Source organism: Ixodes scapularis, unplaced genomic scaffold, assembly GCF_016920785.2.
Source record: "Ixodes scapularis isolate PalLabHiFi unplaced genomic scaffold, ASM1692078v2 PGA_scaffold3__209_contigs__length_174095766, whole genome shotgun sequence".
NCBI lineage: Eukaryota > Metazoa > Arthropoda > Arachnida > Ixodida > Ixodidae > Ixodes > Ixodes scapularis.
The window spans coordinates 70,954,710-71,015,657 of record NW_024609868.1 but is presented as its reverse complement, the minus strand read 5'-3'; the positions used below and the strand labels follow the sequence as shown (position 1 = coordinate 71,015,657).

Here is a 60,948-nt window from a genome sequence, read left to right as displayed (position 1 = left end):
AGACACATGCTGTCAAAATCCACAACTAAAATAGTTTTCTTTGCTAGGCTTCTAAAGTTCCGTCATTTATGGGATAAGAGTTTAAGCGCTGGCTTCGGAATAGGATAACATTTAATAGATAACCGGTTTACTAAAAGAGCGGCGTAACTTGCATTCACCGTGGAAATAGTTTCTAAAGATCTTCCAAAAGCAACTACATATAAGTGAAAAGGGAATTTCCCGTATTGGTAAAATAGACGTCTTCTTGAGATTGGCTGGATTGTTTCTGTTGCAATAATAATCCAAGCAAGTTAAAATCAAAATACCCATTCAGTAAATGGTGATAAAACGTTTGGGAGCGGATATCGATTTGCAAATAAATGAGGCATTTATGTTTTTATCATCTGTCCTTGTCAATTTGCCAAAAAACGTGCCGATTATCTCATTTTATATTGAAACGCCATGGTAATACTGTGGCCAAGACTGTCGACCATTGGACAATCGTTTACATACTGGTTTAGTTTACGACTTTTATTAAGTGACAATGATTATACATAAGGTTATGAGGACTATAAACCTCGGGGACTGCGACGATAATGATTAGGACCCTGAAAACAGTCGGAATTGACAAAGGGCAAATAAATGTATGTTCCAGACCGCCAGAGGACCAGCTAGGTATGGAAACAAGTATCAAACCGTGTGATTTCCAAAAGGTAATGTGACCAGCACCTTCATTACAATTGGCTTTACTCGACTTAGAGCTCTTTGCGTTTTGTCATGAGTATGTTGAACGCTCGAAGCTTGCGCATGTGGCGATTTGCACATTAGCCGACGTCACACTGAGCTCTACAAATGAAACGTGCTCGAGTGTGCCGATATGGCCGTCATTGTGGTAAGTAATATTAATCCCAATGTCTATTTGTTTGTAAAGTTTGTTAAGTTAAGCTTACCTGTCTTATTTTTTTCATTGCACCAGGGCTGCCATAATACCTCTTCTACCCTGGTGCTAAAGTCGCAGTTTGTTTTTAATACACCTCAATAGGTGATTCACATGTGAAGCTGTATCACGAGGAAATAGTCGAAAATGAAAGAGATGTGAGGGTTTTTTATGTTGACTTAAGAGGTTCAATTAGGGACGCAGCAGCCACTGAGGCGACAGGAAACATAAGACACCTCTTTCGTATGGACGGCCTCCAGTGCGTGCCGGTTAAGTTCGGTCCTGCTTTGGCTGTGCGTGCACTCTGGAGGATCGCAAGACACCAATGTGGTATAGAAGCTAAGAAGCTTGCACCGGAGGCGGCACAACTATTAGCGCCGAGATGTTTCCGCGGCACCCTCTTATAGCTCCCATCTCTAATGTCACACTGCCAGCATCTGCCTCACCGTGACATCACATGGGTTGTAATCCTGAATACTTATTATCCGTGGCGAACGACAAGTTTGACGTTGCGTGTAAAAAGCACTTTGGAAGATTGAAGTAATCGCATTCCTAAACTGACACCGTCAAACATGACCGCCTGAGTCTGGCATTACCCTTATTTCAGTAGACAAAACAGAATTAATTCCACACCAATATATCACTGTGATTGGTTGGCCCCTCGTAGAAAGCCTACCGCGACGCCGCTTTTGGTCGCACACGTCGTCAATAAATCTATTGCTATATTACCAAAGCATCAAGGAGAATGCAGGGATTGGTGTTCCACACGACACACGTGCTGGCCTCGGCAGTAGTAACTTTTCTAAAGCAAATACCTAAAACAAATGGCATCTTGCACACGCGTTCGTCAACGATTTATTTTGGTCATTTACTTCGAATCTTTTATACGGGGAAGGCATGCGCGTGTGGTGCGTGGATCACCAATCCCTGCATATTCCTTGAGGCTCGGGCTATATAGCAGTTGGTCTATAGACGCTTTGCAGCAGCTGTGCATGGGCGCCGCCATAACCGGCCTTCAGTTTTTGTTTCCTCTTATTGCGTTCACTTCACTTCGTCATTAACATAGCAGGCCAGGTCATTGCCATTTTAGATTCTACCGTGTGCTTCCCCCCATCATTGGTCTTTCTGCAGACTCGTCAACCCCTGTCTTTGATGGCTCGGTGTCTCGGTAAAACAAGAGAAGGTCACCAATGGCGGACGTAATTTCGCGCGTGTGTAAAGCGTGTATAGGCCCTGAGCGGATAAAAGCGGCAGGAAGCAGCTTGAGTTGCCCCACCTTCAGCGCTGGCTTCATACCTTCGATAATGTTTCGACGTCTCGTGAGCCTCGAGCCTCTACGCGTCGCCGAAGCACGCCGAAAGGCAACGAGCGAGTGCTTGAAGTCGGGCTTTTGGAAGAGACGCACTGCCGTTCTCACTTTATCAGTGACTGTGGAATACTTCCCTGTCCTTTTTCTTCTTTGGAGATTAGAACAGCTGTTTTGTCTACGAAGGTTTGTACTAATAATTCAGTTTAGTATCTCTGCGCGGCAAAACGATGCGTACGCAAAGAGCTGACTGTATGAATATGACGAGGCTGTCTCCGTGAAAGGTAAATCTTCCACAAAAATAAGCAAAGTTTCCCGGAACCTTCCGTAGCCTGGCTTCTTTATGTCGGAAATAATTATAGGTAGCCACATAAAGAAATGAGTTCACGACCCCACCAAATATCGTCTGTCGTGAACAACCAAATATAGCACCTCCTCCGCAAATATCTCTATCCTATTTACTTAAAGAGCCGTGCCGCTGAAGGAAGTCACAGATAAAGCAGTCTGAGTCTCTCCGCAATCGATTTATTCCACACGATAGAAGTAAGGCCAGGCGCTGCGTCAGGGAAGTCACCAGCTTAAGAGCAGCACCAGATCAGAGGTGAATAAACGACCCACCATCATTCAGCATGCGGCACCATAAAACGCAGGAACACCAAGATGAGGGAGACAAGTGTCCCAGGTTCGCGATCCGTAATCTTTCCATCGCCGAGAGCACTTAGCGTCAATGATGAGGGGGGCCATCTTCCACGCAGCTCGTGTCCACAAAAGAAGACCGAGGGCTTCGTGCACTGCGCCACGTCGTGCAAAGAAACGGAGAGGCAGCTCGCATCTTCCGCTTCACGTAATTGGAAGCGCCGTTGTTCCGGCGGACTTCCTCGTCCGCTGCTGCAGTCCGAGAGGAAACGGAAAGGGAGGAAGAAGGAAGGAAGGAAAGGCCGGACACCACTCTCCATTCAGGAGAAAGAAGCCCGAGACTTTTTCCGCCGTGGCGCTCAGGCAACAACACAAGAGATCGCCGGCAGTTGTAGATTCAGTCTAGCGCTATGAGGTCTTGGACGGTACTGGTGGTTCTGTGGCTGCTGCAACAGTCGGCACGAGTCGGCTCCACGGTTCATTCGAACACTCGTGGTACGTCGGATGAAGTGGACCATGATCTCACAACTACTGTAGATGGCGTCGCGAGAGCGGCTAGCACCGACGCAACGTTGGTGTCTGAAAACGTGCCAGACGTGGAGTCGCATCTCCGTAACCTCATGGACCGACTGATTCAGGAGTCCTTGCCGAGGATGACGGCCCTCGGGTTTGGCGGAAACGTCACCGGGGACTGTTCGGCAGCCCTGTTCAGGCTTCTGCTTGGAGTTCGCAAGTTTGAGCCGTGGGCGCTGAGACGTAAGTCAATTTCTTTCTTTTTCTTTTTTTTTTTATACACAGCGAAATCACTTTAGTAACGCTCTGCATAGGACAGAGATGGAGCATTAGCCGAAAAGAGTGCCGATCGAAGAATGAAGGACGAAGCAAAATTTGGGAAGATGATACGTCGTGCCCTCCCTTTCGTAACTTGTCAGTGAGAATAGTTGCATAAAATGTTAGCTACAACCGCTATTGAAACAAATTTTGCGAAGTCTAGAGCCTGGTCAGCACCTTCGAGACGCAATGTCTGCCTAAAGATTAACCAACTGTGAGATTAAATTTCGGCTCAGGTGCCCATAATCTCATGAGCGCAGTTTATGGAAATACCGGCTTTACATTGGCAAAATCCTTGTTTGATTTCAAACTAGTACATCGAAGATATATCTTCGTTGGTTTGGATATTAAGCCCTAAAATGTAATCTTATTCAAATGACTTTGGAGAAAAGAGGAGGAGCGGAGGCTTCAGAGTAATCGTTGAAGGTCGGTTAAGAGGGACTTTGTGAAGTTGGCGTATCAATTGTGTTTTATTGAGGTATTAAAAAAGTGTAGAAATAAAAAAAAACTATAAACTTAGTTCAACAATAAATAGAGCAGATAACTTAATAATATAAGCTGGAAAAGTTGCAATTGGGTTGAAAAAGACACGCACGAAAGGCTTACGTGTTATTTGGTGTGCCTTGTATAACAACGGCGATTAGTATTTCTTAATAGTAAGCCTTTCTACAGAAAACGCAGGAATGAAATAGGTTTTAAAATGCAAATATAAACAGCATATTTTGAACAGCTCTTGGTCGTGATCAGTGTGGCTTAAACAGAAGAATGAACAACACAAAAAAAGAGAAACAAAGTACTCACATAGGTTAAGACAATATAATCTAGCGAACGTGTTGGTTGATTGGAAAAGCATCGAAAGAATAAGACAAGTTGGACGAGGGACGTTGTACACTCAATTTAATAAAAGAAAGTGTACGACGTCCCACGTCCCACATGTGGCTTATTCTTGCGGTGTTCCACATGGGTCAGTTGCCTCAGGCATTTTAGCACAGAACATATTTTAAGCTTCCCATTTAAACTGATTCAAATCGGCGCATTTTAATTTATTTGTTCACTTGAGACTACTTAAAAAAATATTCAACACCCACAAAAACTGCCTCTTCATTGAAACAAACACCTAAACGTAGATACCAAAACACCACGAACTGTGTAAATTATAGGGGTGCCTAAAGGACAGTAGAATCCCCAGGCCTGTCGCGCTCAAGAAACGTCCGAGAGGAACTCCAAAAATAGCGTCGACGAATTTAAGCGAAAAGGTTTTGCTCTCATCTTTGTCCGACTCGGGGAAGGAATGTGCCGTGCCCTGCGTTTGCGATCCTGGAATCGGTACGGAGCAAACTAACAGCCGAAATCCAGTCATCCCAGTCATGTTCCCATAACTAACAAGTGGACTAAAAAAGCTTCCTCATAAGCCGAATCACTGTAGGACAGGCTTAAGTTAGGCAAGGAAAATGTTTGTACTCATTTTAAAACGGGAATACGTTGCGATAGAGAACAGCTGAGACGTACACACGGTAAAAGATGACAAATACCTCACAATAGTGCTCTCCTAAGAGAGTAAAACATTTAGTTAGTATGGCTTGGCAAATAACAAATTCAAGCTTGCACAACATGGCCTGTAATGTGTTGTTTTCTTCTGCTCTATTTTGCCTTATACTCTTGCGCAATGTATTAGTATATCCGGTATATATTACGAATTCGTTGTTCTCTATTGGAGATGCAACTGATTTTGGAACTATACACTAGCTTTAAAATAGAGCTAGAGAAAAACACGCACCTACATATTCAAGCAAAAACGCCAGCCCCAAGAAAACATTTTTATTGAATTCGATTTAAATTTATACGGACTGATTGCAATAAGTCACCTGCTGTTACAAGGTGTGCATATCATTACCACAATCAACAAAAATGAGGTCGTAGTTATAGATGTCGGTGTCATTTCCGTGAAGATGATGGCGCCTATAAACTTCATTCGAAATGGCACACTCTTTGAAAGAAAGTAACAACCTTAATTCCGAACAGTTATGGAAAATGGGATAATGCTAATTCCGTCTAGGCAAAAAAAAAAAAAAAATCCACTTTTACTTCTTGCAAGTGATCCAACTTCCAAGTAGTGAGGTCTCGATTTTTTTCTTTAATTTTAGCAATTGTGTATTGTGTAGGTAATGCATTTTACGTTCTACTAACATCAAAGCGATAAGTAACCCAACAGATGGAACTGTGTAAGATCTAGGAACCTTGAAATAGTCACTCGCCTCATGCATACTTCAAATGAAAAACAAAACGTTGTCATTCGGCACCATGCGTCGAAATCCTAACATCACATACCCGTATGTCTCTAAACACTAATAGTCAAATAGAAGAAAGAAAAAGAAAAAAACGTAACCAAAGCAGTGACAATAATTGAGTAAGCATAAGCCCAACAAACAAAACATGTAAAAACAACTTTTTGATGTCAGACCTCTCTCGAAAAAAGTGCGCAGATCTTTGACAAACCGGGTTGAGCGCAAGGCACCGCAGGATGTTGCGTAAATGGTTGCGTCGTCGATCGCGGTCAGACGCCCGGACAGGGCCTCACGCAAGCTTACGCAAGAAGCGGGAAACGGAGTGGACGAAAAAATGGCTCACCGTCCCTTCCGTCGCTTCCTGGAAGTGCTGTCCAATGCGAGGGCAAAAACACGCCTTCGTTGGAAAATGCTCTCCCGGCTCAGGTTGATGACACTTCCTCCATAAGGATCTCGGCGGCCCCGACATTAGACGTCCTGCTCGTACGCTTCCTCTCCGCTATATTTAACTCGACGACGCCGAAAACTAAAACGAAGCATGCAAGAAAAAGGAAATATCTAAATAGTAAAATGGTGCTAGTTAATCGCACACACTTACGGACCTTCGTGAGCTAATGTGTCCACATGTGTATCGCAGATCATGAAAAGACAGCAAAGGAGAGCACAAAACGTTTTCGTGATATATCGATGAAAAAGGGGTTGCGTTGACCATGGCGCTTGAGATTCCAAACTATTTAATAAACTTCCTCGGGTTGGCTTGAATTTGATCGCAGTCCAATTTTGGAGTAATCGGACTGAAAGCGGTTAATTAAGTATACATATTTTCAACTGTGATGCACGAATACATGAACATTTCTTAATGATAAGGCGCGCATTTTCTTCAGCTTTCGTTGCTTTCATACAAAGGTTAAGTGAAATTGTAGATAGCCCTAATTGAGAAAATAAAAACCAAATGGTTCAACGCTAAATCTATATTTTTAGTACAACTGCAACGAGGCCTTCGTCCGCTGAGGTTTTGAAGAGGAATTTGTCTGGTGATTGTGGGATATGCAGAGTTAATTCGCAGGTTGAAGATATGTGGGCGGTTTGAGCAGTTGAATTTTCTGTAAGATTTAATGCTTCGAAACTTTCGAGTTTTGCCACTCGACAAATATTGATGGTTTTTGCACCGACAAGAACTCAAATCTTTGGGGATATCAAACACACTCAAGAGCATAGCGTGATCACAAACTTTCTTTTGGCGCTTCTGTAATTGCTTAAGCGAACAACAGGTGAACAAGCTATACCAGCCATGTGTGCTACTAGTATTTGTTTACTGTCCTTGTACAATTGAATAAAATATTACGCCTTAGATAAATTAAATTTATTTTAACATCACCGAAGAAATCATCGAGGCGGGATCAAAAACTGTCAAAAGAATTTCTTATACCCTTTTGGGGTTCACTAAGTAAGCCTAATACGGAGTTTACAATCCATTTCCGAAGTTGGTTCAGTGATAAAAACATAAAACGGTACTTATTACCAAAGCAATTAGTTAACTTTAAAAGGACTAAAAAAACATAGGCAAATTACGAGAAGCGCAGTAATAAAAAGGAACGTTATACCCGTATTCTATACGATGCGATTGGAGTAAGGCACGATTCAGACACTCCGAGAAGTAACGACAGGTCAAAACAAACATTTCTTCCGCATCATGTCTCGCGGCCCGACGTTTCTCTTCATATTGTGCGCGAGCTTGACTGAAGACCGAATAAATATTTAAAGAGAACGGACAAGATGGGCATCTTAAATACACTTCTTCGTGTTTGAGAGGTCCTTGTTTGACTTTTTTATTCAGTTTTTACTCAATTTCAGGCCTATACCGTCTCCACCACAAAGTGATACATGCTCGCCAGCGTCATTATGTGAAGCACGCTGCCTGCTACTGTGCGGAGACATAGGACTCGTTGTGCTGCGTATAGAATAACGGATTGGTTTATTCGGTCCCCGCCATCAAGTAGTAAAGCTACAATAAAAATATTTTTATAAATATTCGTTTTTTTAAACTATCTTGACGTTTGTTCGATAATCGGCTCTATCTTAATTTAATGTATTTAAGGGACTATATTCCACGGTTCATGCGTGTTTAAAAGTTGAAATTTTATCAAGAGTAAACTATCTTCAGGTGCGCGGACTCTGAAACTTCTTGTTTTCTTTTTGTCTACCGATTCTTACGACGAGTCGTGACAACTTTCGTGAAAAACATAGTGCGTTACTATTTATTTATTTACGACACAAGCTTCTTTCTAAGCTAATGGTAGCAAACATTTGTGAAGGTTTGCTGTGTATGATAATCATTTTTTTTTTACGCGCGGAGTAGACATTAGGTACGGGTTCTGCACCGGGTGGAAACCTTCAAAGGATACACTTTTTTCCGTCAGAAATTGGCTGCTGCAGATAATAGTCTGAAGCATCAATTAGGAAAGGTGCTAAGCATTGAACTGAATTTGTACTTTGAGTACAAGAAGCTTAGTATCTCTTTTGTCCAACGAATTTTCGCTTTAGTTGTGGACGCTAATTCGCGGCCTCCTGGAGGACTCATCTCGGGAACCTTCAACGACCTGGGAACCTTTGACCAGTGCGTGTCGACGACCGCCAGGGATGCCGACGGAGAAGTCCACTTCTCGGGACAGTACTGTACCCTCTACCTGCAGCCCCGAAAACTGCCCTTCTTCGAGAAGCTCGTCCGGAAACTGCACGAGGAAGTCTACGATGGGGTACGCAAGCGCCTGTTTCTCAGGACTCTGCATATTGCCAGCCGCTTTTAAGACACGACTCTACTTTATTAAAAAAAATATATACAGAGTTCGAAATGTGCCGTATTGAAAGTGCACAAAAAAAAAAGAAACTACAAATGACAATATTTTTTTTCGCGAAGCAATACGTTGACAGTCATGCATAAATAAAAATATGGCAATATCGTACATATTGACTAGGTTATTTAGGCACTCGCCTCTAATTATGAGGAATAAAGAACGCAAGCTAAGATTGAGGTGATCGAGGTTAATTTTTTCTAGACTAGCGATGGCGTACTTTTGTGAGACATGACAAGTCGAGCAAGAAAATAAAGAACACGGCAAGGGTACTCTACTATAGATGCAATGCAAAGACACTACACGATAAGAAGCATTAAACTTGGCTCAGTAAAACTTGGCTCAGATATATTGGCTCAGTTCTAAGCAGTCGTCCGCTTTCCTTCACTTAACTTGACTGATAGTAATATAATCGGGTAGCAATGAGCTCTTCAGAAAGATCTCAATGAGAAAGTAAAAACGGATGTGTTTAGAAGTTACAACATAAATCCAACATGCTCATCGTGGCTATAATTGAAAATTAAGTGGGCTTTTGTTATTATGAAAATGATTTAAAAGGCATGGTTTCATGTATATATATATATATATGTAAAAGAAACTTACGTATAGAACGAGTTGCAGGACAAATTTTACGAAAAAATAGTAAGAGACAGACAGAAAGTGAAAAAAAATACCGCTACAAATCAGAGTGTACGGAACATACCAACCAACGATAGACTAGAGCCGCGACCTCTGGAAAAATTGAATTCATCGTGCCCCGATGATGCACGTGCTGCATTTCGAAATTCGAAATACGCAGTGTCTGACCCTATTAGGTCTTCCTTTTTGGCCACATCTTTGCACGTGACAATTTCGGAGAAAATACCTAGTCTATTTTTGGTGTTCCTCGTCTTAGGGGTTATGATGCCTAAACAGTCACCAGAATGATTCTTACATTACATTCACTTTAGTAATATAGTAAACGTGAAGCCCTAATTTGTCACCAACAATCTCATAACAATGAACAAATATAGGAAATATAATATATTTTATATATATTTTAAATAGCGTATAATAACAAAGCATTTCCTAATATTACGTACCTTGTGTTCGAGACAGCACAACTACTGGAGTCGAACTGCGTGTAAGATAACACCTGTCGTGAGAGGTGTGGGGATGTAAAATATGCATGGAACTGTAGAAAAAAAAACACAATCAGAAGAATTTAGTTTCTCGTTGGTCTAATACGTGAGAAACATCAGCTCTCCGCCTCTTAAATTGCACGTGTATATCAATAGTTATCATTTCGTGGCTTCTATAGCGGCGATAAAAAATAGTTAGGGATTTAGTTTGGTTTAGCATAAATATTTACGAGAATGATCTGTTTAAGAAGTTTTTTTACTAGTTGCAGAAATGACATAGTACACACTTGGGTTAGTTGGTTCCGCGTTTCGTGCGCCTTGTGCGTTTCATGTTCCACCTGTCTTCCTTACCGTTGATCATTTACAGGGTGTGTGTTTTTTGTCAGGCCAAGATTTCAGAAATGTGGTGTTGGCGTCTCGATCACCGGTGTCCTTTACAATGCAACAATGATGTACCGGGATTAATGCGTTTGACTGGGTTGAGTAGCCTCTCGGAGAGCTATGTGTATACGCTGCGTCTAACTGCGTGAAAGGGGTGACTATGCCAATAACCATTTAGACAAGATAAAAAAAAAGGTTTATCGTAAATCGCGATATGCCGTCCCAGAAAACATAAGCAAAACGCATCAAAAGTGCGCAAAACGCCTGACATTCCTCTCAAGGTTATCCCTCAATCATAATTTTGAAGTCGCTTTCTTTGGGAGGACATTTAGAAAATTTCATAATGCAAATCTACATTAAGTTTATTTTATACGTGACATACAGTGTTCACGTCTTGGCAGGAAATGCAATTACGCCCGTCCATCCCCCAGGGGGGAGAAGTGGGAAGGGGGGGAGGGGGTATGGGGGCTCTAGTTTTTATAAACGAGACTAATAAAAACCGCTGACTCACGAGCCCTGCATAAAGTACGAGTTTTGTACACCTGGGGCGTTTCATCTTCGGCATTACTTTTTTTACCGATAATAATTATAGGATGTATTCCTTTTTTTAAGGCCAAGATCGACTTCTTCAAGTTCATGTACAACGACATGGCCCACGGCCTCCGCCTAGGCGTTTGCTACCCATCGCCGTGCTCTGCTGAAGAATTCGAATTCCTCATAGACTCGAGTAAGTGACCAACCATAGTACCTTGTCATTATCAGCAGGAATGTGTTTTCTCATAATCTACCACGATATTTCATTAACAACTAAAGAGGCATACGGCCGTGGTTCATATTCTTTGGGAAATAACGAAAACATTTTATATTTTTGCTCCTAGAGGCATTGCGTGTCTATATATAGAATATTATGCGACTAGTTTTACTTACACATTTAAGAAAATATAAGAAATACTAAGTGCGTAGTTTACGTAATGTCTTCAAGATGCATCGCCAACTATCCCAAGTGTGTACATAGATAGGTATGCAAGTTCACCCCGCCCTTTATACTTCCTTTTTCAATGTCACTAATGAGTAGGATTTCATGTTTCCTGGGTTTATTTTTAATCGAATTCGGGGCGTGTTATTTCGGGGTTCGTTTGTTCTCAGAGATTTGGTGTTTTTCGGTATCTCTATTTAGTGTCCGACAAATAATCAGCGCTTATTTGGTAAGGTTTAGAAACAAAAGCACGGAATGGGATTTCCTAAGCTACAGGAAACACACGCGTGACCCAAATACTCGTAAAATGAGCTGGTACAAATAAGACAAAAACAACAAATGTTAAAAACAAATATAAAATTCCTTGAGAAAAAAAAAAGAAGTAAAAGAAGATATATATTTTCTGAACGGTTAGTAAAGCTCGGTTTAAGGTTAATAAATAAAAAAAAAACTACATATGAAGATTTTTTTTTGCATGAAGTTTGGATTTTTTTTTGTTCAAGATTAGGCTTCAATTAGACGTCTTTTCTGTTTTTCCCCTCAATTTTAATAAACCGGTATCGGGGATTAATTTCTGAGATTTATCGCCATGAACCGAAAACACGAAACCCTACTTACCAGACAGTAATTTGCAGTTGTGTAGTGACGCAAAATATTTTCACTGGCTAATTTTTTTAAATCTTTTTTTTATGGCGCAAACAGCAGTCGGCATTCAGTGAAAGTCTGAATATTCAAAGTCGCATTTATCGTTGCTGAACCCTCCTATTGATATCTACGAGACATCTGTGCATAGAAAAGTTATTATACTAATGATGTTGTGAGAACTAGCGGGGGTGGTGGGAAATGGAGTTTTGTTGCCCAATAAATTAACCCAACAGAATCACAGGGGGGCTGGCGAGTTGGTTTTAAATGTGTATACGCAACCCACATAAAGTGACTGAAAACTTCAAAGTTGCGCTGTCGTCAGGTATTCAAACGTGATGACGTCTAATGAGTTACTAATTAAAAATTTCGCACAATTGAGGTTAGTTCTCGATGTGACAGTGTAAACACATGCTGCCATTCAAAAACGAGCATTCAAAAATATAACTTAGCCTTTGTTAAGCATAACCCAGCCGAAAAAATTTCCAGATTACGATGTTCCCCGCCTCGTGTATACTATTCCAACCACCAATCAATTCCAGGAATAAAAAAAAAGAAAAAAAGATCAATTAACACAAAAGAACATATGTGGCGTTTTGTTTTTTTATTTTTTTTTCTTCAGACTTTACCATTTTTCGTCTCAGGGCAAACAAACAAAATAAACAAAAAGAGGCTAGGGCAAGTGTGATCGAAAATTGCCTGCAGGGACAAACAAAATATTTTTTTGTATTTATGATAAGTGCTGCGAATCATGCATAGCATGTAAAATGAGTCTAACCAAAGACGAGTTACATTTTTACCTGATTATAATTACTGTAATTGCATGCCCCCCAGTGGTGAACCAACACGGGTTTGATGCAACGGTGAAAGGATGCGTCATAAAGGAGAAAATGCATCTGGGAGCCATGGAGAAGGGACTACTGTGAGTACAGCCAAGCGTCGACGTGCGGGGCATCACTCCAAAACGGGCCTCGGTCGTGCATACTCTCCCTGCCGCAGGTATCTCATGGCATCCTGTGTCTCGTTCCTCGTGGTCGGATCGCTGACTGACATCTACCTTCGGAAATACGGGAAGCAGGCCGGCCACGACCTGAAAAATCTCGGTGAGTGTGCTCAATTTCATCACACCGTAATCGCCAACAGTGAAAACTACAATGCGCGAACGTCGTTGAACCTTCATGAACGTTCGACGAACCTGCCATGAATCAGCAAAACTTGTTTCTAGACCTAAACCAACGTGGTCCTGATATTACTTTTCAGGCTGGCACTTTAATGAATCTGCGATGAATCAGCCATGAAACAGCAAAATTTGGCTCTAGAGCAATGCTCGCGCTTTAAGTCTGGCTCACAAGACTCATTGTGATCGGACACACTCATATTCAACAAACATGTATAGGACATGCAATTTAGGCGCCTCTTTAATTCTTACCTCCCTTTTTTTATTGAAAACCTAAAAAAATATTTCTTTTTTTTTCAAATTTTTGGTCATATGTCGCATTTTTATGTCTCAATTTTTTATTTTGATTCGTTGTGTTTTTTTTTTCCGCCGATACTGTCTTTGTCGTTTTCGCATATGCCAGTCGTGAATTTTAGCTATAATAACAAATTTAAGATATAGGCATAATTTTTTCTTTTTTAAATTTTAATGACCAGATTGTTGAAGATCCCAAGTCGCAAACGAACAAGGATGCAAGATCTCGAGGAAGGGGGCGTCAAAGCCTTCAGAAAGATAAAACAAAACAAAACGAAACAAATGAAAGGGCCGGCAGATTCTGTGGCCATTTAAATAATCTCACTGCAGTAAAACGAATGTATAAAAAAAAAGCTATACAAAACAAAGCATGTCTCGTCTTAAATTTGCACCACTGACATCATGTAACTTCTAAATTATATTGTTTTTACTGGAACAAAAAGCAAAGTGTAGTAAAAACAAAAGTGACTTCTACTCTGAAAGCAAAACGCACAAAATGGCATGTAGTTTGTTGTAGCCTGATTTTGTGAGAAACAGTAGCTCAAAAGTCAGTGGAGATAGAACTAAAGGCAAGAGTTCTTGAAGCCCATTCCCATTTCACTCCATCGCCCTTTGTGCACTTAGAATTTATAAACTACTTGTGCGCATCGCTGCTCTGATTTAAATTCGGAAAAGGAGTACAAACCATTACAAAATAAATAGCTTTAAAACAGTAAATTATAAAATACCTGCAGCTTTTTGTATGTCTTTATTCTCTCTGTAGTGCGTTCATAATCCTAATGACTGAATGTAACCAGGTTTTTAGTGCATAAATATACCTGACCAAGATTTTAAATTCATTTTATTATGTCAAACATACGTGGTGTTCGTTTTAAAGTTACTTTCAAGAAGAAATTAGTGCTCGCATTCGCAGAATTTGCGCTGATGTATAAATTAATATTTAGCAAACTAAATGCTTTCATAGAAAAGGTCAACACCACTGCTATTTTCGCGTTACTACGTGAAGTATGGCAACGACGCATTAAAAAACTTGCCTGCCATACCTCATGCTGTACCACGTTACATCTTTGCAAAATACTTGCAGACATGTATCCAAAAGAAATGCGAAATATTTCGACAAAAATATATTTAACAACAAGTCCACTCTAAAAATGTACAAATACAAAATCAAGTACAACTGGAGTTATCCGATTTTTCTCTTAAGAATAGAGTCTTAAGTGCTACGATAATAAAACGCATAAAATCGAAATAGCATGTAGATCGTGAAATGTATTGTACGAAAACTATAAAGATAAGAACAAATTAATCTCGTCCATGAGTAAGTAGTTCGTGCAGCATGAAATCCTTATTGTATTAAAATCAATAGTAAAACAACAAAATAAAACATTCCCAAGAGGCGAGGACGCCACAAAGCTGTTGACTACTCCTTTGCTTTTGACAGTACAGAACCTACTGGGAAGAGAAGAATAAGTTGGTTAGAGTGTTCGAAGAGTTACGGCCACGGTTACGATCTGCCATTTTTGATCTGGATGACCAATGTAACAGCGAGGTTGTCAAAGAACACCACGGTTTGTGTGCGTTAAAAACCCTAGGTTAGCAGTCGTTTTGAGCTGGCCAATTGTTTACCTCAAAACCGGTGCCGCCATATGTCAAGGGGAGACCGGCATCAGGCCGTATAAACATCCAGAAAGTTTATTTAAAATTCGAGGGCGATGGTCCTTCAAATTGTATTTAATTACTATTTTATTTGAAATGCATATTGATTGTATGTAAATACAATCGACAGATCCATTCTGTAATATGTAGTTAAATACACGACACAAAATACTATATGTATCTTAAATTCATAATTTAAGTACTTGCATTTGAAATACTGCCCATCCCTGCTTACAATATTTTACCGATTAGGCTTCAACCAGTTTTGTTGGCTCGATAGAACAATGTAATGGGAATTTTTGCTATTTTATTGTCTTCATTTTTACAACAAAATTTATCACAGAATTTAAGTACCTTGCTGGAAGAGCAGCCGAAATATCACAACAGTGCATAATGGTTTTTGGAATTTAATTTTTAGAATAACCGTTGTGCTTACCGGGAAGGCGCTCCTGTAAAATGTTGCATATTTTCAATGACATAAAAGGCAGAAGCCACAATTCGCTTTCGCCGAAAACCGGATTTGAAACTGCATTCCACTGAACGATTTCGCCATTGCGCTTTTTACTGTCATTTCAACGGCTGCCTCAAATTACGGGTTATAAAGAGTTCTGCAACAAGTGCTCAAACAAGAAATATTCACTGCTCCTTTCGCATCGTAAACACTTTCTAGTGCCAAGCTCAATCACTCTTTATGAGGAAACGACGCGTGCTCAGTGGCAATTTTTACCTCAAGAAAAAATGATCAGGTTTTCGCAACACAACGCCTTCTAGTCAAGGAAGCGTCTGACAAAAGAAAAGGCTAGAAAGATGATCGATGTAACTCCTTAAATATCGCTGATATACAATACCCCAAAAGAAAAGTTAGTTTGTTAATGGCGAACGCACCTTCGTGCGTGGCCACCAGGGCACCATCTTTATACCAGGCATGTCATGCGGAACGACGCCTGGCCAAGGAGAAACGCCACGCTTATTGCTCTCATTAAAGCAGCGAAGAAACTAACGGTCGGTACGCGCTTTCAGTGCACCTTTTCAGCTGACGCATGCTATTCATGCTGCACGTGAATGCAGTAAATTCTCACCCAAAGAAGATGAAGACCATGGGCGAACTAGAAATCATGCGCTTAGCATCCAAGTGAGGGGTTGTTCTCAAAGTAGGTGGAATGAGGTGTTTGCCATTGAATAAAAAATAATAAGACACGCCTTACAAATGTATTACTATCAGCACGTTAAAAATATTATTTTCTAGCATCATCGGATATCATTTCCTGCCTCCCCCTCCCCGCATGGTTTGTCATTGTCATTGCGGTAAACGTGCAGGATTCTTGCATTAGCATCGTTAAAATATGAACAACATTTAATTTCCGTCCTTGAAACGCCGATAAGTAGCACTTTGCCTACTCCAACTTCTTCTTTGCATTTCTGCGGGAACCAAGGCGACTTGCCACTACCTTCCTCGTAACGCGTTTTCCTGCTCTGTGAGCCGAGCTACACCCTCGAGCACACCATTATCTCAGGTGTTACCTGGTATTATCTCATCAAGAGGCGTGGCGTCACTTTGGAAAAACCACGTCCTACGTAACACATAGAGAGTGATGATCAAGATAGCACGCCGGTAAACATGCGTCATCAAAAAGTTGTTGTGTGAATGTCAATCAAGAATAGTTCAGGCTTTTTCAGTTGATGACTTGTGACAGCTGGAAATAAAATACGGGATATATCAAGACAATGGAGGTCAGAGACTGGAGAAAGAAGAGTGTCAGTTAATGGTTCACTGGAAGTTTCTAGACATTTGTGTTGCCCAATAACGACGGAGTCGTATTCACCTCGCGCAAGAAAGACTTCCTGCAAAGAACTAGATACCAGCTTAGATCCGGTTAGGCAAGTATTCACGGATTACGATGATAACTCAGGGCATTAACCTTTTATTCCGCCTGTAAACTAACATTTTACGAAACACTAGACACGCCTTAAGAATATCGCTTGCTACTTCGCATACCAAGCTGCACTGTACGCCGCGTTGATGATTTGATGGTCTGCAATCATCCCTTACTTGTAATGATTCAAAACTGCTTCCCCAATTTTCAGTTGAAAAAGAGAACGCAAAATAATGGTTCGCACAAAAATAACATATGCCTAGAATTTTTTTCGATATCTCTAATATTATTGGTACTAGCCCAAATTCGAAAGCAGCTGGTGGGTCTAAAGCGATGGTTCTCATACCTGATATCCTGCTGGCGTGGTCACAGCACTTTACCCAAAGGTACAATTTGTGTTCACATATTCCAGGCAGCGCGCCGAATAATCATCTAGCTTGGCTATAAAGTTCAGCAATTTAAGCGGCCTAGCTTGGGCCTAATTTATTTTTCTTTCAAGGAGGTGCTAAATAATGTTCCAGTAGTTTTCTTTCAATTTTCTTTGATTTTGCTCTGATGTGCCACATAATTACCAGATGTGCCAGTCTCGAGCCCTAGATGCCACGTATAAACCGAAGGACCAGCAGTGAAGCCCAAATCTGACAACTGTATAGCAATTTAGGACAAAGGTTGCCACATGAAAACCGAACAACCACAAGTGATGCTAAATTCTGAAATTTATTCGGGAACTGAGGCCCAAAAAAGCCGCGTCGCAATCGAACAGCCAGATAGCGAAGCCTAACTCCGGCACTTCTTGGGCAATTAAGGGGCAAAATTTCCAGACTGTGACTACAAGAGTATCAAGAATACCTCGGCATATTTAGGCCTTTTAGGGTCCTAAATTGCAAGACAAAAACCAAATGCTGACCCCAAGAACTGTGTTACTTCGGATCGCATGCATCCTATAGGAAGTTTCCACTAAAGTTAACCGCTCTTGCCAAAGGTGAAACAGCCAGGGAATGTACATTTTAAGGAATAACAACGACTCGGTATTCTTGTCGCGCTACACGGAAAACTAATCTGTGTACACAATTCAATTAAAAAAAAAGTGAGGAACGAAACGGATGAATAAACATGCAAGTGAAGGGACCACAGAGGCACATCTTTGATAAATTGAAAGACGTGTCTGTACCGTCCCGTGTCTTATGTGTTTATACTTTCGGTTGCTGCATGACAGTCACCAACACCCTTACAGTTTCTTCAAAGAAAGAAAAAAAGAAAAAAAAGTGGTTTGCGTTTAAACATCGAATATAAAAAACGCCCTTTTCACTGTCCCGGTGAAGTCTGTATTGGAGCCTTATAATGATTTTCGCGGTTCGCTCCTTACTGCCGTCACTGCCAGCTGAAGGAGAACTGGGTGTGCAGTATTATTATCATACTTTTTGCTGCGGCGTTCTTTCTTCCGCATGCTTCTCGGCCGATGCCGCTGGCTTATTGAGCGCAGGCGATATTAATTATATGCTTAGAACTCGCCTCGCCCAGCCTTTCTTACGCTATGAGTAAATGCGTTCGATTCTGTGAAGTCGCCAGACGGAATTTACCGTCGACTTACCAAACGGGATTATTGAACATTGTTTTGCGACCAGTTAATCAGCAACACAGAAATGAATCAGTTTTAAAGCCATTATACAAGTTGCGAAATTAAAAGAATGATCGTAGGGAGAAAGGAGCTGACTTAATCTATTGCTTCCCTCAGGCGCTTTCTACAAAATGGTGGTCTCCTTCTCCGCGGTGACCAACACGGAGAAGCTTCTCGCCGTTCGAGCGGAAAAGGACTCTGACGCGAAGCGTCTGCGGTTCCTACATGGCATGCGTTTTCTGAGCGCCGTCTGGGTCATTCTGGGTCACAGCTATCTCACCATCGAGCCAACCGCCGTTGGAGAAATGCTTCGAATTGTCCGCTTCGGCAAGCATCTGCTGTGGTGCCTTGTCGGCAACGCCTATCCATCGGTCCAGACATTCCTGTTCATGAGGTACGACAGGACACGTTTAGTTCTGGAATTTATTACAGTGGCCAGCGTCTGTGCATCCGGAGGGTCTACTTCCCCGCAGAGCACTTGACAAGGCAAATTGCTGTGATTTATAAAGATAGCTCGACAGAGGACGATGTGTACTTCGCCCCCCCCCCCCCCCCCCCCCACGGTCACTCAAAAAAAAAAAACACTTTGCACTATGACAGTGCCTCACTGTCATAGTGCAATTGCGGCAATTGGCTCTCGCAAGTGTGAAAAAAAGAAAAAAGAAAGACGCTTTAGAGTGGGGACATACGGAACTAAAGCCACTGACCGCTAAAGAAACACAGGGCATCGCGTACTATTTTGGGGATCCTTCCTTTGTGATTCGATCTTCGACGTTCTTATTGGTGAACGCCGGAGTCTCCTTAGCTGGGGACACTAGCTAAGGAGACTCCGCTAGCTGGGCTGGGGACATTAGGATACTGAAAAATCCCAGCTCCCTGGGTGTCTTAAGCTGTTAGTGATTATGCATCATACAAGTTCCGGGCATAGGAGCTAAAAAAAAAAAAGAAAAACAAACAAAAAAAAATAAAAGAAAATTGAATTTGTTGTTTAATTAAGTGTGGTGATTTAGAAACACAATTTAACCGTATCTCCTATTTAATTTTAATGCCATAACATTCTTTAGGTATTTCAACCGGTTTTCGCGATACGGGATCTGACCTGAAATGCTCCGCGCATATGCAGGACGTCCGCGCGGGCACGACGTCCACATAAGCAGGCACCGCACGTATGCGGGCGTCGTCATCGATGTCGTCCGAGACGTTTTCCTTGAAGACGTCCAAGAGGTTGTTCTAGACGTCGCCTTTGATCTCGTCCTCTAGGGCGTCGTCCTCGCCGTCGTCCTAGACGTCGTTCTTGAGATTGTGCTAGAGGTCTTCCTTCAAATCGCCCTAGAGCTCGTTCTAGAAGTCGTTCCAGGCTTCTTTTTTGACGTCGTCCTAGACAACGTCCCCGAGGTTGTCCTAGAGGGCGTCCTCAAGTTTGTCCTTGAGATCGCTTTAAAAATCGTTCTAGAGGTCGTCCTAGAGGTGCTCCTAGACGCCGTCTTTGACGTCGTCGCCCTAGCAAGCAGATAAATCCGCGCCGCGCAAACACGGAGTGGCAGTACACACACATTCAGATTTGCGTCAAAGCTATGAAGCAATTATCGCTTTGAGTTCAGCTAGTTGATACATGGCCAGTGAGGATGGTAGTGATTTCCATACACACCGCTAAGGGGGTGTACATCCCCCTTGCTTCTCTGAAGCACCGCCTTAATTCGCAACGACTCCTCTATTTTCAATGCCCCCCCCCCCCTCCCCCGCCTTCCCCCAAAAATTTCAGACCCCCTCCCCCTAATTCCAATTCCTGGGGAAAACCCTGGATGGCGGTGAAACAACTTGATTACGCAGAGGCAGTACAAGACACACACGAAGCTGCAATGAAATGGGGGGGGGGGGGCAGTTTCAACACTAAACGATTACACAGACACAGAAGATTGAACAGTTACACAAAGACGAGGTCATAAATCAATTTCGAAGTGGCGCGCTCCAGTCGTGGTGACGCCAGTGACTACGTCCTAAACCTTTAACAAAATGAACTGTTTACTCAAATTTTGCGTCGTCGTATTCACAGTGAACTGCGTCGTAATTCTCATGACGAAATCTATCGCAATTCACAGAAAATAAACGATGGGGATTTCTGCAGCCAATTTGTTTAGTGACCTTTTTTTTCAGAAGTTGTATTGTCGGGTTGACAGGTATTAGGGATATTCCCAATTGGGAAAAAAAATGCTAAGCCCATTTTCAGCAGGCAGGTATTGCGTGAAATTCATCGTCCGCTGCGATTTTTCTTCTTCTTTTACACACGATATGATAAGGGCATAGGACGGAGCACAGAACACGACATCTTTCAACCAGCAATTAATATGAATGACAACGACACCCCCCCCCCCCCCCCGCAGGGCGACAACAATTTTTGGAAGCAGAGGGGCAAAACTCGTTGAAGGAAAGGCAATGTCAGTTTGTTGAATGATGTCGTGTTTTGTGCTCCATCCAATGTGTTTATTCTTTCGTGTAGAAATTAACCTAACCAGCATGGTCGGTGTTTAATAATACGCTGAATAAAACGAGGCGTTTCAATTGTATGCTCAGTGCTGTCTTCAAGTGAACTACTCATAGCAAAAACAGATGAGTTTAAAGATAAAGCAATCACCTAAATCTGTGCATGTGCGTATATCTTACGATTCTTTGTCACAACGCCAAACATTGAGACACCTTTGATATGCCAAGAGGACGGTCCAGGACTGGCTTAAAAGCACGCAATATTTAAAAACGACGCATTCAGGAACCACACGCAGAGCGATAACACGCTTATCTTAACTTTGTTACCTACTGGCAAAGCGAGGCTGACGCTGGATATGACCACTCAATTTAGCAGGGCATCTGTTGGTAATCGGGTAGAACAGATACACCGCGCGACATTGTTAGCGTGCGGCTTTGGTGGGGTATTTTCAGGAACAAAAGTTTACCATTTACTTTAACGAGCACTTCTCAACTCACAAGTAGTTTCGATGGCCAACGTCAACCGTGTTTCACAAGGTAACAAGCCATCAAAGCCAATTAGAAATCGTAGACACGCGCTGATGTTACTTTGAACTATCAATGCCTTGTCTCTCAATTTTTAACTTTACTTGTCTTTTCAGTGGTTTTCTTTTAAGCTACAACGTAGTAAAGCACCTGAGAGACAGAAAAGGAAGTCTATGGCTGCCGGTATCGTTGCTGCTCTTGAGGAGGTACATAAGGTGAGGTTGCGTGTTCCTCCCGACTTCTGCAGAACACAGTGCCGCGGATCATAACTGGCGGCGAAATCGTCGTTCAGACTTACAGCGCCTCTCATGTTCGTCATCGGCATCTGGCTGCTCGTGCCGCTGGTCATCGACGGTCCTCTCGTTCGAGAACACCACCCGGCTATCTTTGCGACGTGCAGCCGAAACTGGTGGAAGTCTCTCATTCACGTCAACAACTGGAGTCACTTGCTGGACATGGCAAGACTCACATTTCTTCTGTTATTTGACTTAAGAAATATGCGCGCTTGCCGTGACGAGTTTTCTTCCAAAATAATTTAACTGCTCACCGCCAAATAAAACTCGCTGCGCTTGTGTGCACCATATAGTTTTCGAAAAGGGCTAATTGTAGAGCCTGCATCTGAGTTGTTTCTTTAGTATTTTTATATTTCCGTTATAAAGCATTCAATAAGGAAATATCCAACCCTATGTATTTAAACGAGCGTTGTAAGACAGTTTATAAAATTAATTAATAATTTATGTATACATCTATGTCATGAGAGATTAACACGCAAGGTGAAGAAAGAACAAAGGACTTAGAAAGTATTAATAAAGTCATTTATAAAGCACCGAAGTAAATAGGTTCTAATCTTCGTTTTCTTCCATTTTGTAGTGCCTACAGCACACCTGGTACGTGAGTGTTGACTGGCAAATCTACATGTTCATCTGGATTATTCCAGTGGTCATGATCAGGTGAAGCAATTTTCCTGTACCAAATTAAATCGATGCCACCGAAATGCAAAGATTACTACAGATTTCTTTTTTTCTTAATTTTAGAGCGTAGACATTGGTTTAATTGAGGATTTCTCTGCGTATTTTATATTTTATATTAAAATAAAATGGAAACTCAATGATGGTGAGTTAAATCTGTTGTAGTTTACTACACATCTTATTCATATAGGTATCACCGACCCTTCTGACTTCGGAAGCAGTGATCTACATTACGCGAGAAAATGAGAAAATGTAATTTCCTTTATTTTTTTATTTTACTATGATAAAAAATTGTGAGACCAGAAAATTATGCTCCGCGAGTAGTTTTTATCTCAGCTTTTATCTTTTCAACGAGCAATCGCATATATAAGATTTTTTTTTGCTTTTTTTGCTTTTATTTTGTTACTTCAATTATTGAATAAGTATAAAATGAACGTAGAAATTAAGCTTCAGCTGTCTAGGACAGTAAACTGGAAAGATACATAAGAACGAATGCTTTGTTTAAGATTATTTGAGGCGACATTAAGGACCGAGCGGAGGGTGAAGCTTTCACGTTGTTAACATTGCTGCAAGAGCGCTGTTTCCAAAGCCTCTTTGTTCTCATTTTACGTTATTTGTTCCGGATGTCCTGCAATACACGAAAAGAGACGCTAGGTTTAAACTGCGGGTGGGTTTACATTTGTTTATGCCTTTTGCAGGGACTTTCCACACTACTAAAAACACCAGTTGAACTTTTTTTTTTTTCTTTTGGATCTCGCGTATGTTGATAAATGATTGCTATTGCATTCCTTTTCAAAGTACTACAGCATGAAAGCTATCGTTTCTAAGGCTCTTTAGACGGCCTGTAAAGGTTTTGTCGATGTGTCGCGCTGCGACTTACTACAGACTTGGGGCTAGGTGGTGGAGGCATGGGGTAAAAATATCAACAGATGAGCTTACCTTGTTAAAAAAAAAAAAGAAGGAAAAACCTCTTTCGGGCTATCTGCCGTTGCGTCCGCAGACAACGTCATGACCGAGTGCAGCTGTTGTATCTACTACCGACAGATGTCGGAAGCGTCGAGCGCGCCAACGCGCTTCCGGCATCAAGGTTAGCGGCCGATCTTCCGAAAATCTGGGACTGTCATCTCTGTAATGCCAAATTATATTTTGGCGATAATTTATTTATAAAAGAAGTAACTTAAGAAGGAATATAAATTAAATCCCTCATGGCTCTCTATTTTTGGTCCGGAGATGATCGCCCGAGGTTCTGCCTTACCCCATGTCTCACGTTGTGCCACCTTGAGGCAGCATAGACAGCTAAGCGGAAACAGGTTTCCGTTCTTAACAAGGTGAGTTTTTTTTGCCGATATTTTCACTCCGTGCTTCCTCCACCTAACCGCACCTTTGTAGTAAATTGCAGCGCCATACATTGAGAAACCGATTTTTTCGCACCGTTTAAAAGAGAGTTTTAGTAATACGTATAGGGGCAAACGCAAACCTTCTACGTTAGCGTTAACGTTGCGTCGACGGAACGTTACGGAGCGCGTCGAATACGCACTTTTAGTACAGCGGAAGAAGAACGCATACGTAAAGACTTGTAGCGCCATCTAGATGTGCTCCTGTAAACTGCTTCAAACAATCCAAGGCGGGTTTTCGGTCAAGCCAATCCAAAGCCCCGATTCTCCTCGCTTTGTTACGAAAGTTGTGTACGTGTTTTGTCCTTTTATTTTTTTCTTTTTTTTGTACAGACCGCACGGTGACCACCTTTTTGGGTTCGATGGCGTCGGCAACGTTCTTGGCTATCGACACCCATCTTTGTGGGTGTTCGAAAGGGTTCGTCGCGTTGACTTCTTTGAGGAGGTTTATGTCATCTCTAATGGTAATTGAACCCGTACAATGCGCGTAGCACTTCCGCTGGTTTGCGTCACCGCCGCCATTTTTTAAACTGGACTAGTCTCGCGCTCTCCCGTGCGCGACGAGAGCAACGAGATGGCACGCAGGGGACCGATACGTACGTTCGCAAAAATCGATAGCGAGCGTACGTACGCAAGGCTCGCCGCAGTACGTACGTATGGCGCATGCGCATTGTGGAGGACGCAACGTTAACGTTAACGTATGGGGTCTGCGTTTGCTCCTATACGTATTACTAAAACTCTCTAAAGTGCGTTAAGGGCGTTAGTTTATATGCTGTAAGGATGTGAATAATCTGTCACAATGCTTTCATGAAAATGTCATCACGCAGATAGACGGTGTGGCGCGTCGCGTTGTCAGAGTGAAGGACCCACTTTTGTTTTCGGTATTTCCTCAAAAAGTTCCATCCCATAACCTGCTTAAACCCTTGATAATCCATGCGCATCTAAAGCTCGAATTCTTCACCGGTTCCCATTCGTGAGCGATTTCATTTGTTACGGACCAATATTTATTTGGCATTGGATGTCACCCGTATCAATGTTTTTTTGTTGTTGTTGTTGCTTTTTTATTTTTTTATTTATTTTTTTTTTCTTTGTGGTGAAGGCGGAGATATTTACGGTATCGATTGCTGTGTTTCTTTGAAGTTGGTATCGTAAACGCAGTTTCAGGGTCAGTTATAAATGTTTGCAAAAAACTGCAGTTTTGCTAATCAGATAATCTTGTTCTCTTAAAAAAAAAAACGCTTGATGCGCATGCCTTTCAGTCTCCGCCCGACCTAACATTGTTCTTGTTTTAAAAAAATTACAAAATGCCATAATCAGCACTCTGAAAAAAGAATATAAAGCATGGGTTTGAAACAAAAGCGCACGTTCATGTTTTGCAGAATTGACGCACATAAGAGACAGCTATTTAACCGCAGCTAGTCACCCTATTCTATATTATACTTCAAGGAGACCGAACTATAGTGGGAGCTATCCAGCTTGTTATCCCCAGAGTTCTTGAACACGAGCCCAGGCCGTACGGTCAACGTTAGGCTACGTGGGCGAAGCGCTGCGGGAAAACATAAAAGAAATCATCTATGTTGTGGTTGTCGCCCCCCCCCCCCCCCTCTCCTTACCCTACAATTTAAATCGCATTGCTGTAATCTAATTTAGAAAATTATTGCATTATACTTTAAAAAAACATTCTTCCTTCTCTCCCAGTCGACCCAAGTTGGGATTTCTCATGGCAAGCGTGCTGGTCATCGGGACGTCAACAGCCGTCAGCATCCAGGCGTACCTCAACTCCTATCAGCCGATACCTATTTATGGACAACCGGAGCTTGAGTAAGTGCTCGACCGCTTTCGCTGGAAACTGTAAAAAATGTCGCGTCTGATCAATTAACAGAAAGATAACGTAATATTCTTTCAGTCTACCACGAATTATATTGCGTAGTCTGAGTTCTCGCCTCTAGCAACATACATGAGATTGTCAGTTGGCTTCCAACCACCAGAATGACAAACACTGTATTATTTTCGAAAACAAAACAAATTCTGCTTTTGGCGACCCGAGAAATCTTCCGCGACACTTCTTGCTCCTATTTCTTTTCGTGTGAGTTTTAGACGAACCACAGAATAATAGTAAATTATATTATGTCTGCGGTGCAGTGTTTGCTGTTCGCTCACATAGTGGTACGATGACCTAAGAGGAATTTTGCACCACGCCCTCAGATGCCTTAGACGCAGTCCCATACAGTGATAAACTCATAACATCGGAGCTCTACATTGTTCAAATACACCCTTCGTCTACTTTCCGACGAAGAAATGAAACGTATAAAAATAGCCATCTGCGAAGGGAGCCGGGTGAATGAAGACGCGGAACATATCACTAAACCTAAAAATAAATTGTGCAAGTGACACACTGCATGACGTTCCAGGTGTTGAAGTCATAGTCAGTGTCACATTAGAGACTTAATTGTTTTTTGCCTACTCGTAATTATATTTTCTTCATTTGTCGAGCATCTTATGTGCATCGCAACCATTGAGTGTTTGTGGGCTCAGAGGAAGAGTAGACACATTAGTATGCTTAATTATATAACAGCCCCAATCGTCTCACAGTTCATTCTGCATGTCATTTGTGTCATATTTTGCATCACACCAAGTTACTCTATCTACGCTCTACAAAAACTACAATAAAAGATACATTCACTTTTCTACAGAAAACGGGGGTAGACTGCGAACAAAAGAATGATCCTAGAGAATTACGAAGTTTAGAATGCAATTAGAACTGAAAAATGCTACCAGCTCAAGGAAATGTGCAAGTAAAAACGTCACGTTCACTGTCTATGCGCTAATAACCTTTTCAAGTGTAATTGCCTGCTGATCGTCGGCATTTGCGGGGATCTTCTTTTTTTTTTTTTGCTCGCAGTGAATGCATGGCTAGCAATGCATTCTGCGGGAAAGTGAACACGCAAGTTTTTCTAGACTGTATAGACATATCCAAACAAAAGTGACTCTGACATGAGCATAATTGCACAGATATCTGCAACTCCATTGACTCAGATAGCCCAAAAAGCGTTCCGGCGGCGGATTTACCAAAATGCAATGGCATGCTCCTATGGTTTACTTTCAATAACGATATTTGCCTCAGAGGAAATACACGCAAAATCCTCTGTATGTTTACTGATCATTTGTGCCTAGAAACACTCGCTTCAAATGAGTAAACTCTTATAGTTCAGTTTTAATTACTGTCTAGAAGATATTCCGACGTCTGTTAGATCGAGTTTGTTGTGGCAGTGTATACAAAGTTGTTACGAACCAACCTTTTTGCCAACAACAGCAAAACTCTGGAGACGATGGCGTACATCTACTACCGGCCCCACGTGCATGTGGCCTCCTACGCCATCGGGATCATGCTGGGCTACGTCGTCCTCAACCACAGCGCTGAGCAGCTCCACCGTCTGATTCGAATAACGCTCTGGCTGCTCTCCTCCGCGTTGGCGCTTCTCGTGGTGTTCGGACCGTTCAAGTGGCTTCGAGGCGACCCCTGGGTGGGACTCGACGCCGTGCTCTACGCTGGCTTCGGCAAGGCCATCTGGGCCCTGGTGCTGGCGTGGATTACTTTCTCCTGTGCTTGTGGACGAGGAGGTGACGTACCCTAATATTTGAGCTTTCTCCTCCGACGACAAGTGCGCAAACGAACCCTGTGTGCAAGTTCAAACATTCCTGCGATGTATTACGTGCAAAGAGGAAAAATAGCATCAACAGGTTACAGGTCTACGTGCGCTTAACGTGCAATAAAAAATAAAAAAAAAGATCGACCGTTGGAGTGGTGAAACTCCCGCACGTGGCGCCGCGTTGCTGCTAATACACCGAAAGCGAAAGTGGTCGGTCCTTTAGCCGGAGGCGGATAATCGGCGTTTCGAAAGCTCGCTATGGGAAAGGCTGCGGTCTGCCGACCTCGCCCGTTCTACTAATATGGCATAAGCATACGTCAGGCAGTTTGGTCCCCGCTTTGTTTGCGTCCCGGCAGCACCAGCGGCAATCGTTATCCTGTAGTAATAGTTTTAGTGCCAACTCTACAATTCGCAATCTTGATAACGCAAACACGACATCGGTCTTTTTTCGATACTGAACTTCGAAATAGTGTTAGCCGATAGCGAGTTTTATACCGCTGATGTAAGTGCCGAAAATGAGCACTGTCCACCAAAATTCTAAGTTTAATAAAATAACCTTTCGATTTAAAAAGAACGGCGATCGCCTGCTCGCGTTAACAGTGTCAAGGTGTGTATGTACAGGGTGTCATAAAAAAAAGTTACAGAGTTTTTTTTCACCGCAAAAATAAACTAGGCAATGCCGAACACTCATTCTCCGCCCAAAGTTAGCGCTAAATGTCCGAACCAGATGCCAACGTTTGAGCCCGATCCAATACCTTATTCAAAAGTTGTAAACGATTTAATGAAAATTGCAATGGGAAAGTGGCGCCTATTTTTGCCCGTCTTCGGTTTCTGGTGCCCATAGAGCCCCATGTACTCAAAAACTCCGTCGGCCGCCATTTGCACATTGAATTTTTTTTAGAAAAACATATAACTTTTGATTAAGGTATCGGATCGGGCTGAAACTTTGGCATCTGTTTGTGACCTCTAGCGCTACTTTTGGGCGGAGGATGAGCGTTAGGCGATGCCTAGTTTATTTTTGCGGTAAAAAAAAACTGTAATATTTTTTGGGTGCGCTATTTTTGAGCGGATAATGAGCGTTCGGCGATTCCTAGCTTATTTTTGCAGTAAAAAACTCTGTAAATCTTTTTTTTTTGTGACACCCTGTACAATTTATGTTTAGACAATATTGTGGGTAAATAATGCACAGCAAAGTGTAGGAGAAACACGAAGCAAGAAACAAAAATATTACATTTCTAGAAACGGTTTTGCTTAGAACACAGGAAAAGGGGATTTCAATCACCTACAACAATGTTTTTTCGTAACTTGCGGTCGTTGATGCATAGTGGACGTGAAGAACATTTATGACAATTATACGGTAATCGTATGGTTCAATCTGGAGAGCACGACCACTTCGTAGAGATATGGAAACTGGAAAACGATAGTACTGGACACTGCTTGTGTTGTGCTATGTAGTATATGCCGTTGCGGTCAAAATATCCACAAAAAGACGTGTGCAGAAAATTTAGTTGATAAAAACAACAACATACGTTTTAGAAAACAAGCGTAAAGCCTGTTCCAAATGCAGCGTCTGTTGCGAAAGCCGGCGCAGCGAGTGCGATCGCAATGTTTGGTTTCACATGCTCCAACAACTGTGCAATTCTCTTCGGGCGCGGCCGGCTGTTCGGATACGGACGCGACGCGTTTGACTTTGCCTAAAATACAACACAAGCGTCCTAATAAACACAAATATTTTACGAATACAGCATGTAACTAGAAATTTTTAATAGTCAAGCATTAAACCAAAAGTTTTAGGGTGTCTAAATTTATTTTCGAATACGCAACTATCGCGGATGAAAGCTGGCTAATGAACGGCTGGTTGACGATGAAGCGATCGCACCGACTCTGCGACAAAATACCGACTTGGTGGAAACTAGTCGCAGAGCCACTGCGACAGCGCGACTGCGATTTTGATCGTACATTTACTGGAAATCGCACCGATTTCGAACGAGAATCGCAGCATGTGAAACAGCATTAAGACCGAATGACATATTTTAGGCTTCATGATTTCTCCGGTTTCGTTCTTTCGCTGCACTCCATCCATTAATTACCGACACTGGCACTCCACCCCCTCCCCTCCAACCTTCCGTCCTATTAAGGCTCTTGAGTCAACGATACCGCATGTACATGTTCGTGATTGTGACCCGTTGTTGCATGGCGTTTCCAGAAATTGGGGCATAATGTAAGAACAAAAACAATAATATTTATCCTAATGCAAAAAAAAAAGTCACTGAAACTGTTTTTTTTTTTTTTCAGGTTTCGTAACCCGGCTGCTATCGTGGAAAGCTCTTGTCCCACTCAGTCGACTCTCTTACGGGGCTTACCTTGTTCATTCCCCACTCTACCTCATACGCACAGGGATCATGAGGGAACGCATGTCTCTCCAGCACTTCCACCTGGTACGTAGGAGAGCAGCAACCGTAGGCCATGGATAGAATGACGGTTACTAAGCCAACATACTAACCTTGCCAAATGTACGAAAACTGACTGCTTTGTGCGAACGCATATGTTTTTCTTTAATGTTCGGGTCGGGTTGTTCTCATTTGGGCCTGTTCTCGTTTCGGACTTCTGATTTGAACCTCTTCAAGTAGATCATTCTCGAAACGTCCTTCTCGCTTGGGCTTGCCGCATTTGGTTCCTTCTTGTTAAATCCTTCTCATTTCATCATCAAATGAAAAAGAAAAAAATCAAATAGGGCACTTTGAGGTGGCGACGTTCTGGATTGGTAACCGCATATCCCCGAAGTGGCTTCTTCAAGTCCGCCCCTCCGCATTTCTCTGAACGTACGCACTCGCATAAACACGCACTCGTGCTTTGGTATCACGGTTTGCCGAAATGGTTACCGGAATACGTTCGTCCTGCCCTTGAAGCGTACAGCGTAGGTCAGTACCGGCTCGTTGAGTTGTACGGAAGTGGTCGCGAGCACTGGAAAATGAAACACCGAACTGCACTTTATGTCAAGGCGCGACTTTATAAGTCCCCCCTATTTTTTTCTTTTTTTCGGAGTAGGGATGAACTTGTCGTGACTTCTTTCCCCATTCCATAATCTTATTTTTTCTTTCCGCTTAAAATGAACTGCATCCGGCGTTACGCACCGTTAGAGTCAATCCATGCGTGCTATGTGCCATTCGGTCGTAGATCGAATTGGACCAAATGCGAGAAGGCCCAAATGTTGAAAAAAGAAAATAAAACGGTTTGGATGTTTTGAGAAGGTTGAGACGAGGAGGTCCAAAGAGGAATTTGACGAAATGAGTTCATATACCTTCCGTTTACTGCAAAATAAGAACGTATATTTCCTAAAATAATCAATGCATTAAAAAAAAAAAAAAAGGCAAGCGCGTCTCTTAGAGCGCAGCTCTTAGGCGCCCGTTTGCGAGTTAAATGGCATCGGTGTCGGCGTTCAAGTCTGGAGCTCTAAGCGGCTAGGGACAATATACGTTGGTTTTACAGATGAAAGACTTCTTTGGATGCGTCACCCTCTCCTTCCTCCTGGCTTACCTGTTGTTCCTGCTCTGCGAAGCACCCGTGGCCTCGCTGGAAAAGATGCTCCTCGCGCCCACGCCAAGGCGGATCGAGAACGGGCAATCTGTCCGAAACAACGGTACCACGGATGACCATATCATCGGCAGGGAAGACACGTGTGTTGCCGTGCCCTCGTGTATAGACAAAGAACAGACCATAGAAGCCAAGTACCGGCTCTGACATTGCCATACTGAAGTTCCGTACCACCCTCTACGCAACCGCATTTTCTGGCTGCGCGAGCACTTCAGAGCTCGGTGGTGCCAATACTCTGGTCAAGTGTCTGTGACTTCTGGTCATATTCCATCTAGCCTCGCTGGCGTAATATCTTGGCGAGTGTAAGTACAACAAAAGGATAGGCTTCCCTAAAACGTTACTTTAAAGAATCTACCATTGTAAGGTTTTACGACGAGGACGTTAAAGCAAGAACATCAATTTTAAAACTGGGAAAATTTTCTGAACCATGCGAATACAATGGTGTAAGAGAAGTGGAATCAAATGTGGCAGAGCTCTATGTCAGCGGCCGCGGAGTTTGCCTATTTTTAGCAGCCATCCACTTGAACATAACATACAAATATAGAAAGCCGCATGTAAACAAACTGCTTACCTATCTACTGTCCAGTAAGCGCTCGGAAAGTGATCGCTACAATTTACGGACGTACCTCGACGAATGGCGAATCTGTAGAAACATCTTTCATCGGAAAACAAAACGGCCTTTGCCGCCGAGCATAACGTTTTACCTTATTCAGCATACTTTATTTCCAGTCACACGTATATTTCGTCACATCATTCGCCGAAATTACTCTATGTATTGTTGTGACTGGGCCTATAAAACTTGAACATGAAAGTAGACGCAGAAATAATGTTTAAAGCGCACAATGCTTCTCAAGCCCCCGAATAATGTTCGGATATCTGTAACAGTGTGCCGGATATTCGTAAATCACCACGTGAGCGCGTTTAGACACTACAGAAGTGCCTAGTTACGTCAGACATATTGCTGAGCTATAGTGGCGCAAAGAAGGACATGTAATGTTTAAGCTTACATGGCGCCTAAACCCCGATACGTTAATATTACCTAAAATATTAATTTCGTCGTGTCAATAATAAAATGAAAAAATGTATGTAACTCGAAAACATATGGAAGCTACATGGCAATTGGAAGGAAGCTAAGATGATACCAACGTGTAAATTAAGTTCAATGACACATGACCAATGAAAACTAAAAGCGCATCTAATACCTATGTCCTGACAGGTGAACACAAGCTATATTGAGACATGCGACTAACCCTACATTCGTTAGGTGAGCACCTGTCAGCCCTCTTTTCCAAACATATCCTCACGAAGGCCCCTAGCCATATCATATTTCTTACGGGTCAAAAAGCTATGTAATATACCACAAGGTTTTGATCATGGCACCATCGTGTTCGATCATTTTATTAAATGTGTAGGATATATATATGCCTAACCTTTCCCGACATAAACATCCACTCTGCGTCATAAAAAATTGGAAATTGAATGTATGCGATCATGCCCGAGTTAGGAGAAATGCGTCTGTAAATAAGTTCATCTTGTAAATATTCCTCAAGAAGATATTGCGTCTTTCCTCTATACAAATTGATGTTCGTTTCTGTGTTCAGATATTCACGTGTACATTGATCAATAAAAAGACAAACAAAAAAAACGCCATGAGAAATAAAGTGAAAATAATATTATGTCTTCTATGTTGCCACACTCACACACACAAAAAAAAAGCGCCACCTCAGAATGTGCCGCATTACATACCTGGGTCCACACCACTTGTGTGAAGTGCTTCCCATAGCCCGAGTGCGCCCCTTCTCAAAGAGCATTTCTGCGCGAATAGTCTCGCAAACAAAGCGTACTTTATAGCAAGTTTGCTGCGCCTGTTTTGAAGTGGTGTACACCACTTCAAAAACGAAGTATTTTTCGTGCAAACAGAGCCTATTGAGAGAAATTGCCTCGGAGAGCCAACCATTTTTTAATGATATTACTTGATAAATATTTATCTTTATAAAAATATTTTACGAAAACTTTTTCAGATTTTCTAGTGATAGCCGCCGAAAGAATAAAGCAGAATTGTCACCTCACACGAGATGCATTCGCAAGAGATTCGCAAGGCTGTTTCCACTTCTCGGTAATTTAATTACATCTGGTTCTGACCAGACTTGGAAAGTAATTTGTTATAAGTAACAGATTACTTGTAAGTCATTACTTTTACAAGTAATTCTGTAATTGCCACGTTACTTTTTCTCGGAAGGAATTTTAACGTAATTTGGTTACAAAATATTGGTAACAAATTACTTTAGTTACTTTTTATTTTTTTAAATATTAGCATAATACAGTAAATGGAGCTAGAAGAGCAGAACATTTAGCAGCCTAAAGAGAGAAATTCAACATAATAGAAAACATCAGGAAGGGGAAAGTAGCCGAAGAGAAAACACGATTTCTTGTATGACCTGTCACCAGAACCACTACAAAAACGGGCAAGGCATGTACAAACCTAAGAAAGACAAAGATCAAGTAAGACAACGCCGAGTAGGCTCTACGTCGCCTTTCATCCTGTGTTTTTTTTTTTTTTCTTCTTCCGGGGCAGGAGAAAGATCTTCGTGTTTATTTGTTTTTGTCTTTTACTCTGGTTCACCCTTTCAAACTTCTCCGACGTCACCCGCCACCTGCGCAGACATCAAACGCGGGTCCGTACCACCTCGATTCGCGGGTTCACAGCACGCGTAACAGCCGATTCACACGACGAACCGAATCACGATTTTCGTCCGCGAACCGTGTACCACGTGACCAGCATGTCATTGATTCCTGCGATCTGCTCCTCGTCCGCGGCGACTGATAAGTCGAGCGCCTTTTTCACTCGTGAATTCTCGGGGAGAGATAGACTTGTAAAACGTTTAGTCTCTCAACGGTACATACTTTTCTTGGTTTTTTGTTTCTTTCTGGACGATTAAACAAAAAAAGCACATCGTTTTGTTTGTGTGCTTTCGTTGGTTCATTTTGTCGCGCGATTCTTGGTACCACGCGTGAAAGAAACTGCAGAAACTTTGTCCAGCTGACGCGACGTAGGTTCCGGTACACCTCCGGGTCCGTGTCAAGACGCTCCCGTCAAAACTCGTCTAGCACGCCGCGATAATTCCTGCACGTCCAATTTAAGGTTACCTTAGTCAAATGAGGATTTCACCGAGCAAGACCTCTCTTGTGGCTGTGGTGTACTTGACTGTTGTGTACGAGCGCGGAATGCGTGAAGGCATCTCGAAACGCCCCCCCCCCCCCCCCCCCCCCGCGAGCCCAGAACTTCGTTGCTTCTATGCCGAAGCCTTCTCGAGCAGGGCCATGCCTGTGTCACTATCATGCTTGGGGATAGCAAAGCTAGCAGCGCTTCGAGCAAAGCCTATCACAGTTTTTTGTCTCGATCTGTACGTACCAGCGGCGTACGATTTATTAGCGCGGTAGGAAACGTACCACGGTGCGATGTTGAAGTTCCGCTGTACTGTAAGGTGACGAACAGGTTCGGTCTGTCCTCGCTTGCGTCTGCTCGTCGTTTCAAATATCCACCACCTCATCACTCACTAACCCGCGAGCAGGCCACGACCTGGCGTCAGTTACAGATGACAGCATTCAAACATTTGACACTCCTGCATAAATTTTACCCCAACAAATATCCTGACACTTGCCCACACTGCGGCAAGTACCCATCCCTCTATCATGTCACTTGGGCGTGTCTCTCCAACCCCTCGCTCCCCCCTTCCTCTTCCCCTTCCTACGAGACCTGGGAAGCTGCGCTGCTCAGCCCCTCCCCTGACGACCAGCAAATGCTGGTACAAAGGGCGAAGGCTGCGGCAGAGAGCACTGGAGCCCTGGACTAAGGGCCCCACCTAAACCAAAAGTCTCTTGCAATCAATAAAAGTTTACTCCTCCTCCTCCTTCTCGTCTCCCTCGTGTAGATGCGCTTGGGAGACGGACGAACCGCCGACATGCCGTCACGTGATCAGTCCGTCCGCTGATCAGTTCGTCGTGTGAATCGGCCATAACAGACGATGCAACCTCGCGCGAGGGGGTCGAATAGACCGATCTCACAAAGCGTTCGGCGCTTGCGTGATGCCACCATAACGTTAGTTCACGGGAGGCAGACGGCCGTGCATGCGAGGGCTCGTGCAGTCTCGTGCTCCAAAAGCGCAGAGCTCCAGCAGGGTTATTGCACGTGCAGAAAGACTAAAGTTCCCTCGATGCATTGCGGCAGCGGTGGCGTAGTCAACCTGGCTGGTGAAATCGGCCTTTGATGTGCGCTACTGTATTCTGTCACGCTCTTGAGGCACGACTGAGAAGCGCCCGGCGCGAGGCTAAGGGCATCGTCTTCGACGGTATACGGACGATACTTCTTTTGATTTAGTTGTCTGAGCTTGGTGGTCGAGTACGCCCCTCACTTTACAGTCAACTGTCAAGATAAAATAAAGGGGGGGGGGGGGGTAGGTCATCTCTGGAGTCCTGACAGGGAGAGAGAAAGAACGCTAAAAGTGGTGTATCCTCTATTGTTTTGTGAGACCGTAGGCCACCGCTTCTCTAGCTCTCTATGGCCTCCACGAATATTGGTATGAAAGTGAGAAACGATGAACGATCGATAACCCGTAACCTCCACGTTTTCTCTGTCTGGCCGAGTTTTCGGTCACGGAGCGTCCGTCGTCTCCACGGCCATCTCTTAAAGGGGTATTCACACGAGGGAGAAACCCCAAGGATTTTTCCACGGCACGCGCATCCCGCCACGAAAACGTCAGGCTTTGCGATGTGGAAAAGCCTCGCGTTTTCGTCTCGTGATGCGCGCGCGCCGGGTGAAAACCAGTGTAAACACCCTATGCGTGTGAATACCCTTTAATGGGATGTTCAAAATTCAGGTTACTAAAGGGGCGATGCAAAAATTTTTGTACTTTGCGCAAATACCGCTTAGAACGAATCTCTGATGTTAATGACCTATGAAACACGCTTTCGTTTTTCACCCCATCAAATAGAAGCCCCAGAAAAAAATTTAAAGAAAAGCGAGCAGCGTTCACCTCCTCAGCTCGCAGCCAGAACAAGCGGCCACGTGATCTGGAGCCGATTATATGCTGCCATTGTTGATCATAGCCACGCGCTGGTGTTGGCAAAGAACAGGACCGGTGCTGAGTTCCAGACATTGTTAGGGCTCGGCTATGGTCGTCGTTGCGGCGATTGGACACGGGCCACTACCCGAATGCTTCTCGAGCTTGTAATTTTTACGAGCCCAAATCGAGTGCCCACGCAATTATCGGGTCTAATCTATGAACCGCATTCAAATATTGTCATTGGGGTGTACTGCGATTCCCACTTTACGTCATCAAGTTTCGCAAAGGAGATTGAATCAAAATGATCGTTTTTTTTTTTTTTTAAATTACAGCGCAATAAAAGAGTTTTTTGGCCAGTGGCGTTGCGTGCGAGTATCCTTGAGTCCCACTAGTGCCACTAGGCTCGTGTAAAGTGAAAAACATTCGAAGTGAATATCGTTGCACCTCTCCTTTAAGGACAACGGAAACCTAGAGTTTCAGTGCGAACTTTGCTTGCCAAGAAACACACATTGTGATCATTAAGAACAACAAACTCTAATGTACGGAAGCACGTCAAGGTAAGCTGGGACACCAGTAATCCGCATTGGCTATATATTGTAACGTTACAACCAACTTTTTCTTTTCTTGTGAGTAACAGGCGAAACACACGAGTCAAGAGGGAGCTGTCGTAGATCGCTTCCTTATCTCCGAATCTCGTAGCGGAGGTAGACGCTACTGCTGAGCATGCGCGCCGCTAGCTTTGTCTACACAATTCCAGAGATCGTTTCCGGAGGCCGTAAGCTAGAGGAATGGCTGGTGTGGTTGCAGCTTTTGGTGCCTTGTCAGCTTCCAGGTGAACGGACTGCACCAACACTGTTTCTCTTAAATACAATATTTTATTTTTACAAGGACTACCATAATACGGGCGTATGAGAAATAAAAAGAAGTGTGGCAGAGCATTTTTGAAAAATATCAAAGTTGCTTCTATTTTTTCCTGGCAAAGTGTATGGGAAAAGTAACGTGAAAGTAATTTGTAACGGAACGAGATAATTAGTCCGTTACTTTTCAGCGAAAGTAATTTGTAACGTTTGAAGCTCAGTCATTTGTAATTGTAATTCTTTACATTTTTCAAGTAACGAGCACAAGTCTGGTTCTGACGCATCTTTCGTATATACTAAACGTTTAACGTGTAATATTGTAAGAAAAGAAAAAAGTTAGGCTTGCATATATAATATTTTAATGCACCCGGAGTGCCACATCGGCAAATCCGTCAAACAGTCACACGTTTTTGAACGGACTTTGAATCTCAGCACTGTCTGCTTCTTTCCGATATCAAAATGTGTTCATAGCTATCAAAACATTTAGTTTTGCGAAGGAAAATTATACAGTCCTTCAGATCGATAGCCTTCATAGACTCGGCAAAAGAGAGCATGCCCATGAGCGGCTCTAAATCTTCAAAAGTGAAATCGTCGAAGGGAAACTCGTTGAAGGCCATCTTGTTCAAGAAGCGAACTGGGGAAAATGCTCAATGGGCAGTTCATCAAAGAGATTATCCGGTTGCTACTGTTTAAACATTGCATTCAGCTTCTGTATTCCAACACAAATATATTATATGACCAATTCCTGCGAGGAGTCATTTGTATAAATATCCACGAAGCGCTTATGGGAGTGACCAATTAAAACCTTCTTTTTATCAGGTACTGCTTCCCAATTATGCTTCTTCGGTGGCGTACATCCTTAATATATAAAAACAAACTTGCTGGAGCCGGCGCACGCATCAAGATGTTAACAGAAAAACAGTACGGGCAGCGTGGCTTAGCCAGATGAACGGCGCATTAGTGTCTTCTGTCATTTAGCGCACTTTTAGTTACACGCACACTGCGGATTGGGAGCACCACGATTTCATGCTGTATTTCAGAGCTGGAGTGTTAGTGTGAGCTCTCCCAGTGCTCTCGAGCAGCCCCGGCAGCGAAAAAGATTAAACTGAACGTCGCAAAACTAATATTCCCAGAGTGCGAGGACAGAGGGTACGAACGCGTTATATGACTGATAAGAGAATGGGTCTTCAGAGTTTTCTAAAGTGTTCCCTTGCAGACAATCCGTTTAAAAGGAACAAAATAAAACACGGAAGATAGACGGCAAAAAAGTACAACAGTATATATATATATATATATATATATACTTTTTTTTTAACACCATAGGGGTAAAGGCAGAAATACCACAAAATGTGATAACGCGTCGAGCGAGTTGCGGTCGCAGCGCTGCCGTCTCTGGCACTGCGGCAGCTCAGGCACCGAATCTCGAGGAACGATACATCCAGGAACAGAGATGAAAGAGTCACGTTTCACTGCGGCTTCCTCGTAAACGGCCTTATCCAGAAAGCATGCGAAAAAAAAAATGAAAATAAACAAACAAAGTGTGCGCGCGCTCGACAGGAATCCTGGAAGCCCGGCAGCTCGCCCGCTTATCGCGCGCAAGGCGTAGAGGGCGCCGATTGTGTCGCTCTCTGTGCTTGACGACATGATGTTGCTTGCAGGGGGAGAAATACCCTAGTTACACGTGCGCTCCTAAGTGTCATTGAAACCACAAGATAAAGAAAAATTAATTTATTTTGTACCACTTGAAGAGGTTATTTCTTTCTGCGCATTTTCCATCGTCACACTATTCATAGAAAATTTCATTTTAGGCTGAAAGACACTTTTACCGAAAGCATTAGCGGGTGACCACGCCTTCTTTTGGGATGCATTCTTTGTGTATCGATAAATTTTCAAACAAAAAATTAACACCAGATTTAAAAGCATGTTCGGGAAGAGCTACATCTTAAAATTAACGTTGCAACTATTGCATTTTTTTTTTCAAGGCAATCTTATGCACGTTTTTTTTTCACGTGTGTACTTTCAAGTTCCTGTCTTTTTGAGCGACAACATGGCGACGTTGGATGCCTTTCTGTGATTCAATAGTAGTAGCATCGCACGAGCTAATATTTTGAAGTCCTGTTGATCAAACCCTGGGTGGATCAACATCAAGTGGCTGAGGGAAGCTGACGTACCTCGAATATACTTTGCCGACCGAAGGACACACGAGGTCACAAGAGAGGCCCGGCAAACATGGCGAAAAGCCAAAAAGCGAAGACATGAATGAGACAATGACTACCAAGTTGGCGGCTATTGAAGAAATGATCGTAGCGTGTTGGTTCCAATATGAATTTGTTATTTACTTGTCTTTTTTTTAACTCAATTGTCTTGAAAGAGTATTTTTCTGTATAAAGGCAATACTATTTTCTTAACCTGTCATTATGGAGCGTTGATTTTTTTTCTTTTTATTCCTACCGCTGACGCTTACGTAGGTGTTGAAATGTACTGAAATATAAGTTAAAATATACGCATAACAGTTTTTGTGCTAAACATTTTAATGCACCAAGAGAGCTATGATTTCAGTACTAGAAAAAATAATCCAAATTTTAATTTCCATTTTGTATCATTACTTATAGGTAATTAGAAAACATCCACTACATTTGTAACAAAATGAGAATAAGTGAAGACTGAGAGCACCCTTAGTAATACTCTGAAGCTTGAACGAAGGGGGGAAGGAGTGATTATTAAATTTATTGCATTAAAGTTAGGGAAAGGGCACCATAACTCACCATAACTCCACCTAACCTAGCCTGACTTAACTTTTATGTAATAAATTCAATAACCACTTTCTTGCCTCTTCGTTCAATATATATATATATATATATATATATATATATATATACAACACGGGCACTTCACGTCATCGTACGTGGTCTCCGAGGGGGATATAAACGAATATGTGCAGATGAATGAACCGTACTTAATCCAATGAATTAAAGAATCCAAGTTTTCAGGAACCCGCCGAAAGCCAAAAATTGGCGGAGCCAAAAACTGGCTCCGCCAATTTTTGGCTTTCGGCGGGTTCCTGAAAACTTGGATTCTTTAATTCGTTGGATTAAGTACGGTTCATTCATCTGCACATATTCGTTTATATATATATATATATAGAGAGAGAGAGAGAGAGAGAGAGAGAAAGAGAGATGCAGGGTAACGGTGGAAAACAAACCGGGAGGATTTTATTCGACGCTTTACCCGAGGCAGGTCTTCGTCATTCCTGACGAAAACCTGCTTTAGGTCGAAACCTCGAATAAAATCCTCCTGGTTTGTTTTCAACAGTTACTCTGCAACTCTGTCTTCTACGCCTTCGACCTCCAAGTCAACATGCCCCTCTATATATACTCCTAATAAGTATACGGTAAAATGTTCCTCAACAGGGCCTAATATGCATAGGATGTGTGGGACTTACCCTGTACCCTTAAGCCGACGACAGTATCTACTTGGGCAGGTCGTTTGGCTGGCACCCGTGTCCAATCAGTGAGGAGACGAGCGCTAGGTCACTGTTCGGCTGGCACTCGCGTTTTCTTTTTTTTTCTTTTGACAGGTGCCAAAACCGGAAACAATTGGGATGCCGTGCCATATAACGCATAGAGTTAATATAAAAATGTACAGAAAAAGGTACTATGGTTCGGAACGCTTCGAAACGGCGGGCCATAGGCGCGGACATCGGTCGGTGGTCCCACTTGGCCATCCTGATAGGCCCATATTACGTGACGGATTAATATGCACAATTATGCAAAAGCAAAACATCATCTGTAAGGTCTGCACCTGGCTTTTTTTTCTTCTAGCGTACTTTGGCGGGAAAACAGCATAAACGCGCATTTTATCAAACAAACAAAAGTTGACAAGCGCTCGAGCAACTTCAACTGATTGCGGCAAAACTAACACGCCTAACCATTCTTGCGCTTTCGTTCTACGCTTTTCTGTCGTTCTCTTGTTGTTGTTTGTTTTTATTTCTCTTGGTACCACCGAGGTTAGCGCCCATGATTTGCCGCGTTCCGTTCCTGTCGTTACTCACCTGATAGAAAAGATGTTGTGCCAAAAAATTTAATCTAAAACTCTCTCCGACAATTTGACAAACTTCCCTTCAACAGCTTCTCAGTGGCCGTTTCTACGGATGTACTTCAGACGAGTTTGGCCCATACGACGAGACGACAGCATCCCCAGTAAACACGCTGACAGTCGGAATCGAGCAATGATTAGCCGATTTGATAAATGTTATTGATTTTAAGTCCTTGGAAATGCCACGGAATTAAGGCGTATTGAAATAAGATTTCAACAATAGGAGCCTAATGCTTGGTGATACGGTGAATGTTGCAATTGTTGTCTATTAATAAGAGTGTTGTAACTTTTTTCCGGAGACTCCGCCGGTAGCAAATTAAAATGCAGCAGTTTGGGTGGCGTGAGACGGAAACCTATACATTGTTCCCACACATTGCGTGTATTACTCTTTTTTTTGTTGTTTAGTAGAGGTGGTAAATACGCATGGGAACGGTGCATCTTTGGAAAAGCGGAAATAGGGGTTTAGGGGGGGGGGGGGGGAGGGGGGGAGAGGGAGGGGGAGGAGGGGGGGGAGAAGCGCAGTGCCCCCTACCGCTATTTCCCCGCTAAATGTAGCGGGAAATTTTTCTATAACGCAACGCGCCCGGTTACGCTGGCGCCAAAGCCGACAGGGTTGCCGCTCTACCCGGAAACAGCGCCTAAGAGCTGCGCTCTAAAAAAATAAGCCTTTATCTCTCTCTGCATTATTTGTAACCGCAACATTAAGACACGTGTATCACAAACTGCGTTCCTTCTCCTAGCGAAACAAATTGTCGCGGATGTTGGGTTCTTTTTTTTTTCATTAGTCCACCATGACGAGTTTCGAGTACAATCAAACAAATATAAAGAAAAGCGCACACGTGGCGAGCGTTGGGCCATTCCAGTTCATCCAAGGAATCGCCAGAAAGGCGTGGAGCTCGGCGACTGATGGATTCCGTTCGACCGCCACTTACGTGTACTAAAACACGTGTTGGTAGCAAACAAAGTTCTCGGGAACAAAAACCGCTGAAACAGCTATTAGCGCTCCGATCTGAGTGATGAACACCGGCCAAGATGGGAGACGCGCGAAGCCCGCCCCCGAACCACTGAAGAAATCCACACTCACTCTGCGTAACAGATATTTTCCTTATGATATTTTCCTCGTCTTTGCCAGATGCGTACGCTGCTCCGCTCAGGTGCGCAGTAGTTCGGGCGATACTCCCATAAAATAAGTTAGTTGTCATCGGCGTTGATAAAGCCCTGTTGTTGGCACCAATCCACAGGCTGAATATGTCCGCGAGAAAGTGCTGTCATATTGGCTGCGCTCAAGACAGACGCAGGTTTATTCTTCAACGTGAAATTCATTTGATCGTGGAGTTTAATGCGGTCCACCCCTCTATACCTGGACACATCAAAGGTCGCGGCCAAGATGTCGGCTTGTTGTAGATTTTGTTATTGTGTGTACATCACGTGGAAAAAGAGACCTTACTGTTATTCATGGTGTGACTTTATTTCGAACAGATTTAAATTTAAAAAAAAATATAGGTGATGAGTGCTACATGAGTTCTTCCTTCATCGCGGGGGACATTATATAGCAAGAAAATCGCCACGATCAGTTGCCTAATTAACTAAGATCGGTTAATTAACATTTTAATTATTGTTTGTGCCGGTTATGTTGGAACAGCCAATTCATGGCAATCGCCATTAGAGGTATGACCAATTTAAATAATTTGCAAAAACTAACGGTTTTTCAGATATCATTCGATCATATCTCGCGTTTTTTTCGACCGGTTTAAAAATTTGGCCCAAAAAGAGCGTTGCAAGCGCTGCCCAGGGTGGAACTTGAGTGAAGTCGTCGTCGTTTTATTCATGTTCTTGCTTTCTCGACAGCGTGTCCTTGGTGGGTGCGCCGACTACACAAGTGACGACGTGACTGAAATGACTAGGTAAATCATTCAACTGTCATTGTGGGTAGGGTTTGATATGCTCTTTTTTGCGGGCATTTTCTAAGTCGGGCGAAAAAACCCGAACATTTAGAAATTAATAGTTAGGAAACCAATATTTCACAATTTCTCTTTAGGGTCTTGTCTAATAGTAACTTCCGTCAATATTTCAATTTTAAGGACCCCTAAAACCAATCATTACAAAGTTAATTAGCTGAGTTTAGTTAATAAGTCAACGATTAACCCCTCCTCTAATATCCGCCGAGCCCGATAAATACCTGTTGAAGACGGCAATCGTTCACTGTCACCTAAGTTTTCTTTTTTTTTTAATTTCGTTTGTTTTAAATTAAACTATCTGTGTATGTCTACCACTTGACGCGTTTTTGTCTTATCTTAGCCTGTGCGATGGGCGTGAGCTCTAGTCCTGGGACTGTGAATAGACTTTACATCGTTTAAAGGTGCGATACAACAATTTTTGTGCTCGGGAAAACAAATCGAGCTATTCCTTCACATTCATAACCCATAAAACATATGTTAGTGCTTTAACTGCCGAGGCAGTCGCAGAAACAAATCGGTAAAACAAGCCGCATTTCCTACTTCAAAGGGTCCATAAAACTTTTTGTTTTTTTTGTATTTTACCTTTACTAAATACTACTTATAATCACTCCCTAACGTGAATAACCGAATAAACTTGCCTTAGTTTCTTCTTTCTATAAAATAAAAATCCCCTCAACTCGAAGCCAGAACAAGCGCCCACGTGGCCTGGTTCCTATCCTATACCGCCAACGTCAATCATAGCCACGCGCTGGGATCAGCAAAGCAGAAAACGCATGCTGAGCTCCGGGCATTGCTAGAGTTCGGCTTTCTCATCACGGCAGTGGTTGCACACGAACAACTACCCGAGTGTCCGCCAAGAAGTTGATTTTTTACGAGCGAAAGTCGAGTGCTCCCCACGCAGTTCTCGAGTCCAAACCTTAAGGCCCGCTCGACTGTCGTCAGACGGGTGGTTTTGATCCCATGATTACGTCTTGAAGCTTTGCGAAGGCAATACTGAAAGAAATCGACGTCTTTAATCCTCGCAATTTCACCGCGACAAAGAAGCTTCTGAATCAGTAGCGGTCTGCGCGAGCATTCTTGGGCCAGACTGGACACACTGGGGCACTTCAAAGTCGTGAACATTTCAATTCGATAGCATTTCATGACCTCGTTTAACACGCAGCCAGAGCAGGCGGCCATGCAATATTCAGCCGATTGCATGCCACCAATGTTTATCTTAGATACGCGCTAGGATTGACATAGCACAGGGAGCTCGCCGAGTCCTACACATTGTTAAGGCTCGGCTACTCCCATCATCGCAGCGACTGGGCCCTACCAGAAGGCTTATCGAGGCACTGATTGCCACTAGCCGAAACAGAACGCTAACTGGGTGATCTTGGCCACTGTATGAGCCGCATTTGTATACGACCTCCGTGATTGCAAACCTTTATGACCAAATCCTGGGAATCAGGTCATGGACACAATCCCCACCACCTCGGCATAACGTTTTGCGGAGGAGAGACTGAAAGATAACGCCCACGTCTATCCTTGAAAGTGCGCGGCGACAAAGAAGCTTCCCGGTGACTGGCGTCGCGTGCGAGGATACTGGGTTCTCGTAGTTCAAGCCGCCTTGAATAAAGTGAGACACATTTGTACCCATTATCGCTTCTTGCAACGCCCGTACTTTTTCATCAAACGCGGATGTCAGGAATTATATAGTGTATATAGACCCCTTTCATGGCAAACGCAACCAGTCGGTGCGCCAGTATTTGACGTCCTAGGGAACTTCCGGTTCATTAAAACGAATGGACGAAGTCCACCTTAACACAACTGGTTAAAATGTCGCTCAAACGCGTAACCATCAATTCCTCAGGTGAATGCCAAAAGAAAGAAGAAGCGCGAGATGTGATAATATATTTGGGATATTTTCGTAAACCGAATTGTCGCCTTCAAGAGGTTGACTTTTCATCCATGTCACGCTGCGGTCAAATGCTCAAATGCGTATATAACCAGGTTCCATACCACACATTCTCTTTCTGACATTAATGAAAACGAACGAAAGGCTCGGCATGCTGCGGCTCAGCGTCTACGCAGACAAGCACCACCAGAGCTTCGCCCCAATCAACATCATTCACCACGTGGAGATGCGGTTGTTTTTTACCATCGATGAAAGCAGAATTTATCGCTTCTAAGGCGTCATGGTGATTGTCTGGCCAAATATGTAAAGCCGACTACAGAGACACGCTTGGTCACGCACGTCGCCAATCAAGCGCAACATTACTAAAATAGCACTTTCTTGGAACGATTTACACGCGATTCTTGAGTAAGCCCCTCTCTCCGCACGGGCTTGCGCGGACGCCGTCAGAACGACCATCTTGAAGCTAGTTATAGCCTTCAGCCGATGACGTACTAAATGTTTGCATAAATCATGCTTGCAAAACGTGCAGTCTATGGGGACTATAGTTGCGCGCAGGTGTCCCAAGGTGTAACGCATGTTCACCTCCAAAACAGTTTACTGAAATGTCTGTGTACACCGTCTTTCTAATCTAATTCGTGTACAAGGAAAACAGCGTCGGCTGGATGGTTGTTCTAAATTTATTGCGGCGGTGGAGAAAATAAAAAGGCTCGACCACCTGTCCAGACGAGATTCGCGTTAACACTATCAGCCGTCGCGCATAAATTAAACGCTTAAACCGGTATGATACAGCACGCACGTTTCGTCCGCCCGGTTGCGTAAGTAGATTTGTCATTGGCCAACAAAGAACGTAATTATTCTAGCTGATAGCAGCAGTGGTGTGTTGCAGCCTCGAAACCGAGTTTTGTTAAGAGAGAACACAAAGTTATTTTATTCAATGATATTTTTTTTTTACTTTCATTGTTGATGGAGATGCATCTAGCTACCACTTGTCCCCCCAGAGCTTACTGCTTCATGGTAAAGTGACTAAAGCAATGTAAAACCAGTAAAACGTTAATTTTCGAACATTTGGGAACCTACCCCTATCACTTCTATTTAGGCTAAAAAAATATACAGCAAGAAAAAGAAAAAAAAAGTATAATAATTTACTCGATGTAACCGTCCAAGGCCCCCTTTTTCTCAAATAAGATTTTAAAACAAATAATACAATTTCTTTAGCCGGGTACAATAGAATGTTAAAGAGCCATTGAATTATCTAGAGTAAGACCATTCAAATTATGTTCTCAGAAAATGTGCGCCCGTTCACCTACTTGTATAGTGTCAATCAGCAATCGATCTCCATTGAGATAGACCAGTTGTGAAGAACGAAAGCAATAAGGAAACGCAATTCCTCCCTGGTTGTTTCGCATAAATCAACAGCTCAATAATTTTCGAATGTAGCCTTTGAGGTCTGATGCGCACATATATTCCCGCTATATTCCGTTTCACCGCAACCCGAACTGCACGGACGCTATGAGTTACCTCGCGTAATCCAGTTCTGTGACCGTATCAGGTTGTTACCACGCGCCTCGCGTGTCGCTCTACCCATCCTAAATATAATATGGAATTCAGACGGCATTAAATTGCCCTTGGTGATTTTAGGCGTCTTCGCCGGCCCATCATCAGAAGGAACGGGTTATAAACATGACTTTGTTTATACCTTCGAGCAACCAGAGTAAGCGCTTGCAGCCCTTCGAGATATTACTCTTGCAAAAAGTATAGATATTAAACATGGACAAATATTTGTGTCACAATGATATGTCATTAGTCGTCTCCTGTGCCTAGCTTTTTTATTTTTCTTGTTTACGGCTTTGAGTTGTGGGGAATAGTACTCTTTTAAAGCGATTAGCTTTCTTGGGATGTTGAGGCCACTCAGAGGTGGTATGTTTCTGGCCGTTTATTTTCCCAGATAAATTTAGCACGGAAAATGACGTCAGATGACTCGATTTCATGTGGCCCCTATACAAATAGACCATGATGATGATGATGAGGATGCGGCTTGTTCCCTTTGAAACGGGCAAGCGCAAACTAAGTTCGTGCCCAAGCCTGGGAGCGAGGAGATCTTAATGCCCCCTGAGATGGATCTTATTCCACCAATCTTCAAGTCTTCGTTTAGCGGCCACTACAAGCCTGTGCAGGCCGCTAGAAGGCCCCTTTAACTGCGTAGCTGCAGAGCTTTGTGCATCAGAGTAGTCTGCTTGGTTGCGCCCGATTTCAGTAATTGTGAAGCCCAACGCCTCAGCGAGCACTAAGGGGCTCTGCAGGCCTGGGCACCGGGACGGCTGAAGTCCCGCACAATCTTGCACAACGTGCTCCACCGTTTCATCGTAGCCTCCGCAGACCCGACATGCGTTCGAGGTCACCGTGGCATCAAACCGGCGTCTGTAAACTAGTGTCCGGAGGGCCCCGGCCTGCGCCTCAGACAACAAGCGGTTGCCCAGGCTGTTGTCGTACAGCAGTGCTTCCGATGCAATGGTTTTTTTGTGGGTCGGTACACTTGGAGCGTCGACTTTCTTTGCGCGTCTCGGAGCCATTGTTGGGCCTCGTTGTCACGGACTTTCTTCTTAACCTCTGACGCCCATTCCCTTTCTGATGACGCTTCAACGGGGTCAGAAAAAAGGCCACACTTGTGCTCAAGTTGATGAAGGCGCTTCTGCCAGCGTGTCCGCAGCACCGTCAGGTGAGTGTACATAAACAACCTCCTGGCCAACCTGCAGCTGTCCATATGTCGCCTCCCGAGCCTCAAAGGATGACCAGCCCAGATCTCCCTACACTGCCTCGTTGGCGCCCCCCCCCCCCCCCCCCCCCCCCCGTGGCAGCTCAATGCCTCGGCGTTCCATATGGGCTCGGACATCACCGGGAACGCATACTAAGGCATTTGCAAATGTCAGTTCAGGTACTACTACCACTTTCCAGAGCTCCCGGGACACAATGAACCGATTGTAGCTCCAAAGGCTTCGCTTACGGAGAATGTTGGCTCCTCGTGTGGCTGCGTGGCGAAGATAAGTGTGGTGGTTTTCTAGGGTAGTCTGCCGCATTTGACAGTGTGATGCCCAAGTACTTATATGAGTCGAGTATTGGCACATCGCATCCGCCGGGGCAAAGGCTGACGAGTGTTGAAACACAACCGCCCCTGACTTGCCCGCGTTGAATCTCAAGCCAAGCTCCATAGCCTCATGAGTGCATATGTCAAGAAGTTGTTGCATTTCATACACTGATGCCACAGTCAGTACCACATCGTCTGCATAAGTTAGTCCCGGCAGAACCCAGTTGACGTTCTCGCCATGCTCCAGGTGAGTTAGACAAAAGCCCAGCCCTGGGGATCGGATGAGCTGCTTCTTTAGAGTGGTCACGTAGAGCATATAAAAGAGCGGAGATAGTGGGCATACTTGCCGTAAGCCCCTCGTCACCAGCACCTCCTCAGACGTACCCTTACTGAGTTGGGTTCTAACCGTGTCACCATCGTATAGACGGCAGATGAGCGCTGTCCACTCCGGTCGCATGTTTAGATCCTGGAGTGGACGATCGAGCCGGGCATATGGAACGGGCATGTGGGACATATGCGAAAAGCACGGCGCCATTTAGTGGTGCGACGAAGAAAATGCTCTGTCTCACAAGTTGGCTTCGGCGCTTGCAAATGACAGGGCGCGAAAGCGTACTTATGAAAAGCCCTTCGCTCGCACAAGAACTCGCGCAGGGAAAGCGCCTTCGAAAACCAGGCACCCGCCCCCGGGCATTTGCCGGTACTCAAAGCCAAATTTCGAGCTGAAGTGTACGTCCGCCTTATTGGTTGCGGCGAGAAACCAGCGACCGGCGGGGCGACCAGCACTTACATGCGCAAGAAGAGCGTAAAACAATACTGACACCTAGCTCTCAGGTGTGGATGAGAATCTATGACGGTAAGCTGTAGGCCTCCATTTTTTTTTTGCATACCTACATTGCATGAAGAGGTGTTATAGTGGGGAGGGTACAGACATAAAATTTTTACACTGCAAACACAAGGCGAAACACCATTATTCAAGAAGTAATACACAACGGTAGTTAGAAATAACATTGAATCTTTTGAAGAAACAGCTCGTACGATGCCGTTTCAACAATATCACTTGGCAGGCTCTTGCAATCTTCAATTGACCGCGGGAAGAAAAGAGCCTTTGAAAACATCAGTTCTGCAGTGAACTGGACAAACGTTTCTTGAATTCTCTCTTTTTTCTGATACATACGCAGGCTCAAAAATATAATTGGACCCACAAATTGCGCGATTGTTGTAAAACACTTAATGTAACATTTTGAGATGGAGCAATTTCCGCCGTTGACTCAGAGTCATCCAATTTAGAGACAATTTAATTTCAGTTATCATAGCTATGAAATCGTAATTACCCGTAACAAATCTCGCAGAACAATTCTGTACATTTTCGATTTTATCTATAAGGTTGTCTGAACGGATTTTATATCTCACTGGCGTAGTCAAGGACAGACCGCACATGAGAAAAATATAATGTTTCTTTCAAAGATGGGGAAGACATCCTTAAAATAACGTTTAATAAATCCCAGTGACCGGCTTGGTTCCGCTGTAATATAGTTAACATGTTTATTCCAGCTTAGATCACACAAAACAATAACTCCCAAATATTCAGCCTCCAATGCCAGTTTAAGTGAAACTCCACCGATACTGTACGATGAAGGAATAAAGTTAGTTTTTCTAGTTAATCTAACGCTAATATATTTAGATATGTTTAGAGGCATGCGCCATTTGATATATCAGTCATCAATTTTATCTAAATCACTTTGAGCGGCGTGCACTTCAGCATCACAGGTCACATCACTCTACAAAATGCAATCGGGTGCATATAATCGAATATGTGAAGAGTTGCCTTCAACTATATCATTAATATATATTTAAAAAAAGGAGAGTGCCAACCAAGTACGGACCCCTGCGGGACCCCGGATGCTATTTCTATATAAGGGAATTTTAAACCGTTAATTAACACGGTCTGTTTTCTTGAATTTAGGTAATCGCTAATCCGACTGAAAATTTCCAAATCTATGTTTAGTTTGTGAAGCTTGTTCCCAAGAAGGGCATGAGAACCATGTCAAAAGCCTTTTTGAAGTCCTGAAAGATACAGTCAACATGTCGTGGTACAAGAAAATCATGTAGGAAGACCGTGTTGAGACGGGCTATAGAAATTTCTAAGACTAAGGTGTTTCATTAGTTTAGTGTAAATAATGTGCTTTATAGTTTTGCAGCACACACTTGCCAATGAGATGGGCCTCTAGTTTTGTACCAGATTTGTTGGGCCAGACTTGTGGACGGGGACAGAGAGAAAGAGAAATACTTTATTTTAAAACAAGGAGCCCGGCTGTACCCCTGGCTGTGGTGCTGGGTCCGATTGACATGATCCCCTTATGAGCTTGATGTGGGCCACCCGCAATGGCCACAGGGTGGGGCGGAGTTCCTGGGGTGGAACGGGCCAGCTCTCCCAGGAATAGGGGATGGAAGGTGGGAGGTGAAATCGGGTGAGAATGTGGGGGGAAGACTGGGCTCTAGGACATTCCCAGTAAGTGTGAAAGACGTTGGGTTAACCGCCGCATACCTGACACGCCCGTTTGACCGACCTGTTTTCAATGTGGTGCTATATGGCGTCGTTGGGTAGCGTAAGTGTCTGTGCCTGGCGATTAGAGCTGCGTCCTCTCTAGTGTGTGTGCGGGATGGTGAAGGAATAAGAGGCATGTTATCTTTGGCCTCTTTAAGCCGGGCACGGCGTTGTTTCCGGTGTTCGGCTCTGGCCTCTCTGGGACAGTAGGTGTCTGGCCACCTAGTGGGGTTGCTCAGTGTTAAACGGTCGCAAGCTAGGACATGAGCTCGTTCATTGACCTCTATCACCTGGTGACCCAGAATTCACTCGAGTAGGACCTGAAGCGTGGGATGTTTGTGCACGTATTCAGTGAGTGTTGTGCGAGTGTGATCTTGGAGTATATTTTGTGTGAAAGCTCGTAGCGCTCCCTGACAATCTGTGCGTTTTGTGATGGTGTCAGTGTTTTGTGTATGTAGGCAAACGACTTTTGTAATGGCCTAAATCACGGCGGCGATAGGAGAAGGTACTGCTGCGTGACTTCGTATAGTCTCGTTCATCGGTCCCACAAGAACTGTGGTGGTCTCTTCTGGAGTATGTGTGGCGTCCACACAGTAGGTGTCGTCGTCAGGCGTGGCTAGATGGTTAGCACGTGTTTGACGTCTGCCTGACTGAATGTTTGCGTTCATATTCTTGAAAACAGGTAAATATTTAATGTTAGGAACACAATCCCACGGCGGTTGTGCTGGTGGGATGTCTGGTAGATATATGACGGGGACAGCATTTGCAGATTTTCAGTCAACTGACAACGCTACGAATTTGACAAACAGCGGAGGAATCTCGACGCTACAATGATGGCAGCGCACACAGCGTTGCTAGACGTTCAAACAATTTTGCATATGGTCTATTCAGTTTCCCTCTTAGAGTTAGCGGGAAACCGACGTCACGTCAATTCAAAGCCAAATAAGTCTCCCCGCTAGATTTAGCAACAAAATTTACGTCACGTGACTACACAAGTTTTGTTTTTCTGCTAAATTCAGCAGAAAAAAAACGACAAATGGCTTGATGTCACGTGACCTATACACAAATCCAGTTTCCCCGCTAAGTTTATCCAGGAAAATGATGTCACATGATGTCACATGATGTCACGCGACATGTACATACATTCAGTCTCCCACTAGGTTGAGCGGGAAACTTGACGCCACCTCACCTGAACACGAGTTCAGTTTTCCCGCTAAATTAAGCGGGGAAAATGACGTCATATGGCTTGATGTCACGTGATATACACACAAATTCTGCTCGTCCATTAAATTTAGCGGGGAAATTGACACATGACTGGCGCCGTGCCTTCCAATTATCTCTGTAGCGAAACTCACGGCCTGCTTAGCGAATCGCTTAATTATTTTTCTCAACTTATACCTCCGTCGCCAGTACAATTCAAATAGCATTTAGCCAAATGACATTTTAGCGAGCAACAAATCAGCTTGCGACCCTGCCCTGGCGCGTCCCACTCGGCGTGCGCTGATTGGCCATTTTTTTAAACTACTTTTGGTCTCAATGGCATTTCACATGTTCACGTGATAGGAGCTTTCACTCTGTTTCGCGAGTCATATGTAGTCAATTCTACCCTGCTTCATTATACGCAGTGTTCTATGCGTTGTGTTTAATGCTATTAAAGTCAACTTGATCAGGATCCCTGTGAAGATACAAGTCTACATATCATATTTATTGGCCTACTATCTAACGCTATTGCATGCTTATAATTAAAAGAAATTATCATCGTATTGGGGTAAATGTTAGGAACATTGTCTCAAAGCATGACCCTGTCACTTTGAAGTTAGGACGAGTTCACATGTGGCAGGTGGGATTTGCTACATTTCTGCCAGCAATCTTGGGCTTTGTTTCATATCCTCGAAACGCCAAGTCAGCAGCAAGAAATACTCAATCAATTTCCGAACCAAATATTTTATATATGTCTCATGTGTAAAAAAACGCGACTGCTGTCGGAAAGGGCAACTTCCTTAGTATCAAAAGTGGTCACTGTGCGAGTACGTTAATAGGTTCTACCGCGGCCGATATGTAGATATTATGTTTTCCTGTCAAAGTACATTTAGCGCTGACCTTAAGTTCAAAAAATATTAACATTTTAATAAAATATATATTTTTTTTTGTAGTGAATAGAAAGCGATTTTACCCATAATTCATGAATTGCAATCCTTGAAAACACTTTCGCTACTTAAGATACTGCCTTTAATATTATGTAAATTCTTGATTTATTAGTTTCAGAGAATATTTATTTACGCATTTTTTATTTATTTTTTTATTTATACTGTTGACTCAAAACTGCCCATAGAGCATGGGCGTAATAAATTATAGATAGCGAAAAATGTTTCCGTTAGATATGCTAGGAAAGAGAAGGCAACCGATATTTTATTCGCTATTCCGTTTCTTTTGTTTATTTCTTAAGCAATTCCACAAATTGGCCAGTGGGACATAGCACGTGAATCTTGGGCAGGTGTTGATGCGGCCGTAAATAAGAGGCAGCTGAGTTCATATCCCTTGAATGTATACTTTCTGTTTACATTCACTTTGCACGAAAGGACTGTACCGGATCACGATTCCTCTCGCTTAAAGACATTAGACTTGCCATTTCTGAGGAAGGTGGCTTTGCGGCCCATCTCAGTATGGACACTAAAAGCCTCGCAAACCAGACATTATTTCGAACGCCTTTTTTAGGTATGGAGGATTGTAGGCTAAGCTTTTGCACCTGATTTACTGGCATAGACTTAGCACAGGTGACGTGCCAAATGATTAGAAAGTTGCAAGACTGTTACCAATATCTAAATTAGATTATAGTCACCGCGTCAAACACTACAGACCTATCTCATTTTTGTGCATCCTTCCACCTCTTTCACTTTGAGCAGGACGAGCGCTGGATAGGAGGCGACCTCCTCTTTAGTCTTCTCTCTGCTAATGTATCAAGAGGTCGGAGGAGCTTTCCCTGAACTTAAATAGATATTGAACCAAACATTTTAGTGTTCGTATTAAGTAGCGCACGATCTTTCCACGAGCCAACAGCCGCCAGTGTGCGCAAGCACATGGAATGAAATTGACGTCATAGTCCTCCATTCACGCTTAGGATGAGAGCGAAATGCAGAAGCGCCGTGTAAAAAGAGAATAAAGACAGCCTTTTCATCTCCACAAGTGAAAGCTTCGTGCTTGCTAGACCAATTATTCGACTACCTTTTACACCCGACCCCGCTATGGAGATGAAAAAACCATACTAATTCTCCTTTTCTCCGGATCCCAGATATTACACTGTCATCTTAAGCGTGAACTGAAGACTATGACGTCAATTTCGTTGCGTGTGCTAGCGCCCACCGGCGGCTGCTGGCTCGTGGAAAGATCGTGCGCCACTTATTATGATCACTGAAATGCTTAGTTCAACATCGCTTTAACCCGTAACCGAATATAGTAAAGTGCCTTTCATTGATTTTTATTTTCGTTTAATTTTTCATGTTCATTTTTTATTAATGATTTCATGTTAAGCATTTGAATGTCTTTTTCAACAATATTATGCTTTTCTTTTTCAAGATGAGCTCCATGCGTGGAATGTCCGTAACAAAGATAGTTCGCATAGTACATAAATTTGTGGCCGTCACTGATGTGGGCGGTCAGACTACCGTAATATTTCTATATTTCTGCAGAAATATTTTACCACGTTCTTTATGAAACACTGTACTTAATGTGTGCTGTGTCACTAGCAGACTTGTGCCTATCTCAAATGCTCTAGTCAAGATACTGTATTTCAAATACTTATTGAAGTATCTTGGTATCTTGCAAATACTTTTGATAGCGAGTATTTGATACTCTATCTTAATTACATTTCTCAGTATCTTGTACTAATTATCACAAATACATTTTTGACATTCCGCCATTTTCCGAGTGTTTCGGTATGAAATGGTGTGGGCGTGGCACCAGCAAACGTGGACATTCTTTCGAGCAACAAAATCCTGGCGCTCGCTCCGATTATCTACCGTGACTTTGATTGAGCTCGTGAAAACATGGCTTTTCTGCCGATTTTAATTCATATTTCAGCCGAAAGCTCGTACAATGAAGGTTTTCCCCTCGCCTTCCCAAAGGCACCTTTTGTTTCCTTGGGTTTCCCCCCAAAAAAATACTAAAAAAAGGGGTAGTTTTACGGAAGTAAAGATTGCCACACTGAGGCTCAACGCAGACCGGGAAACGACCTACGACAACAACGCAGACTTGAGCTTCAAAAAAGAACAAATAGAAGAAAATTAGAAGTGGACACAAAAATAAGACTTTTGTTTTGCTTAAATATTTGACAACGCTACTGTAAAATGTCGAGGTTTTTTTTTTTCTTCTTTTCTTCATGTCATCAGTCTGGCACTTATTGCTCTCGCGAACACTGTCTGTAAACGATAATTGTTAAGCCTTACGCAAAAATTCACTCGGCTATAATTTATACACTTCATTATTTTGCCATTTAACTTTTCCTGTATTTCAGCTGGAAAGCCCATGTAAAGTTTATCGCCCAAATAGCTTTGCAAAATGTTTGGTTTTTGAAACGGAACCCTTTTTACTCTACGGCGGAGACAAACTAGAAGGCTTATAAAAATATAACTAAACATATATTGCAATATGCAGATGTATGAAATACCCCCCCCCCCCCCCCCCCCCCCTCCATGTTGTCTTCATAAAATCATCGAGGCGACGAAAACAAAAAAAAAAGGATGAATCATGTACAGTTGGTGCAGTTTTTGTCTTATATTGCCGAAATATAAATCTTGTTAGGACCGCGTTATTTAGTGACGCAACAAAAAGTAGATAGGCTTAAGTATTTTGCGATAATGTGTGAACCGTCACTCGACACTTATACAAAATAGGTCGACAAGTAAAAAACACGATCTCTCAATCATTGCACCATTTTGTAGAACAATTTTGTTCCAAGCATCATTTTTATCTAACGCAATATGGGAATGCAACAAGTTGTCTAAAAATGTTGTTAACTCAAAATCACTGACTGTTTGTGTCTTTTTTTTAAGGACGCGTTCTTTTTACATATCTTTCTTTCGAGCAGTTGCCTGCATTCCACTTTTATGATTTGTTTCGTCTGTTTTTTGTTGTTTATATTTCTGACTTGGTGTATACACAAACATATTATCGTAGAGACAAAGAAATAAACAAACTGTCTTCACTGTTCCCCCAGTACTATTATTTCAATGATTCTTAAAAAAGAAAAACTACTTTAGCTACAGGCGGACCGAAGGGTAACCGCTTCTTCGTTATTCCCGACGACTTATACAAAAATAAAATTTGGTATCATAAAGACTGGGAATTTCTTCGCAAGTGCTTTTTATCGGAGAAGGAATCAGTGCTCCAAGAAGCAGATGGTTTATCCAAGGGCTCGATGTTACCTCCAGATGTACCCCTCGACTCACCTTCCAGATCCAGGTTTTTCCCGCAGCCGAGACCCATGCAGGTGAATCCCGCATATGCTCTTGATCGTCTGACATTCACCTAGAAGTAAACAGCCTTCGGAAGTTTTAATTGCGCCGCGCATATCAGATTGTTATTTTCACCAACGTTGCACAATAACAAGAGGTGCAGCGCTCACGAACATTGCAACTTGCTTGAATTGCAGACGGAGATAAATACCGATATCTAATCGCATCAAATGTAAATTGGAACTGCTATAGCTAATCTGATAGTCTCCCTTTGTAACTTACCAATAATCTCGTGCTAAACATTTCCTGGAGTTGGTCTTAAAATGTTAGCACAAAATGCTCAAAGCGTGGCCATTCTCTTCTGGCATAAGCGGCATCTTACCGAACACCTTATCACTTCCGGGAACCTGAGTGGGCCGCCATGTTGGTGAACATTTTCCGCCATTTGCATTTAGGCGATACGTAGTTACAGTAGTTTTTTGTGGTTAGTATGAAGCGGAAGCATGAAAAGACGGCTTCCTCAGTAGCATAATCAAAGAGGTATTGGAGTTATTAAAAACACACTTAAAACTATTTTTTTTCCTTTGGACACGGCCTGGTGGCTACCAAGGCTATTTTGCCCAATCATAAATGGGGGATCAATGGCAAAATGTGTTAACACAGTGCAGCTCGGAGCACATGGAGCGGAAGCTCAAGTCGCACTGCAGAACACAGAGATCCTAGGTTCAACTCACACCCGTGAAGAAAAGGCGACGATAGCGACGAGCGCTTGCACTGCGGGACGTTCGCATCGCTCCGCTCATTTTGAAGTGTTACTAGCGATTTTCTGGGCTTCCGGCCTCCAACCTGGTGCCTGGACGACCACATGGACTCCCCAAGACCTCCATATTCGCCGGTCATCACACTGCCGCCCGAGGACATAAATTTTCCCGGCTCTTGAGGTCACTGAAGAGCTCCCGGCAGAGCTCGGCCAAGCGAGGAATACGGACTTTGCCTTCCCGCCGCCCTCACTCCTCCTGTCACACTCCAACCCATTCGCCCCACTGGCGACTCTTGAGAATGCTCAACAATCCGAAGACAAGTCAGGCGACATTCTCTCTGCGTTCTGCATTGTTTCTACTACACCCGAGGGGCAAAAAACAGGCACGTAGCATAGTTCAAGCCTCTACAGCCTGAAATCGGTCCGCCCAAACCAGGACGTCCGCTCGCTCGGCACAGACCAATTCCTCTTGGAAAATGTGCGGCAGGGACTCCTCCCACAATTATGATGGGCATACTCTGGACACCTACAGCCGCAAAACACGCTACCCCTTGATGACCGCGACGCCACGCACACCGACTCAACCACCCGCAACGCGGCTGCCGCGCCTCATGTTAATCCTCTGATCATGTCAACCTTATAAAATCTTGTATGAGCCCTACGCCAAGCTCGACGAAGCTCTTTCCTGACTATTATGCACCCCCCTGGCCATCTTGCAAGACACCAGGACCCCCGATTTTACGACACGGTTCTTAACGCCTAGTAAAAAACTTGCACTCGATGTACACGATCCGGCGGTGAAGGATGCTTTACTCAAGATCAAATCGCTGCCTATCCGTGCTAAGGAGGCTTTTTTCAGGCCTATGAATCAACCGGGAGGACAATATATGTAGCATAATACGAAACGCGGGCTGCCCTACCCAAGAACAGCTCATGACCATTTTGCATTCCAACAAATGCAGTATACTTAATGGTCGCCCAATAGGTGATAACGGTACGGCTTTGGTTACATTCACGAGCACACGCCTGCCCTACCGCATCAACCTCCGCTCTTTCATGGTGAGGGTATTACCCTACAAACGCCAAGTACCTGTCTGCATGACCTGCCATCGGATGAGCCCCGTTAAAGAGCGCTTTCCCAACGTCGAGAATGCGCACTGTTCTATTTGCGAACTAAAAAACCACGAGGGAGACGCGTCTTGCACGAACGCCACGCCTAAGCGTCGTAATTGCGGGGGCCCCCCCCTAGCTACAGCCAAAGGCTGCCTCAAAAGAACCCAGCCGAACAAAACGATAGCTCGTCGCCGACGTCCCAATGCCTCGCGACGCATTGATACCACCGTTGACAACCATGGGCAGCCTCTACACACGATCACATTTATTACAGCGCCAAGCAACGACACCAAAACGGCCGCACCTCTAATGCCCGTGTCCCACTAGGGCGACAGACAGAAACAAAGGGCAGCGATAAGCCTCAAACCCATGCAGCATGCTCGTGATGGTATCTATGGCAGTCGTTCGGTGCTCGTGAAGTAAGCATGAGCGATTTCAAGCCTGCCGAAGATACCCTCGCGTGCATGATGTTCGTCTTTGAGCACAACCTCCTTTATCCTTCAAAGCCTCTCAAATCGTTTGTTTTTTTCTGTCGCTCTAGTGGGGCACGGGCATAATGCCTCGACGCGCGGGACACGCACGACACCTACGGCTCATTCATTGCCTTCTCCGACCTCCACAGGTTTCTACACAAGCCCCGTACTTCTGCTCGGGAAACTACTTCAACAGCTGCCGAGCCGAATGTTCTGCGCTTCGAACATTCTACGGCGACTATACCAGAAGCTCACTCGTGTACATAAGGGGCTTCGCATAGCGAGCCAGTTTCAGCCTCGCCCCAGCACTCGATCCTGCGATTTCGCCGACATCGACGCCCGCGACGCTCTGCTGTTTTCTTATCTTCCCTATTTGTTTTGGGCACAAGTTCGCCCCATTAAACGTTTAGTTCCTTCAGTTATCATCGCCTCATCAATTGTCATTGGTGACAGTATATAGTGCATAATGCCGGCACTGAAAAAGAAGCCGATGCCGCGCGTGAAATAAACAGGGCCGGGCACCCGCGATCGAGGTGCTTGGAACTCGGGGACCATGACCAACAGCCGGCGGATGTCATTCCTTCTTTGAGCTTCAACGGTGGGCCCCCGGGCCGCCGCTCGATCAGAAATACTACAGGAGTCAGCTGAGGAACTCGAGCGGCCTTCACTGGTGAAGTGCTGGCCGCTGCCGGTAGCGGGCAAATAATTGACGCTGCCGACGCCGTGAGGTCAAATATCCCCGCGTCGTCTGCTACACTCGCATCGCTTGCATAGTCTGCTACGGTCTCCGCCAGATCCGCTACCAATCCTCCGCTAGCATGCATCGATTTTGGAGTGATCCGCTGATCATTCCAAAACACGCTCCAAGCACAAGCCTTATTGGTTTCTGTGGGCACAGATTGTAAGATGGTAAACACTTTAAGTAAAATGTAGGCATGTATGTATGTATCTCGAGCAGTAAATCGACCTTTTTTTTTTTTTTTTTAGAAATCGCTGATTCGGTATCGCAGCTGTGGAGGCAAATATGGTAAACATAAGCTCTGTTGCAGATTGATCTCCAGCTGAATAGTCAATGGAGGCTTCGGCAGCGATGACAGGTACACTTAAGTTCCCCTGCGCTTTCTTCCAGATCGTCTATGCCCAACAGCCAAGATCGCCACATCGACAGCAAGGCATTCCGGTTTTCTTTTTAAGTCGTTTGTTACCATTTCGGGGCCACGTTCGAAGCATGGGCGGAATAGGAGTCGGAGACGGGTTCCGGGCACCATAGTCGGCTTCTATTATGAAACCCGCAAAGGCACGTGCTTTATAAGTACTTCCGCTCTTTTGCCGCCGGTGGTATGAGGAGCCATTCAAACCCTGTCGGTTGTTCACCTGCACTCGGTGAATCGCATTCATTGCTTCACTGAGAGATGAAAGAAAATCTGTTAAACGGGCTTATTAAAAAAAAAGGTAACTGCTTAATTGTTAAGTTACTCTGGTCGAATGGCGCTAGACATTACAAAAATAAATTACTAAAAACCGAGCGGAATAAAAAAAAAAGATCGGTTTGTGTTGTACAGATTGGGGCAAACGTTTAATTGTTGATTTGGTTCTATACATCAACTTGGTAACGTAATTGCATCCCTAGCGGTATCGCTTACCCGTTTCAATCAAAAGACGCCTGACAGCGAACGACCAGTTTAATCATATCATAAATTCCTGAAAAAGTGTGGGACGGCTGGTGAACTTTAAACATTATGAACACGACTTAGGAGGAAAAAAATACACAACACACACCCACCCAGGTGCGCGTGCACACACACACGCTCACTCGTCTCCAGCACAGCTATTTCGTAGGAAGGTCTCCACGGTGAAACCTGTCCAATGTGTTTAATATGGCGAAATTTACATCACGTTCAGTCCAAAGAAAACGATCCTAGCTCGCCCAGTAACTACAACGAGCCAACGTTTCTCGTGGGCCTTTACTTTTACGCGCAAGTAGCAGGTTTATCCCACTTCCTTGTTTATAAGGCGACCCACTACCGGCCTTCAGACGTGATGTGTATACTTGATATGTACATCCTATATATTTGATCGTGGCAGAGCATTTAACGATTTCAGGATATTTGAATGCCACTCCTCTCGGCGACTAAATTGATGACAAATAAATACAGTATAATAACTAGCTTTTTTTTAAACTGTTTTATTTCGTAACACAGTCGGAGGAGGTTCACTTGGGAAAGGTTGAACACACCCTGAACGCGCTTTGAACACAATTAAGTGGTTAAAACTGTCACTTACAAAAACGATGTTTTGAGTCATACTTTTTATAAGCGACACCCCGTTTGTACATAACATACATCTGGCTGTTCGCTAAATAAGGCATTGTAACAAAAACTTTCAGCCTTTCCACTCTGGTGAGAAAGGAAGACCAGCGAAGCTGTACTATGGCGGGAATGAAGTAATGGCCGGCCGCAAGTCGGCAAGCCAGAGTGG

General features: G+C 43.5%; 1 protein-coding gene across 1 annotated transcript; it reads left to right on the top strand.

Annotated features, from left to right (window-relative positions):
• Positions 1 to 3,268: 3,268 nt before the first annotated feature.
• Positions 3,269 to 36,335, top strand: LOC8040722 (nose resistant to fluoxetine protein 6; the record flags this gene model as incomplete). Its single annotated transcript, XM_040501363.2, has 11 exons — positions 3,269 to 3,614; positions 8,519 to 8,730; positions 10,941 to 11,055; positions 12,781 to 12,868; positions 12,946 to 13,049; positions 18,683 to 18,959; positions 25,632 to 25,754; positions 27,247 to 27,554; positions 29,879 to 30,021; positions 31,073 to 31,174; positions 36,324 to 36,335. Coding segments are annotated over exons 1-11 (1,830 nt in total), but the record flags the coding sequence as incomplete, so codon positions are not given.
• Between the last annotated feature and the right edge of the window lie 24,613 nt (positions 36,336 to 60,948).